Genomic DNA, 72,089 nt, shown 5'->3' with positions numbered 1-72,089 from the left:
CCTGATTGCTGGGATAAATTTGCTTTTCTTCTGTCTGCAGTATAGTGGACGATCATTTTCCACAATCACTCTGCTGTGTGCATTTTTGTATGTTTTTCTTTTCTGTCACAGTTTTCTCAGGATCAACTCTTTCTATTGGTATGATTGCATCTTTACTAATATAGGTTATATTATTAATAATGAGCAAAGGATTTGGCTGATTCTTATGGCCAGGTTTGGAGCATAAACTTGATGTGTACTTTCAAGAAAAAAATCTTACTGTGGAACTCTAGTTCAATTGCTTATTTGTGCTTTCATACAATTAATACAGTATGTTTCTTCCAGTTTCTCTGGTATATAGCAGAACATATCAGATTTTCAATATATGCTCTGTCTTCTAACTCTTAACATTTTTTTTGAAACAGCTCTTTTTAAGAAGGCTCATACTCAGCTAGCCTTTTCTTCATTTTAGCCTCTTATTTTTTATATTTTTAAAAGTTCATCTGAATAGCTAGTTAGCGTTTCTTCTATGTTTTCAGTCTTTATATATTTGAGTTGATCTATTCCTTCAGTGTTTAATTTATTTTAATCACCTCTGAGTATATTTGTTTTTTTTTCCTCTAAATTACTGGCAGCCATCTCTTGTACCAAAGCTGAAGTTTGAATTGCTTTTTGCTGAACAGCTGCAGGATCTTTCCCTACCAGTGCTTTCTCTTCATCTTTTCTGGTTGATTTTCTTTCAAACAGCCCATCAATCAATGACATGCTCATACTGATTTTCTATACAGCTCATGTGCAAGTTAACCTGATTTCTGGGACCCTCTAAATAACATCTACACAGGGATTTGGCAACATAAAGTTCATAATGTGAGCTAGCTAACTTGACAGTTCCTGTAATTATTTTAGAATTGGTTTTGCACCTTCTCTGACTCCAAGGAAACATTTACTGCAGCATCTAAAATTCTGCTAATGTGCAGCTCTTTAATCACTATGGTTCTTGTAAAGTAAAAATGTATAGAGAATGAATGCTATGAAAATAATTGCATATTAATTTGTTTTTGAGGGGTAGTATTTTATCTTTCATCAGCAATACAATTTTATCCCAATCCTCTTATGTAATACCTACAGCTGCTCTTTGCAAGACAGTTGTTGTACAGACAAATATAATTAAGGGTATTGCTTACACAGCGAAAGCAGGAAAAGGATAACCTTGTTATGCACCTCAGAGAGCTGTATAATAATGTTTTTGTTGTTTTTACCTATCAGAGTTGTTTGTCTTGTGCTAGATCACTCAGTGTCTATCACTGAAAAATGTTGGGAAATAAGTTTTAAAATCTGTAAAACAGTTCATGCTGACACACAAAAACTGAGGACAGTTTTTAAAGTTGCTAGTCCATTACAGGTACACATAGCTTCTGGCCTCTGTCTGTGTGGCACTGTTAATTGTTTTATAGCTTTCAAAACTCCAAAACACTTCACTATGCACTTATTTTGTCTGTAAGTAGCAGAACATCAGAATGACTGAAGTTCTTTGCACTTGCATGTACTACAAAGAGTTATTGGGTTTCTCCATTCATAGCTACTTGTTATGCACCCTCAACATGGATGTCAAGATTCATATCTCTGCTCTTGAGGAGAATTTCTTGACATTCATGTTTTACACACATAACAAGCTGCTTATGATCAGAAACGCAGTAATAATCATGCAGCTTTCCCATTCATAACAAAACAAAAGGTATGTAACAATGCAGCCAGTGACTGTGCTGCAGGGCCACACAGGGGCACATGATCCTCCATGAAACTCTGCCGCCCCGAGAGCACCGGTCAGTCACTGTGATCACCTTTCCCCAACATTGCTTTCAATTTCTAGGTTGTTCCTCTTTGAATATCCCCTTTGTAATATTGAAAGTAGCTGTTTTTTTCTAGGGTTGACCCCTCCTGCCCCCTCTTTATAATACTCTAAGTAATGGTTCATTTCTATGGGGGGGCCCACCTCCCATCTTCCATTTGTACTGTCGTAAGTAACTGTTCATTTATAGGGTGGACCCACCTCCCATCTGCCATTTGTACTGTTGTAAGTAACTGTTCATTTATAGACTGGACCCACCTTCCATCTGCCATTTGTACTGTTGTAAGTAACTTGTTCATTTATAGGGTGGACCCACCTCCCATCTGCCATTTGTACTGTTGTAAGTAACTGTTCATTTATAGGGTGGACCCTCTCCCATCTCCTTCTTTGTAGTATTGTAAACTACTGCTGGCACCTTAGACACCCCCTGAACCATCTCAACACACACTCTTTCAAATTAGACAGTGATCTTGTCTGGTTTAGAAGACTGTTCCCCCTCCATGAGTCACTTATTTCAGCTCCCTATCTTCTTCTCTCCACAACCGCTATGTACCTTTAAGTTGTGCAATAGAATGAGCCATTTCTTGTCCCCCCCCCCCCCCCCTTGGTTGTCATGTCCCTCAAAGTATACTAAAACCCTAAACTGTCCTTCTCATTAAACTTGTACTGTCTTCATCTCACCTTACTTTCATGTTGCCTGTAACAGTATAGGTACTGTGAGCAGCCTTTCCCTTCTCCCACTCACTGAGACCTCTCAGTACATTTGTGGCAGTGGCACTGTCCACCTTCACCCAATTGTAGTTTTAAATGATGTCTCTGTCTCAAGTAGCATATCTTCAATATCCTCATCTGAGTCTTTGTATTTGGAATATGCAATACCTCATGACCTGGTCCCAAGTTCTAACCTTGTTCATTGTTATGTGTAAGGTAGCTGAGTAGCTCTTCTCTTATCTTGGTCCTATTTCTAAATTTAAAATGCAGTTGTCAAGAGTAACCTCCTACCCATCCCAGTAATCCATTTTTATGAGCTGCCTGTATGGCATAAAGGAATAACATTTTGTGACTCAGTTTATCTGGGATTGAGCAGTTGCCTTTGTACTTTAAGAGTTGCCGGGGGTAAGTGGGAGGAAGTGACCAATGCCTACTTAACAATCTCAGTTAACGGAGACTGTCTGATCACCTCCTACTCGTCTGACTTGTAGCAGAAGTGCAAAAAACTGTCAAACCTTGATGTGTGCATTGATTCACCAAGCAATGCTTATGTGATGCCATTTCAGCACATGTGTACAAGGAAGGGAGTGCCACTTGTCAGCATTAGTGGCCCTTCTTAAGATGATACACATTGGACTATAAGAGGCAGGGAGTTAGACCTGTGTGAAACACCACTATGGTAGCCTATGTGATGACAGTTCACCAACTGCCTCTTGCAACCTAAATGTAGCAATCAGTGCAACACAAAGAACAAATGGATCAGGAAACTGGAAAGATGGGAGCTGATGGATGAAATGCATACGGGGAACAAAAAGATTAGAAACAATATCTTAATTACCTGCTCATGCCAAACATAGATCTCCTTCTTCTGTCCATATATGCATTCTAATTCAGGTATTCAGGTGTAGCTCAAACTTCCTTTCATTGGGTTTGACTTCATCATTTCTCTAAGTGGACTTTAATATATATATAGACCATCTACCCCCAGTTCCATCTGTTTCCAGACTAAACTGCTGATATGAAGGATAAAACCCTCTTCCTACTGTATTCATGACTTCAGCTCTAATAAAACTAAACTGCTGAGACATGCACATCTTCCTCTCCACATATACATTATAAGACAACTGCTCGTATTCAGGGTGAAGCTTCTCTCCTGCATCATTTGGGTTCTAGATAAATTGCTCATATCTAAAGCTGAAGCCTCTATACTTTCATTGACCCTTTTTTGTAATCTATCTATTCAAACCATGAGCACACATTTCTCCTCAGTCCCCAGCTCCATCTGCTTTAACTATAAACAGTCATGTTTTGGGGAGAGTGCATTTAGCACTGTACTGACTCACTCCACCTTGTTATTCCTTACCACAGCATACATGAGCGATTTCAGGACTGATCTAATTATACAGCTCATTATACTATAATCTTTATCCTGCCAGGTAAGCATGACAAACATATTTGACAAACATGTCAACACCAGCAACAGTAAGATAAATAGATATAAGTTCATATCTCGCAACATCTTGGAGCAAGAAATCTGAACAAAGCCTAAGTACTAGGGGGACAAGTGCCCCAAAATAGGGACAGATTTTAAATATTGCTCTTATAAACTTAGTTGCTGGTGTAATAGGCTTTATTAGCATTCATTTTATGTAGGATATGAAGTCTTAAACTCAAATGTATGTCATTATTTAGTGACTTTGGTCCTTCATGATTTTTGCGAAAACCACAAGCTGTATGAGGAATAAACCAAAAATATGAGAGAAAAATCTGGGAATTCCATGAAAATCTGGACAGTTGAGAGTTATGTACAGGCTATAGTGCAGAAAGAGCATGAGAACCACTTAGAGGTGCAATGTTCACCCCTCTTTCCTCCAGCTACATAATGACAGCAATTCCCAGCGACACAATTTCCTCTAAGAAAATGGCTGTACTATATCTAGGATCACACCAGTTTGCTGCTCTCTATAATGTTATACCATAATGCTGGCCTGAGCTATATGTTCTATTACGTTTTAAGGATGGCACAGTATAGGTGAATACACCTTAGGGTGCTGCAGAGTTAGGTCTTGTTTTCTAGCACAGTAATGTACTAGTCTAGTAATGTCTTTTGGCTTTTCCTGGTTAGGGGTCACCACAGCGGACCTCTAATCTGCTAATGATTGGCAGTGGATTTTTTTTGTGCCAAGGTGCCAGCCCGACACCCAACCTTCAAGGAAGGCACACCCATTCATGCATGCACCTACCTGCATGTCTTTAATGTCACTTGACTATGGGGAGGATATGCAGACTCCACTCAGAAGGCACTCCAGTCAAGAATCGAACAGTAGAACCTCTTGCTGTGAGGTGACAACGCTAACTGTAGCACCACCACGGCCATCACAGTAATGTACTAGTCTCCTATGCAATATTCAGTCAGACCTGGATGTCACTACTTCATCTGGTTACTGCATAACCTAGTAAGGATTGAGCTACAGTATATACTGTTAGATTTTATTAATATTAGTCCGAAATTAATTATGTTGTAAATATGCTGAAAGAAAAGGCTTGCTTAAATGCAGAAACAGAGTTTAGTAATATGTGATCAGCAGTCATACTAAATGACCATGGCTTGGAAAAGGAATCTGCTGAATGGACATTTTTCCCTTACAGACTTAAAAACAGGATGTATGCAAGAGCAAAAATACAAAATCTGCTTTTAAAGAATGGACATTTTTCCCTTACAGACTTAAAAACAGGAAATGGCAAAAGAACAGATGTTTTTACCCAAATAAAATACAGGATGATCACACTGTCAGAAAAGCTGATCTCTGACAATGTGTTTTCTCAAATATGTTTTTCTGCATGGAAAACAGGATATGTTTCCTCAAAAATATGTTTTTTTGCATGAACAACAGGACACTGTTACAGGATATTCACACTGTCAGAAAAGCTGGTCTCTTACAAGACATTGTTAAACAAGGAAGCTTAGTATTGTTTCTACAGGATAAGCAATTCTCCAAAATAGAATACCAAGAGGACTAAAACTGTATATAAAGAGCTGTATAAATCCAGTTATGTTAGAGGTACGGTAGGGACTCATTTGTCCTAAGGTAAATGTTATATCTCTCACATCATCTGTACTATATGAGAAGTAAAGTTGGAACAGTACTTTTAAGCTGCAACGTGGTTCCGTTTGGTTTATTATAAAAGTTATTTGTTATTGCTCTCTAAAGTTGATGCTGCAAAGTATATTCTCTCATCAGTGTATATTCTGCAAGTTTCTGTATGCAACAGACTGTGAATGCACATATAACCAGACTTTGAATTTTAGCAGAATCCAGCCAGCAAGACTGAGTGTCTTAAGAACACTTCAAATCCATCACACCAAGCAGTAAGCAGAGCCATCTAATTTTTTCAATGGCAAGCTAGACTGCATTTGAACCTACAATCTGCAATTCAAACACAGGAGGAGTGATGCTAAGCCCTGCAGAGGGTCACTTCAGTCAAATTGCAGTAACTAACATTTGTACGTATGTGTAAATCCTAAACAGAAGTATTCCAGTTTATGCAGCTTGCAGTAGTAAAGTTTTTTAGACGTCTACAATCTGGAGTGAGACTAGTTCAAGAAAGTCGCAGTGCCATAAATTCTTCAAGAAAAGGTGAATGTCCACTAGCACAGTAGTCCGCTGCCTGTTGTGCTTCACCAGCTTCTCAAGTGACTCTGAAAAATTTCTAGCCATCAGCAACAGCAGCCTGATCACCTGTTTTCTTGCTAACTGGTAAGATTTTTTTCTGTGTCACATATTTAGTGTGGATGATGTTAACAGTTTGTATATTCTTAAGAGAGTTTGTATATTCTTAAGAAAGTTTGTACATTCATATATAGTTTGTATATTCTTAGACAGTTTGTATATTAGATAGTATGGATATTATTTATAATTCATGCAGGAGTAAACCAAACTTTAGTAAATTGCTATGTTGGTATACACAGCACATTAGTAAATGTAAAACCTTATTAGGGCAGGTTGATAGTAAGGCATTATGCAAATGTATTACAATATTTGACTGGTATCTCAAAGAAAACCATGTGAAAAATGACAAATGTTTAGTGTGTGCTTCAACAAAAACTGCATTTTGTGTATTATGCCATAAAATAATATTGCATCATATTGCTAAAAAAATTAGACTGTAAAGACAGATCTGTTCATGATAAAGAATTAACTAAGGGTAAAGTGTTTCCACTACATTCTGATATTGAACAGTTATGTCCTGTCACCACATGTGAGTCAAATCAGTTACTGATAGAACCCCTAGTACATTTTGTTACAAAGGAATGCAGTAAACTTCTAAAAGACAGACATAATGAGTTCAGGAAGCTAAGACAAGTTATACATACATCTTTTCAAAAGTGCATAGGAGTTTCAAATTCAGCAGAACAGCTTACTAAAGAATGTCAGAAAGACCATGCAACATTACTGGAAATTCAACAGAAGTTGCAGGATAAAGGAAATAAATTAGCTGAACTGACAGAGACTGGGAACTTCCTGCATACACAGTTAATCTGACAAGTTATACATACATCTTTTCAAAAGTGCATAGGAGTTTCAAATTCAGCAGAACAGCTTACTAAAGAATGTCAGAAAGACCATGCAACATTACTGGAAATTCAACAGAAGTTGCAGGATAAAGGAAATAAATTAGCTGAACTGACAGAGACTGGGAACTTCCTGCATACACAGTTAATCTGTGCAAAAGAAATATATTTTATAATATGTTTATGTTTTGAAAATGGTTAAACATACATGGTAGGATGGTAGGATCTGATGTCTGGACAAATCATTCTTAAATGTTTTACTTTCATTCAGTTAAAGCAAGACATCTATCAGTACTACAGTAAAGTAAAGCATATGAATGCCATTCTTAGCACAGTCAAAAGGTAAACAAAACTGTTCTAGTGTATAAAATTAAATAAAAATAGTTAACAAGAATACAGATTTAAAGTCACAAGACTGGCATACTTGTATAAAGATATACAGATACAAGACAGACATCCATGTGTGTTCTTTTCATCTAGAGTACATTTGTTTACAATGCACAAAAGCAAAAGGCAGACAACAGCAAATATAAATAAACATATGTTATAATTGTATAGTAACACCAAACAGTTAAAGTTCTGAATTTTAAAAATAAATAAAATCACAGATGGTATTAGTCAAACAGTTTTTGCAAAATTAATGGCAGGACAGTTCAATAGTTAAATAAATAAAAAATACTGAAATCCATGTAAGATAATTGTAAAATAATGTCTATTTATGTTGTATAAATGCATAGTTATGCAAATCACAATCACATTAAAGGAAAAATGCCAAAAGAATTAACTATAGTTTACAGAGTATGAAATGTGAGCTCAGACCTTCCTAGACTGAATGAATAGTTACAGGAAATGCTGGAAAGATAAGATAAACAACAAGACTGATTGCCAGATAAGTAGCTTGAGTTTTTCTAAAGCATCGTTATTAAAACATAATTGTTAAAATGTTTACAGGCAACACTATTTGGTAATTGTAATAAAATGCCACAATTGTGCATATATGTCACTGATAATCTGTTTGCAAGTAAATGTTAAGAGGACAAAAAAAACCTCAGTTGCATCAAGTACAGCCAGCAAATGGGCTATAGTATATATACAGTTCAAATCAATTGTGCAGGAGGGTGCAAATACCTACTAGAGGTAATATACAGTGAAAGCTTTATTTAGTAACCTAATAAAATAAATGTATAACCAAAGTGTTGGGCTGACATACATTCTATTCTCACAGCATAGGGTAGGTAAACAGTGCTGCAGTACTACAGGGGGAGGGGTACTTTCTCAGTTTTACACTGACTGTATAAGGGGGAAGGGCACTTTCTCAGTTTTACACTGACTGTATAAGCAGTACTGCACAAGGATCTGAAATAAAGCTACAGAAAAAATAAACAACAAGGGTCGGAAATAAAGCTACAGAAAAAATAAACAACAAGGGTCTGAAATAAAGCTACAGAAAAAATAAACAACAAGGGTCTGAAATAAAGCTACAGAAAAAATAAACAACAAGGGTCTAAAATAAAGCTACAGGAAAAAATATCTCATTCCTTCTTGACAATACTCTTTTAGGGAGAGGAAAAAACAGGTATTAGTGTATTAGAAATACTGGTAAACTGGATTAAACCTGACAGGATAAGATATTTTACAAGTTGTTAATAGCTATCATAATGGTTATTATTGTATTGTTTAGTATTAAATTGTATTTACAACCTGTTAAACTGTAAAGCTATACAAGAGATAGTTTAAAAAACAAGAGATGGCTTAAAATTGATAAAGCTATACAAGACAGAATAAAGATATGCAAAATGCATAAATGTTTCTAATAGCAAGAATGGTCACTATTTCAATATGTTTTTGGCAAAACAATGTTGGTATAAAAAGCATGAATATTTTTAATAATTGTTGAGTATGTAGTTTAAAATAACAGGACATATGGATTTGGTATCAGTTCCACTAGATATTTCTAAAGAGACAAACATTTTCCAAGATTTTGCTTAATATTAATGTTATTAAATTTGTAAGATTAGACTAAATGTACTTTATAGTCTTTGTATGTACAAATGTAGAAAATTTCAGTACAAATGATAGTCTTTGTATGTACAAATGCAGAAAAATTCAGTACAAATGAAATTAATGTCTAGTAATGAATATGTGCGAAAAAAACATATTTAAAGAAAACAATGGGTCCAGGGTACCTACTAGATTAAAATGCATAAATAGCAAATAGTCTGTGTAAATACATACTGTACAGGATACATTGTAATAAGTTCAAAAGTAATTTGTCAAGTTGTAATATCACTGGTTTTACCCCAGTAAAATAATTGCTTTCAAATATTTATTATCTAAGCCCAGTTCAGTATTTTACCAAGATGTTAATGAGCAGTTCAGAGACACGAACACAATGTGATGGTTAAAATGACATTAAAACTGTATATTTTCAGCAGTGTATAAATGCTTGCAGTAGCACATAGTTATTGTCTCTTATAGTTAATTCAACAGTTGCAAAGAGTTAATGAAACAGTTCTAAGTCATAAATTAAATTCTGTGATTGCAAAAGAATAAATTGATCAAGTTAAAAAAAAATAACATTAAAGCAGACACAGCTCATAACTGATAAAAAATATTTTCACAGAATGGTCTTCAAAAGAAAAAGTTGTTAAATACATTAAGTTTTGGTAGTAATACTTTAATATCATTGTATTAACTATGTAAAATTGCATTTTGATTTGTTGTATCAAACTAAAGGTTTGTTTCTTAATGTGTTTTCTATATAAAATATTTTGAGTATGTTTAAAAACAGAGGGAATTGTTAGATTTTATTAATATTAGTCTGAAATTAATTATGTTGTAAATATGCTGAAAGAAAAGGTTTGCTTAAATGCAGAAACAGAGTTTAGTAATATGTGATCAGCAGTCATACTAAATGACCATGGCTTGGAAAAGGAATCTGCTGAATGGACATTTTTCCCTTACAGACTTAAAAACAGGATGTATGCAAGAGCAAAAATACAAAATCTGCTTTTAAAGAATGGACATTTTTCCCTTACAGACTTAAAAACAGGAAATGGCAAAAGAACAGATGTTTTTATCCAAATAAAATACAGGATGTTCACACTGTCAGAAAAGCTGATCTCTGACAATGTGTTTTCTCAAAAATATGTTTTTCTGCATGGAAAACAGGATATGTTTCCTCAAAAATATGTTTTTTTTTGCATGAACAACAGGACACTGTTACAGGATATTCACACTGTCAGAAAAGCTGGTCTCTTACAAGACATTGTTAAACAAGGAAGCTTAGTATTGTTTCTACAGGATAAGCAATTCTCCAAAATAGAATACCAAGAGGACTAAAACTGTATATAAAGAGCTGTATAAATCCAGTTATGTTAGAGGTATGGTAGGGACTCATTTGTCCTAAGGTAAATGTTATATCTCTCACATCATCTGTACTATATGAGAAGTAAAGTTGGAACAGTACTTTTAAGCTGCAACGTGGTTCCGTTTGGTTTATTATAAAAAGTTATTTGTTACTGCTCTCTAAAGTTGATGCTGCAAAGTATATTCTCTCATCAGTGTATATTCTGCAAGTTTCTGTATGCAACAGACTGTGAATGCAAATATAACCAGACTTTGAATTTTAGCAGAATCCAGCCAGCAAGACTGAGTGTCTTAAGAACACTTCAAATCCATCACACCAAGCAGTAAGCAGAGCTCCATATATATTTTTTCATATACACTCCACTCACATTAGGTGCCTGGGAGATTTTTTTAAATGTTATTTATTAGCTAAGTAAGCCGGTAGACACACGTTTTCCTTTTCAGGAGCACTGTTTCAGTAAGTGAATTGTTGAGTTTCAGTCAGTTTTGCAAAAGGATGTTGAAGGAACTGAACATGGGATTATAAGGTTATGTGTATTAACAGACCATAGCCTTAGTCATCTGTGCTAAACTGGAGATGACTGAGTTGATTGTTATGTGAATAAAGAGACAAAAGGAAAGCAAGATAAGAACGTTGTAGAAGTAAAATGTCCACTTCCTTTTTTGAATAAAGAAAAACAAGGAAGTCAAGAGGCAGAGACTTAGGGAAGAAGAAGAAAGTATGTGTATTATCAGGAGATATGATTTATATCCTTTTGTAAAGAGCAGATTAAAATAATTCATGTGCCTAGTCAGTAAAGAATATAAAAAAATGAGAATATGTGAGTAATGATGTAGGTTCTTGTAGGAACAGATAGGGAGCTTGTAGGAAGACCCTTCCTGGTTCCAGCTGGTCATATTAACTTGCCAGGCCACTGGGGTTGTTCTACCAGTGGGGTGCATCATATTGCACTATGCTACTCATTTGTAATGCATTATGTCACTGGCCAGGTTCACTGAAACCAATCAATCTACAGCCTGAATCTCTGAAGACTGTTCATCAGAGACAAGTCTGGAAGAATCTGAAGCCACTGTTCCCCTGTCCCTTATATATAGCGAAGATGGAGTGCATTATACTTAATGTGGTAGAAGGGATCTCTGCATGATATGTTTGCATATGTGGCAGGGTAAAACCCCTCACTGGGGACAACTTTTGTTAATAATTTTGTGTTTTGTAATGTGCTGTTTCTGTTTGATTGAACAGTCTCTGGTGAAATGGCTGGTAGCAAAACATGCTATATCCTATGCATTATATATTCTGTATTCTGTTCCACTGTATTACACATTTATAAATGTTTATTAATGTCATTTAACTGGCAGATTATAGAAATAGTTCTCAATATTCCACTCCACTGTGTACACCTCTCAACCTCTTAATGTATGAAATCTGGAAAAAGCTTCACATGATGGGGGGACATAGGCCCAAAAATAGGGACAGATTTCAAATATTGCTCTTGTGAACTTAGAAAGTTGCTAGAATAATAAGATTTGTGTTAGCATGCATTTTCCTGAAGGGTATGAAGTCAGAAACTCAAATTTATGCCATTATTTAGCGACTTCAATCCTCAGATCATTTCAGTGACTTGTTAGAAAACCACAGATTTTATGAGGAACAGACCAAAAATAGGAGGCGAAAATCTGGACAGATGTGAGGTATGCCACTGTGCCACTGGAGAGTCAGTGATGTAATCTGATTAGTGCAGAACATGTAAACTCCACTCTGTTCTGCTGCTTGTAAAAAATCTAGGTTGCACATGCTGTATCATTTTTGCCCAAACATCACCTGATTGAAAAAATCTAGGTTGTGCACACTGTGCCATTTGCGCAATCATCACCTGATTATAAAAATCTAGGTTGCATTTCCCATATTTGATTATGCCATATGCAAATCATCATGGTCACTGACGTAACATCTGTAAGGAACAGAAGACAGTTCCCCTCCTCAAACGACCCACTTTGTTTCATATCTTCTTTCATACTATTAGGTTTTCCATGTGTAGACACCTCTTAGTAGTTTGGAGTCATTTAAAGTATGCCAGTGCAGCAGACTGCATTGCATATATTCATCCAGAATCTCATCCATGCTCAGTGTCTCCCAAATAAAGGGTGAACCAACTAAGCTTAACGTATTGGGAGCTGCTATTATCCTTAAGCTATGAGTAACATAATGGACAAATGCATTTTACCAGAATACTATCAGAAAACACTTCTGTAAGTAATATCTATTTATTTGTTTTTATTTGTTGACTAGGAAGTGTAGGTTGGTAAAACGAATTTGCAAAAGAGGACTAGAGTGGAGCTCTAGTAATTTAAGAAAAATTAGTAACCAACTTCTTAGTATAATTTTCACATATACAGAAATGTGTATATGTGTACATACTTATAAAGGTAAATATAGTACTGTGTCAATAAAGCAATAGGTACAAGTCACCAGTGAGTGAACAGACACTGAAGAAATTCATTCAATATTTACGTTGTGAAAAATGTATTTTGAGCTTTTGGTGGATCATTGTTGACGCAGGATCTAAAAAAGAAGAGCAGCTGTGTCATGTATATTGTACATTAAATGCCAGTTTGTGACACTGATATATGCAAAGACGAGCATGCCTTGACAATAAAGCTAACTTTCTCAGTATATTCCTGTCACTGCATCTTTACTACTTCTCCCTCTCATGATGGATTGAGCTGTCTACTGGTCTTATTGTAGTAGGACTTCTGGGATAGGTGTTTCTTCGACAGATTGGCTTTCACTGATCTGTTGTTCTTGACATATGAAACCAACAATTGACTACTGAGTGGTAATGTGGTTCTGGTTTGTCTCGACAGAATTCTCTGAACAGGTAAACCGAGATGTTTATCTCAAGGAACATTTCTAAGATTCAGGAAAACGTCAGTATTATCTCATGTTGAGTTCCCAAGTAACTGTTTTGTTTATTTATTTATTTTACATTTGTTGACCGGGAGAGTCCAACTGGATTACAAGTCCATTTTCAGTGGAGGCCCGGGGAGAAAAGCTCCAAGAGAATGATTTTTTACAAAGCATAGTTTTAAGGACAGACTTTTGACATACAATTTCCATAGAAGAGACTTTGACATACATATTAACTAATAGATAGGATACATTTGTTTTCTACAATATAATAATAAATTTTAGAAGATATTCCTAAGTTTAGGATTCCTGTGAGATTTACTATCAGAGTAAAAGCAGAGAAAAGTAGAATAAGGCTGCGAGAGAGCAGATGATGCTATAGTTGAGAAGGATAACTTGATTTACAATATGTCTTCTCCTGGTTTTAATTGCTTATGGAAAGCACAACATTGCTGGGGTAGATTTCCCTAACTCCTGGAGAGATGGTATGAGCAGTAGATTAACAGTTTTGCACTTTAAACTGCACGTTTTGCCAAACCATTTGACTGGGGGTACTCTGGACTACTTGTGACATTAGTCAAGTCCCATTCTTCAGCAAATCTTTTGAACAGTTGGCTTGTAAACTGTATGACATTGTCAGAAATAATTCTGTGCGGACTTCCATGAACAGAAAATTATGTTTTATCTTAGTAATGACAGTACTAGATAGGTTAGGAAGTAAGTCAATCTTGAATCAACTGAAGTAAACGCCTACTAACACTAAATAATGTTGACCATTCTACTCAAAGATAGCAGTGGCTACTGTCGACCAAAGTCGTTCCAGAATCTGGATAAGCTGAAGTCTTTCTTTCTGTTGATGAGGCTTAGTACCATTACATACTGAACAAGAAAAAAGTGCTCTCTCAATATTTTGTGACATAGAAGGCCAAGATACTCTCTCTCTTGCCCTTCTTTTGGTAGCTTCTGTTCTTAGGAGACCACGAAGCAAGATAATAATTGAGCTCATCCATTCAGGATAAAATAAATGAGCCTTCGTGGGTTCTGTTCAAGCAGCTTTATTATGTATAAACAGATCAGAATTGTGACTTAATGACTTTAACTTAGATAAACTTATAAATAAACTAGCTATTACATTCATACATGCTCACTCTGAGTGACTGCACTCTCAAAATGACACTGAAGCTAGCACATGCCTGCTATTTATATGCATGTTCTGACCTTGAAATGCTTCTTAAAGGTACAACACACACACACTATTCTACATCCTCCCTATTTGAGAAATGAGTCATGCAATATTGACGACATTGGTTGACATACAATTGATAAAAATAATTCTTTGTCATGCAGTTATACAGAACTAAATTCATATACTGTAAACAATTATGGTGAGGTTGCTGTGTATTTCACACTAGGTCAGGAAATACAACCAAATCATGTGACATAGAAATTGGAATTAGGTCTAGCAACTGGGACTGTCTCTGCTGAATGTTCAACTTTGGGGACATCAGGAACATCATCAGGAATGGAAGTAGAAAGGTAAGACATGTTCTGCAACAGGAACATTGTCTGGATTGCTCTGAGATCTAGAGTCTGTATCACAGGAACAATGCTGCAGTATCGATTCTGGTACAGGAAGATGTTTGCGATTTCTCCTGTACTCCACACCCTCAGATTCTACGAAGTAAGATCTCGGCTCGGTACATATACTTGTTACTTGACCAATCCGGTCAAAACCTTTCACCGTTTGTATCCTCACTGTCTCACCTTCTTTCAATGGATGAAGAAATTTGCTCAATTTGTCATAACTGGAATTCTGGAAAGAATGCTTTTTGAAAAGTTGAGGTCTAATTGTCCTGTTGGTTTTAGCTTTACGCCTCAACAAACTGGAACTTATAGACAATGTTGTTCTGGTTTGCCTAGATAGAAGTCTAGGAGCAAGTGAACCAAGTATATTGTCATGGGGTATGTTTCTGAGATTAAGTAAATTCAAAAAGACATCAGTATTATCACACTTTGATTTCTCCAGCAATTGCTTTGCACTCTGTACTCTTCTGTGTCACAAAATATTGAGAGAGCACTCTGTTCAGCTAGTCCATTTGACTGTGGATGCTCTGGACTACTAGTAACATGTACAAAGTCCCATTCTCTTGTAAATTTCTTAAACAACTGACAATGACAATGGTACCCAATTTACCTAATAACTTTGTGTGGACTACCATGGACTGAGAAATGACATTTCAACTTGGTAATAACAGCAGTGGATGTTAGATTAGGTAGTAAATCAATGTCAAACCAGTTTGAATAAGAGTCTACCAACACTAAGTAATGCTGATTGTTCCACTCGAGTATATCAGTGGCTACTGTTGAACAAGGTAGTTCAGGAATTTGACTTAGATGAAGTGGTTCTTTTTACAAATGTGTTTTAGTACTATTGCATATTGAACAAGAAGAAAAGACTTTATCAATGTATTTTACTAGAGAATGCCAAAATACTAGTCCTCTCACCTTTCTTTTGGTAGATTCAGAACCTGGATGACCACGATACAAAATCTGGATATATTCATGTTGTAAGGAAGCAGGAACAACAATTTTAGGACCTTTGAAAATAATGCCATCTTCCATCAGCATCTCATCTCTGTAAGGGAAATAAGTTTGCACTTCAGGTGGTACACTAGATTGGTTCGATGGCCATCTAGCATTAATGGTTGTGCTTTTGCAAAATTGGATCAGTCCTTCTATGATCTCTCAGCTCATCAAGTTGCATGGTAGAAAAATTATGCACTTCCATGACATCAGATTCAAAATTCTCTTCACAAAGCTGCTCTGTTGTATTTCTGGGCGATCTGGATAAGGTATCAGCCAGATAAAGAAGCTTGCCTTTTGTGTAGACCATTTTGAAGTTGTATTTTTGCAATTTGAGCATCATTCTTTGTAATCTCACTGGAGATGAATACATAGGCTTCTTTAAAATAGTAAATAGAGGTTGGTGATCAGTATCAAATAGCTCAACCATAGATATAATTATGAAACTGAACATGTAAATACTATAGCCAAAAGTTCTTTCTCAATTTGAGCATATTGCATTTCAGTTTGGTTAAGAGATCTAGATGCATAGGCTACTGGTCTGCCCTCTTGAAGAATAACTGTGCCAAGACCAAATTTTGAACCATCACAGGAAAGAGTTATTGGTTTATTAACATCATAGTATCTTAATGTAGGTGGGGTGGCAATTTTCTGCTTAAGGCCTTCAAATGCTTTCTGGTGCTGTTCCAACCAAGACCATATAACATGTTTGCACGTCAGCTTTCTTAAAGATGCTGTCAACTCACTGAAGTGTGGTATAAACTTGCCTAAATAGTTGACCATGCCAAGAAAACATTGTAGAGCTTGAACAGTATCTGGAGCTGGCATCTCAAAAATGGCTGCTTGCTTGGACGGGTCTGGTCGCAAGCCAGTGCTAATAAATAAATGACCAACATTTGTAACTTCTGGTAGCCTGAATTTGCACTTCAGAGGATTGAGCTTTAAGTTCACTTTACATGCTCAGTCTAGAACTCTCTTAAGGTTTCTGTTATGCTCTGCTTCACCATTGCTTCCAACCAATAAATCATCTACTATTATGGCACAAGGATAACCTAAAAAAATTTGCTCCATTGCATGCTGAACGACTTCACTTGGAGAATTTATTCCAAATAGTATCCTGAGGAATCTGTATCTGTCAAATGGGGTACCGAAAGTAGTCAGTAATGAGGATTTGCGATCAAGCATTACTTGCAAAATTAACTTTTTGCATCCAAGACAGAAAAAAACAGTGGGATTTGGTATTAGGGCTGCGACTTCCTCAACTGTACGCATTGGATAATGCGGTCTCTTTAATGCTTTGTTCAAATCTCGTGGGTCAATACATATTCTGATTTCATCTGCGCCTTTTTTGTGGGCTGCTACAGTAGACGACACCCATTCAGTTGGTTCTGTGACTGGACATATCACACCTTGCTGCACCATTTTATCCAATTGAGCTTTAACTTTGTCTTGCATAGCTATCGGAACTTTTCTTGCCAGTTTGACCACTGGACTGACCTCTGGGTCTAACTTCATGGAATACACAGTTGGAAGTTTGCCCAACTTGTCATCAAAAACATAAGCATACTCTGAGAAAAATGCTTCAGTAAAATTGGAACTAGGATATGTGCTTATATGATTATTTGGTAAAGGAAAGTAAATTAATTCTCAAACTGTCTCTGAGACCCAATAATGACTGCACAGGTCTTTGGACTACATAGAATAGTATCCAGACCAGATGGAGGTACAGGAACCCACAGACCAGTAGTCAGAAACCAGAAACTCAATTTATTGTAAAAAACAGAGCAGTCAAGTGCTTTTGTCTTGCATCAAGACTTCTTCAGAACTGCTGAATCACATAAAATCAACACTTTAAATACTGAAACTAGTCAACATGCGATTGAAACCAACCAATAAGAACATTATCATTCAAACTTGAAAATGCATAACAAAGAAACTTCCTAAAGTCAATATTAATAAACAAAAAAGAATAATAAAAATGAAGTAAAAGTAAAAAAAAACAACATAAACATAAAGATATATTGCTCACCAAAATAGTACTCAGAAATTGAAAATGCACTGTTGCTTACTGTGCGCACCCCTAGTGGTCACCCCTCAAGACTTTTTAATTTTAAAATAGGGGTGACTGAACATGATTAACTGAGTCTGGGGGGGGGCGAGAGCATCACACTTCAGAATCAAAATCAGTTCCTTTTTGTTAAGGTGTACTTAAGTAAGTACTATTTTGGTGAGCGATATATGTTTATGTTTATGTTGTTTTTTTACTTTTACTTCACTTTTATTATTCTATTTTGTTTATTAATATTGACTTTAGGAAGTTTCTTTGTTATGCATTTTCAATTTGAATGCTAATGTTACTATTGGTTGGTTTCAATCATATGTTGACTAGTTTCAGTATTTAAAGTATTGATTTTATGTGATTCAGCAGTTCTGAAGAAGTCTTGATGCAAGACAAAAGCGCTTGACTGCTCTGTTTTTATAATAAATTGAGTTTCTGGTCTCTTGACTACTGTTCTGTGGGTTTCTGTACCTCCATCTAGTTTGGATTTTGGTTCTCAGTCTTTTTGTTTACATAGAATAGTAAGCTGTAACAGTTCCTAGTCAAATAACACGAAAGCACTACTGAGCCTTCAGTTTGAATTTCTTCACCTCCATAAGCAACAAGTTTCACACAACTAGCCACATTGAGTTGTTCACCAGTTCTCACCTTACCAAACTTGCCTGCTGACATAACATTACACTTTGAACCAGTATCTGCTTTAAGCTCGGTGGATTTACCATTGATCTGGACAGTATAAAACACTTCATTCTTTGCCAACAAACTTACTGCGTCAACCTTTTCACCAATTATTGATACACCATCTTTGTAGAAAGTAGAATTACAGCACTCTATATGATCAACTTTCTTTTTTGATTGACCCCTCTTTATAACTGTGTGAGGTTTATTTGATTTGCAAAACTTCTGAAAATGGTTCCACTTTTTATACATGTGGCATTGCTGACCAAATGCTAAGCATTTTTTTCTTTTAGATGCATGATTGGCACCACAATTGTGACAGTTAACAATAAAGCTGGATTTGGGTTTTCCTGACTCACCCTTGTACTGCTCTGACCATGTCCTTTTCTTAAAACTTGCTGGAAAACTACATGTTTTACCTGGGGAGCCTGCAAGGGTAGCAAGTAACATATGCTTAGGTCTGTTTCTGCTAGCCATGTGTTGCATGCTGCCTATATTTGCTCTGGAGCTTGCTGAAACCATGCTGTTATCACTTGCAAGCATACTTGTGTGCCTTTCTGTAACTTCATGTATTTGACAAATGTCAATAGCTTTGTTCAGCTTTAAATCACTGTCATGAAGCAAAATCTTTTTCACTGCAGCACTATTAATACCACACACAAGCATGTCCTTTATTGACTTATCTTTAAGTTACCAAACAGACACATTTTAACTTTGTTTCTCAGGTCAGTAATGTAAGCTGCAAAAGTTTCCCCTAGTTTCTGATCTCTTGTGTAAAACAAGTGCTTCTTTAATGTAATATTTGTCTGGACGTTACACATTTTTCCTGAACTTGCATTTCAAACACTCAGGGTCTTACCTTGATTCAGCCTGTACAACAATATGATGGTTTTCATCTTCTCCCTCATATACCGCTGGTCTTCCCTTGATTCAGCCTGTACAACAATATGATGGTTTTCATCTTCTCCCTCATATACCGCTGGTGCATACACAAATGAACACTCGCTTTCAATGGCTTCTAACACAGCTAGGTTTAGCAAAATGAATGCCCTGTTGCATGCATCTTTGTCAGAATAAGCTGCTTGTATAAAAATATCATGCTTTTGCTCAAATATCCTCCAATTTTCTGCAATATTCTGATCAAATACAAGTGGTGATGGTTTTCAAAATCCATCTGCCATATTAACACATACCAGTGAAGGCTTTTGCAAGTGCGCACAAACACACACAAGTACATATGCCAGAAATTTATGCCAGTATTTGTAACTATACCCAATAGTACAAGCCTCTGAATAACTGAACTTTGTGAAATAAGACCCTAGGGCTCTGGAACACTCTTGAAATTACTGTACTGTAAGAAATCACCTCTCATCAGTGTAAGAAACATTTCAAAATAACTGCACTGTGTGGATAAACTGGGCAGAAGAAGCTCAGAGTAAGAAACATATCAAATAACTGCACTTTGCGAATAAACAGTACACAGCACACTGAAACTTTTCCAAAATGGCTCTACCTTGCTAAATAACTCTTTATAGTACAAGAAACACTCTGTAATGGTGGCACTTTGTGAATAGACACACCCAGCACAAGAAACTTTTTGAATTTATTGTATCTTGACTGTACTTCATGAAATAGTTGCACCTTGCACACAAACTCTTTGGAATAAATGCACAGTAATAAGCACACATTGTCAGCATTTTACACACTTTCTAGTTATGCCCTTAACACAATGTAAAATAGTAGTTATGGCAAAATGCAGTACTTTGCCAAAAAAAAACATGCAGTTGCCTTGTTTTATTTAAGCTTAATGTACCCTTTTTGCCCTTATTATATTAGTTTTGCTCGTTTAACCTTTTTTCATGCCCGTTATACTTTTCATTATACTTTGCTTGTTTTACTCTAAGCATGCCTGTTTTGCTTTAAACAAGCTTGTTTTGCAATTCCGAGGTAATTCTGAATGCCTTATGTGCTTTTCTGATAATTGTTTTATTAAATATCTTAATTTTAAACATTTTGTTTAATTAATAAACCTTTTGTGCCTCTCGCTTGGTTAATAATGTGGTTTGTGCCCTTGTAATGCTCCATTTTATCTTTTTTTTTTAAAATAAATAATTCATGCAAGTTTTCATTACCTTTGGTTCATTTCTGGCCCTTTTTGTGCTCAATTATCTTAGTTTACCTTCATTGTTGACTCTGCACCTCGTAGCTCTGAAAAGCAGTCTCTGGAATCCCAGTTCTAACATCATGTCGCTCGTCCAGTCAGGATAAAATATTCAAGCTTTTTTGGGTTCTGTTCATGCAGCTTTATTATGTATAAATACATCAGGACTGAGGCTTAATGACTTTAACTTAGATAAACTTATAAACAAACTAGCTATTATACTCATACATGCTTACTCTCTGGCTGCACTGTCAAAATGGCACTAAAGCTAGCACGTGCTTGTTATTTATATGCATGTGCTGACCTTGAAATGCTTCTTAAAGGTACAACACACACATGCTATTCTACAATAATGTACTCAGGTTACAAGGATTTTGGTACAATTACTTTTGGACCTTTCATTATGATACCTTTGTCAGACAAAATCTCACCTCTGTATGGGAAATAAGGTTGCAGTTCTTGAGGTAAACTAGATTGCTTTGATGGCCATCCTTGAATGATAAAGTGGTTGAGCCTTTGAAAAATTGGATCTGTGGCTGTGTGATCTTTCATCTCAAGATGTGTTGAAGAAAAATTTCTCACTTCTATGACTTCAAAATCATCAAGCAATTGAGAACCTTGATTGTCATTCTGTTCAGTGGTATTTCTGGGTGATTTGTATAATGTATCGGCAAAATAATGAAGTTTGCCTTTCTTGTAGACAGGATTGAAATGATATTTTTGCAGTCTCAGCATCATACGTTGCAGTCTGGCCAGAGCTGAATGCATTGGCTTACTCAGGATTGTGACTAGTGGTCGGTGATCTGTTTCAATCTGGATAGGTCTGCCATAAACATAATAATGGAACTTCGAACATGCAAACACAGTTGCCAAAAGCTCTCTCAATCTGGGTGTAATGCTGTTCAGTTTAGGTAAGAGTTCTCGATGCATAGGCAACAGATTGATCCTTTTGTAGAATAAATACACCATGTCCAAATTTTGAAGCATCACAGAAAAGCCTAACTGGTTTGTGAACATCAAAGTGTGCCGGCGGACTGGCAATTCTCAATTTCAGGACATCAAATGCTCTTCTGTGTTGCTCTGACCAAGGCCAGAAGATATCTTTGTGTCCACTCTCTCAGTGGCACTGATAGTTGGCTGAAATCTGGAATGAACTTGCCTAGGTAGTTGACCATGCCAAGAAAATGTTGCAGAGCTTGAATATTGTCTGCAACTGACATCTCGAGAATGGCTGTTTGTTTTGAAGGATCTGGTCATAGGTCTATACTTGCAAGTAAAATGACCAACATAAGGGACTTCTTGTAGCCTGGATTTGCATTTCTGTGCATTGAGCTTAAGATTCACTTGACGTGCCCTTTCTAAAACTTTTCTGAGGTTTCTGTCATGCTCGGCTTCATCGCAATCTACTACTAGTATGTCGTCTACTATGATAGCACAAGGATGCCCAGAAAAAATTTGCTCCATTGCATGCCGAAAGACTTCACTTGCAGAATTTATCCCAAATGGCATTCAGAAAAATATATACCTACCAAATGGAGTACTGAATGTAGTGAGCATTGTAGATTTTTTTGTCAAGATGAATTTGCCAAAATGAACTCTTTGCATCTAAGACAGAAAAAATAGTGGCTTCTTTGACTGCACGCATTGGATGAGGAGGTCTTTTTTGTGCTTTGTTTAAATCTTGTGGATCAATACATATTCTGATGTCATCTGAGCTTTTCTTATGAGCTACCACCATGGAAGATACCCATTCAGTTGGAGTTTCCACTGGACAAATTACACCTTGTCACACCATTTTATTTAACTCAGCTTTGACTCTGTCCTGCATGGCAGTTGGAACTTTACGTGCTGGCCTGATAACTTGACTGACCTCTGGGTCTAACTTCATGGAGTACACAACTGGAAGTTTGCCTAGTTTGTCTTGGAAAAGATCAGCATAGGTAGAAACAATGTACTGGGCAAGATTAGAGTAGTAGTCTTAAGTTATCATGATGGATTTCCTTATTAAATTAAATCAGTCCCATTTTCAAAGAGTCTTTGAGCCCTAATAATGACCAAATGTGCCTTTTGACAATATAAAATAATAAGTCGTAACTTCTTCTACTCTGCTGGAAGTAACATGAAAGCACTACCAAGCCTTCGGTTTAAATTTCTTCACCTCCATAAGCAACAAGTTTCACATACCTTAACAAATCAAGCCTTTCACCTTTACAAACTGTAGCAAATGTTTCTGTAGACATAACATTACACTTGGAACCTGTGTCAACTTTGAGCTCTGTGGGTTTGCCATATATACAGACAGTACAAAATACTTCATTCTTGCCCCTTAAATCTACTGCTTTGACAGTTTCATGAAGCACTGACACACCATCAACATAAAGAGGCTTGTCACAGTCTAACTGAACGACTTGTTTCTTAAGATGTTCCCTTTTAATAAAAGAGTGTGGGCCTTTTGATTTACAAAATCTTTTGAAGTGATTCCATTTATTACATTTTTGGCATTCTTGGCCAAAAGCTAAGCACTTTTTCCATTTAGATTCATGATTACCACCACAATTATGACAGTTGGCAATGAAAGTGGGAGGGGCCCATGCTTTGAGTGTGCTGACTCATTCTTGTGCACTTCACTGAGACTGTATGAAGTCTGGAATTTGCTAGAAAGTTCTGGGGTTTACCAGTGAGTGCTGCAGGGGTTACAGCTGCCATGTGCTTGGGCCTATTTCTTTTAATAACGTGCTGCATACTATAACATGAGCTTTATCATTGTGCCTTCTAGAGCTGCTCTCATTTGTAAGCATATTTGTGTGATTTTCTGTAAGCTTGTATATCTGACAATTCTCAACACCGTTATTCAAAGTTAAATCACTGTCACGAAGCAAAATCTTTCTCACAGCATGATCTTTTATACCACAAACAAGTCTGTCCTTTATCAACTCATGTCTTAAGTCCTTAAGTCACCAAATCTGCACATTTTAGCCTTATTTCTCAGGTCAGTTATATATGCTGCAAATTTCCCGGCTTTTAATCCCTTGTGTAAAATAAGTGCTTTTCCATTGTAACATTTGTCTGGGGGTTACACATTTCTCTGAATTTTCATTTTGAGCACTCTGGGTCCTCCCTTGACTCAGCCAGTACAGCAATATGATGGTTTCCCCCCTTCTGTATAGATTGCAGGTGCATACACAAATGAATGTTCCCTTTCTATGGCTTTTGACCCAGCTAAATTAAGCAGAATAAATGCCTTTGTACGGTCATCTTTATCAGAAAATGCAGCCTGTAAGAAAATATCATACTCTTGCTCAAACACTCTCCAATTCTCAGCAATATTACTGTCAAACAAAAGTGCACTAGGCTTTCAAAATCCATCTGCCATGCCCATAAAGCATACACAAATACACTGAAAATATGGCCCTTGCAATTATGTATGAACAAACTGCGCTGTGAGCTCGTAACAACATTCAAATGCACAATAAACTTTTTGAAATACTCTACTTTGTGAAATATGCTCTGTAATGGCTGTAGTGTGTGAAATATGCCTTGTAATTGGTGCACTTTACAAAACTGCTTTACTGTAACACTGCACAAACATGGTGAGCACTTTATACACTTCTGAAAACGGATATCTTTGCTTAATACGAAAATACAAATGCTTTGTGAAAATGTGGTTGTTTCCCTTTATTTTATTTGTTTTGTGCAATCGGACTTTATTTCAAAGATTTTCCATAGTAATTTGAATATTTTTATCAATATCATACATATCTGTTTATGCGAAAATTGTTTAGAACATTCTGTATGCCTCGTTTCATATTATGTGAAAAAGAAACAGTGTTGAGCAAGTTTTAATACCTGAAATTAGTTTCTGATCTGTTTTACGAAGTATGCACAGTTTTGGGATGGTCCACTGCTGTATATTCCACAAAAATCATTTTCACCAAACCATTTTAAACTGCATGCCCCTTTAGTATGCTGGTTCTGACTGCAGGCCCTTCAGATATGTCGTTCTGATACCATGACCTTTTGGATATGCCACTTCTGTCACCATGCTGCTTGTACGTCTCTATTGCAAATAATAAGAAGGCTTGAGGTTTCGTTCAGATGCTTTAATATATACAAACACATCAGGATGAGTAGCCGCATCTTTAAATATGAACAAACTAGCTAACAAACAGAGCTTGCATACATACTTGTTCACATCTCAACAGCTAACTACAAAATTGCAGTCAGGCTCACACGTGCTCAGTATTTATACTCTAGTGCAAGTCCTTAGATAGCTTCTTAAAGGTATATATACACGCATATTGATCTACAGCCCCCATGGCAACACAAGACGGCAGGCAGTATAGAAGGCATCAGCAGCAGACTGCCCAGTGGGCATGTCAGTGGCAGTAAAAATGCAGTGCACAATGAACAGTGCCTTTATAATTGGTGTGGGTGGACCAGTACCCCTTTCATAGTGTCTAGCTAAAATGTATACTGAAGCATAAATGTGACTACAACTCCATGCTGTAGCACACTTCTATGTATTACAGTTGCATAACCATATACTATACACTGATCCCAACACTCATTACTTCTTCTGCCCTCATGCACTTGAGTATTAAAGTTGTGGGCATGGCAGTGTGTCTTTCCATTTGTCCACATGGAATTCGCAACACCCATATTTCTCTGCAGCTAAATGTCACTTCAGCCATATGTCCCCAACCAAATGTACAACAGGGAAATGTCTCACTGCCTAGGCACCTGAACCCTTCTCAGACTTACACTAAGCATAACCTATATTTAATTTTAGCATAAGTAGTTATTGCTAAGTACTCCAAATTGACAGCAGTGATGCTTGGAATCATGGGAATCATAGAAAGTTTAAGGGTATTGAGTCTTGTGACCATTACTCTAGCCAGTTCTCGCCCCAGACTATACCTCCCTTCTTTTTGTTTAACAAAAAACAAGTTTCTTTATCACTTATGACACAGGCGATTATAAATTTATATAAATAAAAACAAGCCATATTTACATATTTTCAGTTGCAAACATTATACATCATATATAATCTTCTATACAGTCATTGTCAATCGAACATTACATAGCTCATTCAGTTCCTGCCTTCCCTTAAACGTCAAAGCTATACCAGTCATGTCTGGGTTGAATTTATAAATACAAACCAATAAAAGAGTCCACAACCTAAAACAGTGAACCGAGTGCAAAAATGATGCAAAGCAGAGACATAGCTAAGTGCACCATCTTGGTTAAAATGGCACTTTTAATAACAACAGTGATAAATAACAGCAAACTCTTTTTTCACTATCAGCTCTTCAGGCAATTGCGAAAACAACATGTATCTGTTACAGCATAGAAATACAACCTAAATGTACATTAAATAATTCAATGTCTTAACCTGCTTTACTTAAAAAACAGGTTTCAAGGAAAAACAGTCACCCAATCTAGGAAATGTATAAGCTTCAAGTTCAAGGATCCATTTAAATTCAACAACTTCTGTGTGATTAATATAATTGTCACCCCTGGTGTTAGTTTGTACCGATTCTAATATTTGGAACTTAAAACTATGCTCTTCATCTTCCTTATTCACATGCTGTCATAAGGCATTCGTAGGATCATAGGAAGTTACTAGACTAATGGCCTTAGGGCCATTATAAGCCTAACCAAGTTTTACCCTTATTCCTGCAATCAGCACCTATTGCTCCTGTAAAGAGGGACACAGGTGGAACTCCCCGCAGGGTGAATTTACAGTTACCCATCTAATCGTCCAGATTGCATTTGAAGAGGGCCTATGAGGTGTTCTGTTTGACATGAAGTGAGAGTGTGTTCCAAAGGTGTGGTAACCTCTGGGAGACAAATCTGTTTCTCCAGCAGGTTCTATTAATGTCACATACAAGGTTAAGGTCTTTGGCAGGAATAACCAGTGTGCTGTTTGACTTGTGGATATGCAGCATTTCCAATAAAGCAGGGTCAGAGATTGCCTTATATGCAAGGAAGAGATTGCCTCTGAGTAGTCTGTATGAAACAGAATAAAGTGACAGTGATTTCAGATGATCCACATAGGACAGATGCTGAAGACCTTGAATGTTCCTTGTGAGGAACCTTTACGTCTCTCCAATTGCTGCAAGTGCTTGGAAAGGTACATACCAAAAGGGGTGTTGTACACAATTATTGGTCTGATAAGGGAAGAGTACAGGGAGGTCATAACTTATTTTTTTTCTGGAGGCAATGCCCTTATGAGATGAGCAATATAGAATGCCCTTATTATCTCTGTGGAGACATTGGGATCAAAGGTAAAGCTGCTGTCAACCTGTGTGCCCAGGTCTCTTACCACTGAGTGCATACTTAGGGGGTTGCTATTGATGTGGTAGTTAGAAGGAACATCACTCTTACAGAAAGGGATTAATACATATATTTTTTTGCATTCAGTTTAAGACCATGACTTTGACACTAATCGTTTGTTTGTGTAAGACCCTCTTGTAGGATGTTGACATCATTTGGAGATTCTATGACCACTCCCAGTTTACTTTGCCATCCACAGACCTTGAGATTTTGCTTGTACTTTGGAGAAATAGATTCCAAACAGTAGAGGGCCCAGGACTAATCCCTGTAGAACACCACTGGTTACATGTCTGCTGTTGGAAGTGGATTCCCTTATTTTTACTATATGTGTTCTATCAGTGAGCCAGTTAGTGAACCATCTAACAATATAAAGGTCAATACCTAGCTGGGTGAGTTTGTCAATGATGTCTGAGTGGGAGATAGTGCCAACAGCCTTGGCTAAGTCTAGGTATACTGTATGCACAGATTTCCCCTCATCCACAGCCTTGGTGACTGTCTCAAAGACATCCACCAGGTTTAACAGGCATGATCCTCTTTGACAAATCCAAACTGAGTAAGGTCAAGTGTTTGGAGATTACCCATATCTTTGTTGATAAGATCTCTGCCTTTTCAATTTCTCCAAGTCTTTTGGGTTTCTAATACCATGACGAGAATGAACCCAATTCCTAAGTCAAAGTATGATTAAAGTTCATGGAATTAGTATTGTTTCAGTCTTTGATGTCAGCCAGTAGTGCTCTTCACAGCACCCGCAATGTGCCCAGTAATGACTCCTTCTGCAGTTCATATGGAGTTACACGTATGGGTAACATATCCAAATACTATTGTAAATTCTTTTTTATAAGACCCATTGCTCCTACTACTATTGGAACTGTCTGGGTATCTTTCTTCCACATTGCTCTCATTTCTGCCTGCAGATCCCGATATTTTATGATTTTGTGTCTCTCTGTATGCAAAACACTGTAGTCACTGGGTATGGCTACTTTTGTCTTCTTTTCTTGGACCACTGTATCTGGTTTTCTAGCATCTATCTTTTGAAATGTTGGTAATGGGTGATCCCATATGATATAAACTTCATCATTTTCTATGATGCTTTGTGGCTCATGTTTCCAGTGTTTTTCAACCACTTCAATACCATAATGTTTGCACAATCCCCAGTGCAGTAGTCTCGCCACATTATTATGCCTTTCAGTATACAGTCCTTCTGCCATTAGTGTGTCGCATCCAGCAACAAGGTGAGTGAATATTTCCAATTTGGTTTTACAAAACCTACATTTGTCTGTTTCTCCCACATGTTCAATGGACTTTGTAAACCAGCATGTATGTAGCCCACTGTCTTGGGCTGCCAATATTAACCTTTCATTTCTTGGTGTGAATTCACCTCTCCTTAATCATTCCTGCGTTCGTTCCTGATGAAGATGAGGTTCTTCCAGAAGTTTTCTATACTTGCAACTATATTTATGTTTTTTCCAGATTTCTTGCCTTCTCATCTGGTCCTTCACCTTATATTCTTTCTTTTGTTTTTTGGCACATTCAGTTGCTGCCTGTTTTTTTATCTACTGGTTTGATTTCCATTCCTGCTTGACCCCGATATGCTTCTGCTAAATTAAGCAGAGAAGTCATCTTAGATTTATTCTCTTCATGTTTCAAAACTTTCACTACATTTGGATCTTGTGAGGTCAGTAGATATTTGTGGAGTCCCATGATTGCAGATCTATACATGTAATCAATTTCAAGGAGGCCCATCCCTCCTTTGGAACGGGAAATATATAATCTTGGTAACACTGATTTTTATAAATCATTTGGTAAGCATGAAGCATCTTTCTTGTTTTAATATCTAATCTATCCAATACTTTTTGGGGCCAGTCAATCACTCCAAAACTGTAAGTTGGGACAGGAAGAGCAAATTGATTTATAGCTTGGCTGTTATTCCTAGATGTCAGTGCTGTTGTCAGGATAAATGTTCTAAAGTATTCCTTACTGAGTTTTATTCACATATGTTCATGTTTTATTGCTGATCCTTCATCAGTTCCCAAGTATTTATACACTCCCTCTTGCTCACGTTCTTTTATATCACATTCTTGTCCCAAACTGATGTTTTCCTGGTGCTGCAGTTTTCCTTTTTTAAAGGTTGCTTTTGCACATTTATCAAGACCAAACGACATTCTAATATCATCTGAAAAAGTTTTGACAACCTGCAACTGTGCTTTCAGTTCCTCATCTGATGAGCTACACAGTTTCAAATCATCAACAAAGAGAAGATGAGAAGTCATTAGACTGTTGTTTTCTAGGAGCCAGATTATAGCCTTGGCCTAAGTTGTTTAGTAAACAGCTTAATGGATTAATGGCAAGGCAGAATAGCAAGGGTGACAGAGTGTCACCCTGGAATATCCCCCTTTGAATTTTTATCTCTGGGATAATAATCTGTCCTTTATCATGGTTTAATTGCAAAGTGGTCTGCCATTGTTTCATGGTTACTATAATGTAGTCAATCAATGTAAGGTGTATCTTATACATTTTAAGCACTCTTTTATCCATGAATGTGGGATACTATCAAATTATTTTTTGTAGTCAGTCCATGCCATACTTAGATTCTTCCCCTTTTTACAGTTCTCCACTATAACTTTATTTAACAACAAATGATCCTATGTTCCATAGGACTTTCTTTTATTGCCCTTTTGTTCTACTGCCATAATTGAGTTTTGTTCTAAATGCCTATAAACTCTGTTGGCGTCAATTCCCGTGTATAGTTTATATGTCATTATAAGGCAAGTTATTGGTCTATAATTTTTAGGGTAGCTTGCAGGTTCACTCTTAAGTAAGAGCATTGTTTTGCTTGTTGTTAGCCAGTGTGGTGTCCATTCAGGGTGTGCATATAAATAGTTCTTACTCATAGCTAAATCCTCGTGCAAAGATATTAATACTTTTAACCAAAAGTTAGGTACTTTATATGGGCCTGGGGTTTTCCAGTTAGAGGCTTTTCTTTGTTTCAGTCTCTCTGGCTGTTATTACATCCCATTTCATATTCTGTACTTTTAAACTTCTTATTCTTTCTTTTACTTCTTCTATCCATTTAACATCTTTATGTTCCACAGGATTTTCATAAATGCTTCTCCAAAATGTATCTACTTCCTCTTTTTTTGGTAGTCTTTCAATTCCTTTTATTTTGTTTCCCAATTCTCTGTAAAATATTTTTGGGTCATCAATAAATTGCTTACTTTGTACTTTTCCCTTATATTTATCTGTGCATCTCCTAAGTTTTTCTGCCTGTGCTGAAATTTTTAGTTTGTTATTTGCAACAGTGCATGATAGATCCTGGTCTGTTCTAATACTGTTCATTGCTTTTATCACATCTATCTTTCTTAGTATTTTTGTTGATCTATTCCCTCTTCTATAATCTTCTAATAGTGGCACTTCTTGTCTTAATTGCTTTATAGTTTTCTCTATTCGATACTTCCATGATGATATTCAATTTCTCCCCTTCCTTTCCCCTCACTACCCTGTGATCCTGTGATCTTGTGGTAGAACTTTATCAGTTATTAATTTAGCAGCACAGTAATATATCCTGTTTACTTCTGTTATATCACATGGATATCTATGGACAGTTCTAATTACTGCATTCATTTGTTTTATCAGACTTCTTACTTTTTGGATTTTATTGACCTTCTGCAGTTTATTTCTCTCATTGATCATAATATATCTATCTATGTCCATTAAATCAAGCAACTCTTCCCGTAGCACATTTTCTTCCAAACTGAGGGCACAACCCTTGTTTTCCATTTCCTGCGGGCATTCAGTAGAAAGTTCTATAACATCTTCCTGTGGCACATTCTCTTTAATTTCATCCTGTGTCATCTGTTGCTCTGTCATATGGGAACTCACTGGCCTATCACTCCTCAACATTGAATGCATCAGAGTTTCCACAGTTTCCTGTTCCTTTCCTTGCTGTCTAGCTTCAAGTGAATGTTTATACTGGTTTCTGTGGAAGGCTCCAAAATATCTTGATATGGCACCTGACCAATTGCTTCCTGCTCCACTGGTTTCCCCTTAATTTGGATATCTATTGCCCTAGAAGGTCCATGATGATTCATTTCATGGCCTTGCAGATAAGGCTAGTCAGACTAATAGGTCTATAGATCATGGGATCAGTGGAAGCACCACCTTTGTGCAAGGGAATAACAGTGGCCATTTTCCATTCAGCTGGGACAAAGCCGGTGCTTAGACTGTGATTGAAAAGAGTACCCAATGGCGTTGCTAATTCTTGTTGGAGCCTAAGTAGGATGCAATCTCGGATGTTATCAGGTCCCATAGATGCTGTGTTTTTGGCCTTAGAGAGGGCATTTGCAACCTGCTCTTTAGAGATACAAGGTAGGGGACAGGTGGTAGGGATGAAATGGGGTACCTTTGGCAGGGACAGAGGAGTGAAGTTTTCATAGAATCTGTCAGCCAACAGGTTAGCTATGTCCACAGGCTCAGTATATGTGGTATCATTAGCTACCAGTTCAGCACACATCTGGGCCTTTCCTTTTAGGTTATGGATGTAACTAAAGAATGCCTTATGGTTGTCCTTAGTTGAGAAAGCTAATTTGGATTTGTAGTTTGCTATGGAAGACTTCACAAGAAGTGTTATTTGTTTGTTTAAGCTGAGGAGGGAGTGTTTCCAGTTTAGGGCTCACTCCCTTTTACTCTTAGACAGGAATTTCTTCCTCTTATTGTAAAGCCTGTTAATGGCAGTTGTCCACCAATCAGGTTTTCTCTTCCTTGAGGAGCTTATTTTGGTCATATTAGGTATGGCCAAATCAATGCAGTTATACAGGTGTTTGTATAATGCCTTGGTGCAGAACTCAGCATAGTTACCAGTTCCATCTGTTTCTTTTTATTAATATCAGATGCATGCTCATATATATGTTCTCTAAATGTACAATTAGTTTAAGTCACATAATAAGCATGACATGTCGGACATATGGCTAAATACATGAGTTGTTTACCATCACAATCAGCATAACACTGAAAAAAACAGTGGTTATACAAAAAGGAGCATAGACTCCCTTAGTATCATTCCCTTCGTAACACTGTATATATAGGTTCATAGGTTCATACTAGGCTATCTGCCCTGGGGCATTTATAAGCCTAGCCCGATTGTGTTTGGCTTACGCCACCCCTTGATTTGAGTATACTGTGCCCTTTTTAAAGTTTAGTTTACTGTGCCTCTGTCTAATAGTGACACGGAAGTAATCCCCGGGACAAACCTACAATCCCCCATCCACTCATCAAGATTCTTCTTGAAGAGAGTCAGTGAGGTGCTTTGCCTAACATGAATTGGAATTCTATTCCAGAGCGAAGGGAGCCTCTGGGTTATGAATCTGTCCCTCCAGCATGTTCTATTTATTTCTGTGCTGAGGTTCAAGTCCCTCGAGCGCGTGGCTCTAAGGGATTTAGATTTACTGAAGTGGAGCATGTCCATTAATTCTGGGTTGGACATAGCTTTATATGTCTGGCATAGATCGCCTCGAAGTAGGCGGTATGCAACTGAGTACAGCTGGAGTTTTTTTAACAGAGCAGCATATGGCATTTGTTTGAGTCACTTGATCCTCCTGGTGAGGTACTTTTGGGGTCTTTCTAATTGCTGCAGGTGTCGGGTAAGGTACATCCCAAAGGGGGCATTGTATTCTATGATGGGCCCGATGAGGGATGAATAAAGGGGCACGATTACCTCTCTTGATCTAGATGTGAATCCTTTCATGATGAGGTGGGCTATGTAGAAGGTCTTTCTAACCACTTTGGCAATGTGGTTGTCAAAGGAGAGATTGCTATCAACTTGGGTCCCCAGATCCCTAATTACTTTCTCTGTACTTAATGGGTTACCACCTATGTGGTAATTTGTGGGCACATTGTTTTTGCCAAAGGGTATGACTATACACTTTTTGGCATTTAGCTTTAGACCATGGCTCTGGCACCAGTTATCTGTCTCTGCGAGACCTTTTTGAAGGATGTTTGTGTCAGCTGGAGAGTTGATTATGGCACCCAGTTTGCAGTCATCTGCGAACTTGGTGAGCCATAGTCCTCCCACATTGGCCTGTACCTCAGAAAAGTAAATACCGAACAAGAGAGGCCCCAGGACAGAACCTTGTGGGACGCCACTTGTGACTGGTTTCGAGTCTGACATGGCTCCAGCAAATCTGACTCTGTGGGTTCTGTCTTTGAGCCAGTTTGCGACCAATCTTGTGACATAGGGGTTTATATTTAGGCTGAATAGTTTATCTATGATGCCCGAGTGGAGTATTGTGTCAAATGCCTTTGCGAGGTCCAGATAGGCTGTGTGGACCACCTTCCCTTCATCTATGGCCTTGGTGACTGTTTCAAAGAAGTCAACTAGGTTCAAAAGGCAGGATCTGCCCTTGATGAAGCCAAATTGGGTAGGATCTAGTGTCTGTAGGTCCCCAATGTCTTTGTTTATGAGTTCCATGATGATCCTCTCCATAGCCTTGCAGACTAGGCTAGTCAGGCTTATGGGGCGATAGTTTCCAGGGTCCGTAGAGGCGCCACCTTTGTGGAGTGGGACCACTGTTGCTGTACGCCATTCTTTGGGCACATATCCTGTAGTGAGGCTGAGATTGTACAGCAGTTTTACTTGAGGGATTAGTTCTTCTTGGAGTTCATGTAGGACGCAACCCGGGATGCCATCTGGTCCCATGGAAGCAGTGTTTTTTGCTTTGGAGAGGGTGGCCTTCACCTGAGCATCAGGGATGTTTGGGAGGCTGCACTCTGCCGGGATAGATACTTGCTCTTTTGGGGGGGGAGGGAGTGGAGAAGTTTGCACTGAACCTGTCTGCCAGGATACTGGCGATGTCTGTGGGTTCAGTGTATTTTTTGTCATTTAGAATCAACTCAGAACAAGTCTGGGAGTTGCATCCCAGGTTCCTAACATAACTGAAAAAAGCCTTATGATTGTCTTTAGTGTCCTGTGCAATTTTTCTATCGAAGCTGGCCTTGGAGGATTTTATGATTTTATATATATATGTATGTATGTATATATATATATATATATATATATATATATATATATATATATATATATATCTATACATATCTCTATAAATCTGTCTATCTGTTGAAGTGACACCCCAACCCCATGTGCAAAAATAGGAAAAGGGGTTGTAGATGGATATATATATATATATATATATATATATATATATATATATATATATATATACTGAAACTATGGATGTTCACTTTTTTTTACAGTCGCTCTATCCAATTTGGTAGAAATTGGCATCCTGAGACAATACAAAAATTGTGCCAAGTTTTCTGACAATCACATAATTCTCAAACAATCTGATACAGTATGTGGGAAATGTAATTATATACTGTCTCTGTAGGAAAGGCTGTTACCTATACCCACTACAAATACCAAACTGGTTGTCAGAACATACAATACTACACAATATTTACCACATACACTACAGGACAAACGCACACATCCAAGTATGCTGAGATTTTACAAAGTAATCTACATAAACCAAAGCCTCAAATGCCTGTGAGATGCAGTCATTTTCAAATTAGCCATTAGAAAATACCTAACAAAAAATGGTCTTGCCACTGTAGTCATCCACCCTGAAATTACTATCCTTCCATCAAATACTCCCCCTCACTCCAAATGGACCTCTAACCTTGTACTCCTACCTCTTCCTTCCTTCATTACATTCGCTCATAATACCCTCCCACTGCTACCTTTCCTTCCTGTCTATCCTATCTATACTCAATGTGACTGCTCCTAAATAACTAACTTTAACAAGTCTGTCTAATAGGTCACCTCTACTTTTTCCTTTATATCTTCCTATAACTTTTGTATATATGCTTTCTAAACCCTAAAACAACTAGGTACTATTCATATAAAATGATACATATCTGGTTTCGTAATCTTTTGCTGATTATAAATTATTTTTTACTATGCATTTAAAATTATATTGTAACAAGTTTCATAGTCTTTTGCTGATTGTAAATTATTTTTGTAAAATTCTTTTCCCTGAGGAGCTTTTCTCCCTGGGTCTCTGCTGAAAATGAGCCAAAGGCTCAGTCAGACTAACCCAGTTTACAAATGTAAAATAAATAATTGCAATAAACATCCTCAGCAAACTCAAAAACACACAACCAAAGCTAAACCACCTTGACAAATCCAGCCTCAACTCGCAGTGCAATGTTTCCCCATGTTGGTGAGAACATGTTCTGAAGGGTAACCATTTGAAATGTTGGGACCCACTAGAGCGAGTTCTGAAACATGGAGATTGAATGACTGAAAAATGAACTTATATATACCAAGTCTGAGATGGCCATTTCCTGGAATATTCCCTTTTCTCCGAGGTTTGGTGATCTGAGAGTTGGTATATATAAGTTCAGGGGAAGTTTAAAGGAAAAAAGCAATATCTGCGATTTTTTCCTGGGTTTTTGGTCTTTTTTTGAGCTTGTCGCCGCTTGGCATTTAAAGTGCTGACATTTCAATGAAGAGAGGTGTTTTGTGATGATAGGGGTTTGAGAGCCGGCATTGAAAAGGCATCTCAGGCATAACATTTTCACTACATTTATTTCCTAGAATATCGACAATATCTAATAGGTCTAAGCAAGTTGTGTACATTGTTGAATTTTGCTTCTTAGCTTTCTAATATAACTAAAGAAAGATCTAATTCTAACAGTCTTTTTAAAATTCTCAGTCAAATTCCTAATATTTTCTTTGACTTCAGGATCCTTACAACTGTTGTATAATCTAATGAGTTTTTCCTTTTATTGCAGATTTTATTTATGTTGGTGGACCACCAGGAAGCTTTACTGTTAATTTCCTGATCTGAATGGAACTATGAATTCTATACATTTATTTACAGACATGAAAAACTCCTTTGGAAATCTATCTGCTGAAGCCATATCTGGGTGATGTTATAAGTGAATTTTGAGACTTCTTAGTAGAATGTGAAGAGATTTGTGCACTTGAAACCTTTGAATTTTGCTAAATTGGTTTCAGAGAGTTCAGATAGTTTGAGGAGAAAGGTTACTAGTTTCTGGCCTAACTTAATCCCAGAGGGAGTTGGTAGTCATGCATGATAACAGTCCATTTGTAAGTACCAGGTCAAGAATATTTTCTGTTCTGGTTGAGCTAGTAACAAACTGTTCCATTGATTTTTTTATGTATAAGGTCTAAAAAACTTGTGAGTATATCCTATTTTGGTGGTGTAGGTTATCCAGTCAACTGAGGAGTGATTAAAGTCTCCCAGAATGATGAGATTCTTTTATACAGGAAGTTCATCCATGACATTTAGGGACCTGGCATGGACTTATGGGGTCAGGAAAGGAGCCCAGTAACAAACAATGAAAAGGCTTATAGATTAGTACTAGGTGAATTGCCCTTTAAGCCTAGCCTATTACCCCATGTAAGAATCAAACCATGTATTTTGCGTTTGTAAGGTAAACACCTTAACCATTATGCTAACTTGATAATTGTTTTTGTTTATTGCGATTTGAATTTCAGTAAGTTAAATTTGTGGGTCTCTGGAAATCTGTCTAGAGGTGACACAGTCTCCAACAAATATGGATACACAACCATATTTGCTGTGGGGTCTGAAGGTGTGGTCTGCACTAAATCTAGACACTAAACCCAGATATGGAGGGAGTGCTTTCTTGGCATTTAAACAAGGTTTCAGTAATTACGTATATACTAATGCATTCCAAATGCAGGACTACCTCAAGACTGGGCAGCCTGTTGTTTAGACATCTGGCATTTAGCAGAACCACATTAATTTGATCCTGTTTTGATATTGATGTATTTTTTTATGCTGGGACATTCATTAAATGAACTCATTGGGAGTAGCAAAGGCTATAGCCAGTATGCAGAAGACTTTGAATGAGAGCCAAAGACCATCCTTAGCAAAGCAATTAGGACTGCCAGACATCACATTCCATACTGACATGTACGGAATCCCCTTAGAATGGCACCTATTTGTTAGCCAACTGTTAAAACAAATCATGTTTTCTTTGTAGCTGGTTATTATTCTTGGACAAGAGAGTATTATGTTCAGTATAAGGGCCTTGCCTGACTTTGTGACATGCAGAGAGAGCTCAGACATTTCTCTCGGTTTGCCCTCAGGATTTTTCATCCCATGTTATTCACCCCCACATGCACAACCACAAAGTCATAGTTATACCTCTCAGATGTAAGGGTCCCATGAGCCTTTGATACGCCTAAGATCCTGGCACCTGAAATACATCTTACTGTTATCCTGTCTTGGTCCAGTGGGGATCTGAATGCACGACTACAGCATCACCAATCGCCAAAATATTTTTGTTTGTGGAGTGGTCTAGTGTACTAGCATTGAGACCCTTTATTACATATTTACATTCACTCTGTTAAAGGTGACATATTAATTGCTGTGATGTTTGATTTTTATTTTTGCTGAGACAACTTTTATGGGTCCAGAAGGCTTAGGTAAGGATTTCTTTACATCAGCATATGACATTACATTATGGGTTAGGGTTGGGTACATATTGTGCACCCTGCTTTTTTGTGAGAGAGAGAGAGAGGCCTCCATATCACTTTAATATTTGCACCCCTTACAAAAAGAGTTATTTGTGTTGCAAAAGATTTAATTATCGGTGAGCATAAGGAAGGAGAGAGAAACAAGTAGACTGACATTGCCTATTGTCCAATGTGAAATAAACATGATTGATTTAAAGCGAGTGGCGCAGAGTGTTGCATAGTTTAAATAAGAGAAATGCATGGTCTTTTGAGTCAGTTACTGGGTAAGGGCTGGATGATGTAGTTAAATATATGTGTAACTTGAGTTATATATGACTGATAGTACAACTCAGGAATATTACTTAACAGTAGTATTGAGCTATTTGTAGCAACCATGGGCTAAGTTTTGCAATATAGTAACACTAGAGACTGTTACAAACTACTTTTAAGGTGCTAGAGGAGTGATTCTGCACTTTATGCAGCTATGCACAGCTTACTGCACCTGTAGGTATGATCAGATTTGGGTGAGTTCAAATTGCCTGTCAGACAGAGGAGCTCCAAAATCTAGGAGGATCTCCAAGTAGAAATTTTGCTTCTCAGGTCTGAGAGGAGAGAGATGAGGAAGTTTTAGCAACTACTGAGGACGCCACTGAAGACTCCCCCTCCAACACTATGGTATAAAAGATATGGTTTACTAATAGTAGACCAAAGAGTGCAGACCTGAAACATTGTAGAGTGAGATCATGTATCAGTATGACTCAATTTGCCTGGGAACTCCAGTCTCTCACTAGAACAAGTGGTTTAGAAACTGTATGGAAGGATGGATAAATGAATGCAAAGAGAAATGGATAGGTACTTGGGGTGTAATTTTTTTACTTTACACAATAAAGGTTGGTAATAATCCAGATCCATAACTAGGGCAAGGCTAAGGGGTTATTGTTCAGGTACAAGCTGTTAGAGGGCAACAGAGTGCAGGTCTGGAATTTATTTATGAAGCCACAACTAATATTGTGGTTCCCTAGATGCATGAATGCAGTAACTCTATGTGTTAGTAAATGTAGCAAGGACCTACTCCTTCCTAAACATCTGAATCTGTTTTTGAAGTACTTTTTTCTTATCCAGTTATGTACCAGTATACTATACAGCATGCTTACACAACTTATCTAATTATATAACAGTGTATAGAACAGTGTGCTTACACAATGTATCTAATTATATAACAGTGTATAGTACAGTGTGCTTACACAATGTATCTAATTATATGAGTGTATAGTACAGTGTGCTTACACAACTTATTTAATTATATAACAGTGTACTGTACAGTGTGCTTACACAACCTAATTATATAATGTGAGAAATATGTATTCACATATATAGTAAAACATGTATTCATATATGTTTTAGCATTATGCTTGCTGCATTAGAAGCCTAAAAGGGTTAACACATTTATTCTGCTACAGGCTTGAAAATAATTGCATGTACTTTCTGACTTTGCTTCTTGTCAGCTCAGTGAATGACCTTGTTCATACACTGAGAAACAGATGATTTTGCTAACGTTAGGGGAAAGGAATAATACAGTATTCTGAAATGTTACTAGACTTAAGCAAATAACCTTGTTCATACTGCAGCTGTAGATAAGATTATAGGCTGAAATCAGAATATGCTTTATGCTCAAAGCAGGAAAGAATCACTAATTGCAACACTGAAATATGAGTGAATTGTTACAGACCAGCAGTTAGCGAGGCCACGTTGATATCTTAGGAAATTTTCACATGGGAAGTTTATACTTGCTATATCAGCAGAAAAACTTAGTAAACACCTGTCTTAGAACAATGCTAAGAGTTGTATTTTATTACGTCAGCTTAGAGGGCAATGGCTTACAAAACAGTATAATAATGAAGTATTTCCTGTATAATGTCAGACAAACTTCTGAACTGCATTTTTGTCTCCTTGTACAAGAATAAAGGAACCTTAACTGAACTTTGGCTGCATTGATCTTTGATTTTTCCTTTGACAAGTTGCTCCTTCTTTGACCGGAAGCCTCTTGGTTGACCTGGATCAGACAGGCCTGGTGGCTGAAATCCGTACGGAAGAAGTTACCGAAATGGTTCTTCTTATTTGAAAAGACCTCCGAATGAATTGTCGTATAAACAGAGGCCGGCCACTTTCTGATCTGCGGCTGACAAGCAGGTTTCACTCGGACCAGGGTGACCAATTGCTGAGGTTCAGGTAAGGGGATTCTACTTTTTTCTATTTTAGATAAGGGACTTGATTGTATTTGTTCAGTCAGGATTTTTTATGTAAATCCAGGGACAGGAAAATTGCTATCTTGTCATAGATCAGGGAAGCAGAATAAGTAGGCAGGTAGTCTGAAGGGACTATAAAATCTTTGTGGTACCACATTAAAAAACAGGAAGGGTTACGTAACATTCATAAGGTTAGGTCAAAATGGGTAATAAATGTACAAAACAACCCCAAAATCTGCTGTTAACTGAAGACGCAGAATACATGCGGTCACGACGTGCCGATAACGTTAAATACTAAACGAAATGGGTTAATAAATATGAATTTGATGGTAAACTAGAAAAATCCTCAGAAAAAGTTGTCACACAAATAGTAGATCCAGATTGGCACATGATCAGTGGCAACTGGAATCCCCGTGACGCTGCGCTTAAGCCCCTCCCACATAACAGTGCAGAGTTAGACAACAGAGTGAAGGGTCTAACAGACCGAATTTCTGAAAAATGGAAATTTAGGGCAGACTGGACTTGCATTAATCAATGCATCCAACAAGAAGGTGAAACTGTTGATAGGTATTATGCCAGATTAATAGAATGTTTTAATAGCCATTGTGGAATGCAGGCTCCTGAAGACCAAACACAAGATTCCCCATATGAGCAGCAGTTAAAGAATGCATTTTTAAAAGGCAGTATTGCACCCATAAGTAGTTTTATTACGAAGCATATGGTAGACCATCGTACAAGCAGATTACAGTCACTGCTTGAATATGCTAGGCATGCCAAAAAGCATTTTAATAACAAAAAGAAAAAGAAAGCCCAAGTATCCGCTGTAGATGACGGAGAAGTGTATTTAGTACAGTCCAGAAAAAAGGGCAAGAGGAATGCCCAGGGAAATAAACAATCTGATCAGCGATCAGAGGACTTTGAAGGGAGAAAGAAAAGGGGTGAATGTTTTAAATGCAGTAAAAAGGGACATATGGCAAAGGATTGCAAGAAAAATAAGAAGGCAGCAATGAAGGATAAGAATGAAGAAGGTGAGGACTGACTATATGGTAGTCAAGAATCACTAGATGGGAATAACGGAGAAAGGACAAATAAGAATGTGATAGAGAGAGCAGAAAATGTCATAGGAGAAATAGAGGAAGTGCAGGAAGCTACCGATAGTAAAGAAAATGAAATATTAGACTTAGCCTTGTTGAGCTTGGAGCTCTATTTGGCAGACACGAAACCAGAAGTTACACTCCTGGTAGAGAGGAGGGAAGTCAAGTTTCTATGGAATTCAGGGGCATCATGAACCCTGGTACACCCCTCCAAACTACCAGAGAAGTCAGAGTCACATGATTACATTTTGGTGAAAGCAGCTGTATCGGGATCCTCTCTCCCATAATATTGCAATAACAGATCCTGTTTCAGGATTAACCCAGAAAAGCAAAATTGTTGTTTCTGTAAAATGCCCAGTGAACCTTTTGGACAGAGATCTTATGCAACTATTTGGCATAGCAGTAGTTCCAACCATGCAGGGTATGGAAGCACAACGACAAATGAACACTTTTATAGGTTCATAGGTTCATACTAGGCTATCTGCCCTAGGGCATTTATAAGCCTAGCCAGAATGTGTTTGGCTTTCGCCACCCATTTTAAATTTATTTTGCTATGCCCTTTTTCGAGGTTCGTATACTGTGCCTCTGTCTAACAGTGACTCAAAAGTGATACCCGGGGTATACCTACGATCTCCCATCCACTCATCAAGATTCCTCTTGAAGAGAGTCAATGAGGGACTCTGCCTAACCTGGACTGGGATTTTATTCCAAAGTGAAGGGAGCCTCTGGGTTATGAATCTGTCCCTCCAGCATGTCCTATTTATTTCAGTGCTGAGGTTCAAGTCTCTCGAGCGCGTAGCTCGATGGGATTTTGATTTTCTGAGGTGCAGCATGTCCATTAATTCCAGGTTGGACATGGCTTTATACGTCAGGCACAGATCGCCTCTGAACAGGCGGTATGCCACTGAGTAGAGCTGGAGTTTCTTTAACCGGGCAGCATATGGCATCTGTTTGAGCCCTTTGATCCTCTTGGTGAGGTACTTTTGGGGTCTTTCCAGTTGCTGCAGGTGTCTGGTAAGGTACATCCCAAAAGGGGCATTGTACTCAATTATGGGCCTGATGAGGGATGAGTAAAGAGGCACGATGACCTCCCCTGATCTATATATGAATCCCTTCATGATTAGGTGGGCTATATAAAATGTTTTTCTAACCACTTTGGCCACGTGGTTGTCAAATGAGAGATTGCTATCAACTTGGGTCCCCAGGTCCCTAATTACTTCTTCTGTACTTAATGGATTACCACCTATGTGGTAATTTGTGGGCACTTTGTTTTTGCCAAAGGGGATGACTATACACTTTTTGGCATTTAGCTTGAGGCCATGGCTCTGGCACCAGTTGTCTGTTTCTATGAGGCCCTTTTGGAGGATGCTTGTGTTGGCTGGAGAGTCGATTATGGCGCCCAGTTTGCAGTCATCTGTGAACTTGGTCAGCCACAGTCCTTCCGTGTTGGCCTGTACCTCCGAGAAATATATACCGAACAAGAGAGGTCCCGGGACTGAGCCTTGTGGGACACCACTTGTAACTGGTTTGGAGTCTGACATGGCTCCAGCAATTCTAACCATATCGGTTCTGTCCTTGAGCCAGTTTGCAATCCATCTAGTGACATAGGGGTTTATATTTAAGCTGGTGAGCTTGTCTATAATGCCCAAGTGGGGTATTGTATCGAAGGCTTTTGTGAGGTCCAGGTAGGCTGTGTGGACCACCTTCCCCTCGTCAATGGCCTTGGTGACTGTTTCAAAGAAATCAACCAGGTTTAAGAGGCAGGATCTGCACTTAACAAAGCCGAACTGGGTAGGATCCAGTGTCTGTAGGTCCCCAATATATTTATTTATGAGGTTCATGATGATCCTTTCCATAGCTTTGCAGACCAAGCTAGTCAGGCTTATGGGGCGATAGTTTCTAGGATCCATTGAGGCACCACCTTTATGGAGAGGGACCACTGTTGCTGTATGCCAATCTTTGGGCACATATCCTGTAGTAAGGCTGAGATTGAACAGTAGTTTTATGTTTGGGTTTAGCTCTTCTTGGAGTTCATGTAGGACGCAGCCCGGGACACCGTCTGGTCCCATTGATGCTGTGTTTTTTGCTTTGGAGAGGGCGGCTTTTACCTGAGCATCGGAGACGTCAGGGGGGCAGCACTCTGCTGGGATAGATATTTGCCCTTTTGGTGGGAGGGGAGTTTGCTGGTCCTGTCAGCTAGGATATTGGCAATGTCTGTGGGTTCGGTGTATTTTTTGTCATTTTGGACTAATTCTGAGCATATCTGGGAATTACCACCCAGGTTCCTAACATAACTAAAGAAAGCCTTGTGATTATCCTTAGTGTCCTGTGCAATTTTCTCTCGAAGCTGGCCTTAGACAATTTTATGAGTGCCCGTAGCTTTTTGCTAATACTGATCAGTGATGCCTTCCCTTTTTGGGATTTTGCTGTATCATTTAGTAGCTTCCTCCTTCTATTGTATAGTTTGTTTATGGCTGGGGTCCACCAGACAGGACGTCTGCCTTTGGAGGATTGGGTCTTGGTTTTATTTGGGATCACATGATCAATGCATTCCTGAAGGTGTTCATAGAATGCATTTATAAAGGATTCTGTGGTCTGGGCCGTATTTTCCACAGGCCCGGGGGCTTTGAAGGATTCCACCTAGGTTTTGAGGAGTGTGAAATTTGCTTTAGAGAAGTTTTTCACTGTGGTTTTCTGGGCAGGGGGTGGGGTCGGGATGTGAATATCTAGTGAGATCAGTTTATGGTCTGATCTTACCAGTGAGGGATACACTTCTGGTCTGGAGCATAGAGTCCCCATGTTGGTGATGATCAGGTCCAGTATGTTTTCCCCTCTTGTGGGAGTGGTAACAAGTTGTTCCATAGCATTTGAGTTTATAAATTCTAGGAACCTTTGGGCTAGGGTGTTGGAGCTAGAGTAATGCTCCCAGTCTATGTTTGGGTAGTTGAAGTCACCCAATATAATGGTGTTTGGAGAGACCTTCATATTTTCCAGTGTTCTCAGGAAGGCCGAGTGGGGTTCCTGGGTTTGGGAGGGTGGTCTGTAGCAGGCTATAAACTGGAAGGCAGTTTTACCCACTGTTAGTTGCACATGGATAGTCTCTGATGCTTCGTGCTTTGCCACCAACCTGGAGGTGTGGGTATCTTTGAATATCGATACTCCCCCTCCTTTTGTGGTTCGGTCCAAGTTTTGGGGCCGAAAAGCATGGTATGAGGTTTAACCTGGTAGTGCTGGGGTGCTCTTGGGAGCCCTGAACCAGGTTTCTGTTACTGCACAGATATCGATGTTCTCCATGCTAAGGAGAGTTTCAAGTGTGTGCATCTTGAGGTTTAGACTTCTGGTGTTGAGTAGCATTACTCTTAGTTTCTTATCCCTTGTGATACCTATGGAGGTGGGTTTGTCTTTTGAGCCTTGCCTAAAAAAGGCACTATGGGGGTAGCAAGAGCCTTTGCCAATATCCGAAAGCCCAGGGGTGACAGGTTCAAGCCGTCCCTTGCAAAGCATTGTGGCTTGTCGAGCACATCATCCCAAGCTGACAGGCATTGGATCCCCTTTGAATGACACCAGTACTTAAGCCAATTGTTGAAATTGATCATCTTGTCTTCATATTGTGGCATCATTCTTGGTGAGGGTAAGATGCTACTCAAGGTCAGGGTCATACCGGCCTGGGCTACATGCTCAGAGAGCTCCTCTATGTCTCTTTTCATATAGTCCAGGGAGGTACGTCTCATGTCATTCACACCAGCATGGACAATGACTGAGTCATATTTGTACTTGCCTTGGAGTGACCTGAGTGCTTGTGTTATGTGGCGGATCCTAGCGCCCGACAGGCTGCTCACTGTAACCCTCTCCTTGTTCAGCCTGGTGAGCGGGACGTCAGTGTGCCTGACGATAGAGTCACCTATTACAAGTGTATCAGGTGTGTTGTTTAGTCTTAAGGGCTGTGACTGTTCGGCACACTGGCTTTGTGAGATATGTGTTGCACGTGTTTTGTTTTGGGGTAGCGGTTGCTTGGGTGTCTGCTTTGGAGGTCTCTGCTGCTTAGGCAGATCTTTATTTAGAGCCTCCGAGTATATTTTTGTGTGATTGTATTTGGTTTGTTGTCACCTGGACCCAGGTGCTGTACACCAGGACCTGACAAAGAATATGAGCAAAAATTGTTTAAAAACCATGTGAGCAGATTAGTATTGCGTAATCTGTACTGGGACATAAAAGGGAACAGTGTAGTTAGCTGTTCATTGCCCCAGGGGTTCTTTGCACTTTATAAATCAAATTGATTACCACATGTTAGTTTAACTAAAGACAAAAATATGAAATGAGCAGACCTAGGAGAAAAAATCACAAAATGGGAAAAGCAGACAGAATTAGAACTGTCAGAACAAGGAGTACATAGACAGAAATTAAATTCAAGCACGCAGACACACCCAGCTGTACACTTGCAGTCAAGTGAGGGCAGCTGAGAAACACTCTTACTAGAAGAGGAAGAAAAAGCTTTATTAGACATACCAGAGACCCTCTGGTCAATAGGGAAATCAAATGTAGGACTTATTCGTACAGCAGGACCAGTTACCATCACGCCAAAATCAGCCTTTAGACCACAGAAAAGGCAGTACCCCTTAAGAAAAGATGCAGAAGCAGGTATTAAACCTATCATAGCAGCTTTACTTAAGGAAGGATTACTGGTGGAATCTCCCGATTCACCATGTAACACACCCTTATTTCCAGTTAAGAAAGCAAATGGAGAATGGCGTATGGTCCAAGATTTTCAAGCTGTAAATGACGCAGTAATATCAAGGGCACCTACAGTGCCAGATCCACATACCCTATTAAATTATTTGAAGCCTCAACACAAATATTTTCCTGTGGTAGATATTAGCAATGGGTTCTTTGCAATACCAATACACCCTGACAGCCAGTATTGGTTTGCATTTACATTTCAGGGGAAGCGGTATACATATATGCGACTACCACAGGGATATTGTGAAAGTCCAACGATATTCTCACAAGAGATGGCAAGCAACTTGACGGGGTTTACCCCACCAAAAGGTGGTCAGAGTTTACTTTATGTTGATGATATGCTGCTGGCAGCCCCTACCCAGCAAGATTGTAAGGAAGACACTATAACATTATTGAAATTCTTAGCCGTTGAAGGACACAAAGTAAGCAAAAACAAATTGCAGCTTTGGAGAAAGCAAGTTAAATACCTTGGATATGTAATATCCAAAAAAGGTAGGACATTAGATGAAGACAGGAAAATAACAATCTTCAAGCACCAAAACCCACAACCAAGAAGGAAATGATGTCCTTTCTTGGTACGACTAATTTTTGTTGGAGCTGGATCCCAAATTATGCTTTGGAATCTGCACTGTTGGAACAACCTGATCTTTCAGAAGCCTATGGCAGCACAAGATTTGATATAATGGACACCAGAAGCAGAATTAGTTTTCTGTAAACTGAAACAATTGATAGCATCCTCATTAGTCTTAGGATTACCAAACTATCATAAACTTTTTTCCAAACTGTAGATTGTAAGCAAGGTTATATGACGTCAGTGTTGACATAACAGCATGGGGACAAGCAACGCCCCATTGCTTACTATTCATTGCAACTGGACCCAGTGGCACTGTCTTTGCCCCACTGTGTACAAGCAGTAGTTGCTGCCGCAATGGCAGTGCAGGCTTCGGCCTCAGTAGTATTATCTACTCATAAACCGATTAATCATGCAGTTTATTTTTGATTTGTTAAAAATCAATTCAGTTACCTCAAAAAGTAGCTATTTGTAAATGCATAGCTCATACCAAGCAACAAGATAGGATTTCAAAAGGTAATGCTAGAGCTGACACAGCTGCAAAGCAAGCAGCCTCAGAAGCGTTTCTTTTGAACGAGGAATTACAACCTTCTGAGATTTTAGACTTAAAAACAATGCAGACACTTACTACACGAGCTGAGAAACAAAAGTGGGAAAGGCGAGGAGCACTCCTCAAGGAAGAACTGTACATCTCCAAAGAGGGAAAACCAATATTGCCATCTAATTTATTTAAATATGCAGCTTTGTTGAGCCATGGGCAATGCCATGTCTCAACAGGGGGGATGGTACAGTTAGTCAACCAGGTAATCACTACATACGGATTTAAAAATTATACTAAAACATCTTTTTGCAGTTTTCTGTTTCAGGTAGAGAGTTGAATCAACCGTTGGAAGTGACAGTAGTCCCAGAAAACTGAATCTGGGTAAAGACTACAAAACGTAAACATTGGAGTTCGCCAAAATGGGAGGGACAATACCAGGTCCTCTTGTCGACACCCACGGCAGTCAAGATTGATGAAAAATCCTCTTGGATCCATTTGATACACTGTAAACTTTGCAAAAACTTTGAGCTAGATAAAAATCTTGCTGTTCCACAAAAAGACTAAACATGACAAAATCTAGAGCAAACAGGAATGCAGAACAACCCCAGAAGTATTGCATGGTTATCCTGTTGATTGTACTGATGGCAATAATCTTTTTGCTGTGGCCTATCCTTTTTTCGGCCACATCAGCTGAACTGAATAAATGTGATGAGTCACCCATAGACTGGCACCCGAACTTTATCAGGCGATTACACGTGTGTATGCTGAGACTTTTAATGTTTCAAATTGCTGGATTCGTACAGCCATACCAACAGCATACGGGGGTTATTAATGACTGCGGTCCCCCTAGGGGTCAGTGAGACCTGGAAAAACTTGGTTTATGAGACTGTACATTATAAATGTTATACCAAAGCAAATAAAATGGGTACAGTTTGTAATTCAAATTGACTCATTTCTTGAGTCCATGCAAAAGACTGTTCGGGATATACATCATAATCCTGTTCTTTTTAAGCAACTGTCTATAATAGATAGGAAAATGTTTCATGCAGGGCAGCCATATCTCAGTAAAGTAACTACTAAGGTAGAGGATTGTTATTTTGTGTGTAATAAGAAAGCATATAAATGGTTACCTGAGAATTGGTCCGGCAGTTGTTTTTTGGGGTACCTGGTTCCGGCCATGTGACACACTGCAGTTTTGCCTCAGGGAAATATTCAAAACACCCGAGATGTAGCCAAGAAACCTATCAGAAAGCCTGAGAATCCAGTGGGACGAATCGAGGTGGGCTGGAAGGACCATCATACCATGGGTACCAAGCTGACGCACATGGACTTGAGTGATGCTGTCATATCGTGGGCAGGCATATTACCAGCATATGGAGCGGCAAAATCGATTTGGGAGCTGCAAAAACTGTCCAAACTTCTCGAAGTAATGAGTAATGCATCTTTTTCTGCTCTTGAATTGATAACTGATGAACTGAATGCTATGAGAACTGTAGTACTCCAAAATCGTATGGCTCTCGACTTCACCCTAGCGGCGAGAGGTAGTGCGCTTTAATCAAAAAAGAATGTTGTGCATATTACTAGCATGAGATTAATGACCACCTTGAGGTGATACAGCAGGTGTTGACCATGACCAAACCAGGCCCCAACCCACTGACAGACTTTTTCCAGAATCTGTTTGGGGGGTGAGGTACCTTCATAATGAACATATTAATAGCTGTCTGTGTTGGAATACTCCTGTTGGGAGTGTGTGTGTGCTGTGGCATACCCTGCATGAAAAAACTGATTAAAGAATTGATAGACATGTCAGTATCTGAAACCTTGTATCAAAACACTGAAGTTGATAAATTGCTGGAAAATGAAATGCTTTCAGAAGTTTAAACTATATGACTTACCTAACCACAAATCCCACGTGGAAGAGGTTGGGGGAATAAATTATCTGTTTATGCTTTTGAAGAGAATAAAAGTGTTAATAGGGGGAAATGTGAGAGAAATATGTATTCACATATATAGTAAAACATGTATTCATATATGTTTTAGCATTATGCTTGCTGCATTAGAAGCCTAAAAGGGTTAACACATTTATTCTGCTACAGGCTTGAAAATAATTGCATGTACTTTCTGACTTTGCTTCTTGTCAGCTCAGTGAATGACCTTGTTCATACACTGAGAAACAGATGATTTTGCTAACGTTAGGGGAAAGGAATAATACAGTATTCTGAAATGTTACTAGACTTAAGCAAATAACCTTGTTCATACTGCAGCTGTAGATAAGATTATAGGCTGAAATCAGAATATGCTTTATGCTCAAAGCAGGAAAGAATCACTAATTGCAACACTGAAATATGAGTGAATTGTTACAGACCAGCAGTTAGCGAGGCCACGTTGATATCTTAAGAAATTTTCACATGGGAAGTTTATACTTGCTATATCAGCAGAAAAACTTAGTAAACACCTGTCTTAGAACAATGCTAAGAGTTGTATTTTATTACGTCAGCTTAGAGGGCAATGGCTTACAAAACAGTATAATAATGAAGTATTTCCTGTATAATGTCAGACAAACTTCTGAACTGCATTTTTGTCTCCTTGTACAAGAATAAAGTAACCTTAACTGAACCTTGGCTGCATTGATCTTTGATTTTTCCTTTGACATATAACAGTCTATTGTACAGTGTGCTTACACAACTTATCTAATTATATAACAGTGTATAGTACAGTGTGCTTACACAATGTATCTAATTATATAAGAGGGAATAGTACAGTGTGCTTACACAACTTATCTAATTATATAAGTGTACTGTACAGTGTGCTTACACAACCTAATTATATAACAGTGTATTGCACAATGTGCTTACATAGCTTATAAAGTCATACACAACTGTAATGTACAGTGTGCTTACACAACTTATCTAATTATATAACAGTGTATAGTACAGTGTGCTTACACAACTTATCTAATAGTGAACTGTACAGTGTGCTTACACAACTTCTCTAATTATATAATAGTGTATTGCACAATGTGCTTACACAACTTATCTAATTATATAACAGTGTACTGTACAGTGTGCTTACACAACTTATCTAATTATATAAGTGTATTGTAGTGTAAAGTCATACACAACTTATCTGATTATATAACCGTGTATAGTACAGTGTGCATACACAACTTATCTAATTATATAACAAAGTATTGTACTTTATGCTTACACAACTTAACTAATTATATAACAGTGGATTGTACAGTGTGCTTACATAGCTTATAAAGTCATACACAACTGTAATGTACAGTGTGGTTACACAGATTATCCAATTCTATAACATTGTACTGTACAGCATGCTTACACAACTTATCTAATTATATAACAGTGTATAGTACAGTGTGCTTACACACCTTATTTAATTATATAACAGTGTACTGTACAGTGTGCTTACACAACTTATCTAATTATATAAGTGTATTGTAGTGTAAAGTCATACACAACTTATCTGATTATATAACCGTGTATAGTACAGTGTGCATACACAACTTATCTAATTATATAACAAAGTATTGTACTTTATGCTTACACAACTTATCTAATTATATAACAGTGTATAGTACAGTGTGCTTACACAACTTATCTAATTATATAACAGTGTATAGTACAGTGTGCTTACACAACTTATCTAATTATATAACAATGTATAGTGCAGTGTGCTTACACAACTTATTTAATTATATAACAGTGTATTGTATGGTGTGCTTATGCACCTTATCTAATTATATAACAGTGTATAGTACAGTGTGCTTATACAACGTATCTAATTATATAACAGTGTATAGTACATTGTGCTTACACAACTTATGTAATTATATAACAGTGTACTGTACAGTGTGATTACACAACCTATCTAATTATATAACAGTGTATAGTACATTGTGCTTACACAACTTATGTAATTATATAACAGTGTACTGTACAGTGTGATTACACAACCTATCTAATTATATAACAGTGTATAGTACATTGTGCTTACACAACTTATGTAATTATATAACAGTGTACTGTACAGTGTGCTTACACAACTTATCTAATAACAGTGAACTGTACAGTGTGCTTACACAACTTATGTAATTATATAACAGTGTACTGTACAGTGTGATTACACAACTTATCTAATTATATAACAGTGTAATGTACAGTGTGCTTACACAACTTATGTAATTATATAACCGTGTATTTTACAGTGTGCTTACATAACTTATCTAATTATATAACCATGCATTGTACAGTGTGCTTACACAACCTAATTATATAACAGTGTATTGCACAATGTGCTTACATAGCTTATAAAGTCATACACAACTTTAATGTACAGTGTGCTTACACAACTTATCTAATTATATAACAGTATATTGCACAATGTGCTCATATAGCTTATAAAGTCATACACAACTTATCTGATTATATAACCATGTATAGTACAGTGTGCATACACAACTTATCTAATTATATAACAAAGTATTGTACATTGTGCTTACACAACTTAATTAATTATATAACAGTGGATTGTACATTGTGCTTACATAGCTTATAAAGTCATACACAACTGTAATGTACAGTGTGGTTACACAGATTATAAATTCTATAAGATTGTACTGTACAGCATGCTTACACAACTTATATAATTATATAACAGTGTATAGTACAGTGTGCTTACACAACTTATTTAATTATATAACAGTGTATTGTACGGTGTGCTTACACAACTTATCTAATTATATAACAGTGTTTAGTACAGTGTGCTTATACAACTTATTTAATTATATAACTGTGTACAGTACAGTGTGCTTACACAACTTATCTGATTATATAATCATGTATAGTACAGTGTGCTTACCCAACTTATCTAATAATATAACAGTGTATAGTACAGTGTGCTTATACAACTTATCTGATTATATAACAGTGTATTGCAAAATGTGCTTACATAGCTTATAAAGTCATATACAACTGTAATGTACAGTGTGGTTACACAACTTATCTGATTATATAACACAACTTATATAATTATATAACAATGTATTGTACATTGTGCTTACACAACTTAACTAATTATATAGCAGTGTATAGTACAGTGTGCTTACACAACTTATCTAATTATATAACAGTGTATAGTACAGTGTGATTATACAGCTTATCTAATTATATAACAGTGTATAGTACAGTGTGCTTACATAACTTATCTAATTATATTACAGTGGATTGTACAGTGTGCTTACATAGCTTATAAAGTCATACACAACTGTAATGTACAGTGTGGTTACACAACTTATCTAATTATATAACAGTGTATAGTACAGTGTGCTTACACAACTTATCTAATAGTGAACTGTACAGTGTGCTTACACAACTTCTCTAATTATATAATAGTGTATTGCACAATGTGCTTACACAACTTATCTAATTATATAACAGTGTATAGTACATTGTGCTTACAAAACTTAACTAATTATATAGCAGTGTATAGTACAGTGTGCTTACACAACTTATCTAATTATATAACAGTGTATAGTACAGTGTGATTATACAGCTTATCTAATTATATAACAGTGTATAGTACAGTGTGCTTACATAACTTATCTAATTATATTACAGTGGATTGTACAGTGTGCTTACATAGCTTATAAAGTCATACACAACTGTAATGTACAGTGTGGTTACACAGATTATCCAATTCTATAACATTGTACTGTACAGCATGCTTACACAACTTATTTAATTATATAACAGTGTATTGTATGGTGTGCTTACACAACTTATCTAATTATATAACAATGTATAGTACAGTGTGCTTACACAACTTATTTAATTATATAACAGTGTATAGTACAGTGTGCTTACACAACTTATTTAATTATATAACAGTGTATTGTACAGTGTGCTTACACAACTTATCTAATTATATAACAGTGTATTGTACAGTGTGCTTACACAACTTATCTAATTATATAACAGCGCATGATACAGTGTCCTTACACAACTTGTCTGATTACATAACCGTGTACAATACAGTGTGCTTACACAACTTACCTGATTATTTGCCACTGTATTATGCAGTGTGCTTACACAACTTATCTGATTATATAACCGTGTATAATACAGTGTGCTTACACAATGTATCTAATTATATAACAGTGTATAGTACAGTGTGCTTACACAACGTATCCAATTATATAACAGTGTATAGTACAGTGTGCTTACAGAACTTATCTAATTATATAACCATGTACTGTACAGTGTGCTTACACAACTTATGTTATTATATAACAGTGTATAGTACAGTGTGGTTACACAAGTTATCTATTTAACAGTGTAGAACAGTGTGCTTACACAACATATCTAATTATATAACAGTGTATTTTAGTGAGCTTACAGAACTTATCTAATTATATAAGCATGTACTGTGCAGTGTGCTTACACAACTTTTGTAATTATATAACAGTGTATAATACATTGTGCTTACACAACTTATGTAATTATATAACAGTGTAATGTACAGTGTGCTTACACAACTTATCTAATTATATAACCATGCATTGTACAGTGTGCTTACAGAACTTATCTAATTATATAACCATGCACTGTACAGTGTGCTTACACAACTTCTCTAATTATATAACAGTGTATAGTACAGTGTGCTTACATAACTTATCTAATTATATAACAGTGTATAGTACAGTGTGCTTACATAACTTATCTAATTATATAACCATGCACTGTACAGTGTGCTTACACAACTTCTCTAATTATATAACAGTGTATAGTACAGTGTGCTTACATAACTTATCTAATTATATAACAGTGTATAGTACAGTGTGCTTACATAACTTATCTAATTATATAACAGTGTATTGTATGGTGTGCTTACGCACCTTATCTAATTATATAACAGTGTATTATACAGTGTGCTTGCACAACTTATCTGATTATATAACAGTGTATAGTACAGTGTGCTTACAGAATTTATCTAATTATATAACAGTTTACAGTACAGTATGGTTACACAATGTATCTAATTATATAAGAGTGTGTAGTACAGTGTGCTTACACAACTTATCTAATTATATAACAGTGTACAGTATAGTATGGTTACACAATGTATCTAATTATATAAGAGTGTATAGTACAGTGTGCTTACAGAACTTATCTAATTATATAACAGTGTATAGTACAGTGTGCTTACATAACTTATCTAATTATATAACAGTGTATAGTACAGTGTGCTTACATAACTTATCTAATTATATAACAGTGTATTATACAGTGTGCTTGCACAACTTATCTGATTATATAACAGTGTATAGTACAGTGTGCTTACAGAATTTATCTAATTATATAACAGTTTACAGTACAGTATGGTTACACAATGTATCTAATTATATAAGAGTGTATAGTACAGTGTGCTTACACAACTTATCTAATTATATAATAGTTTACTGTACAGTATGCTTATGCACCTTATCTAATTATATAACAGTGTATAGTACAGTGTGCTTACACAATGTATCTAATTATATAACAGTGTATTGTACGGTGTGCTTACACAACTTATCTAATTATATAACAGTGTATTGTACAGTGTGCTTATACAACGTATCTAATTATATAACAGTGTATAGTACAGTGTGCTTACACAACTTATCTAACTATATAATCATGTACTGTACAGTGTGCTTACACAACGTATCTGATTATTTACCATTGTATAGTACAGTGTGCTTACACAACTTATCTAATTATATAATGTTAGATGAAATGCTATTTAAATATAAGAATATTGAATTGGAGAACGCATACCTAAAAGAATGTTTAAGACTCAAAATTGTACCAAATGGTTTAAGAGTGTGCAAATACCCAAATAAGGTAAAAGAGGGGAGTGAGTTTCATAAGGAATTTATAGATATTTTTGACAATTGTGGATTCGATATTTTGAAAGCTATAATTAGGGAAAACGAAAGGGAAATAGAAGGTTTATATAATAGAATTGAAGGAATTAATTATAAAATAACCGAGGACCTATTGTTTTCAATTGAGGCAAGTAAAAGGAAATACTATGATACATTAAACAGAATAGAAAATACTATGAATAATATTTATGACAGGAAGAGTAGGAAATTAGAAAGAGATATTAAGGAATATAAAGACAGGGTTAGTTATCCTAAGCCCAGAGAATTTACCCATAGGAATAATGTGTATGAGAGTGATTGGAGACAGAATGAGCCCCCAAGAAGTGTGATACCTGCAGTAGCAGATGGAATAGGTAACATCAATGATTTCTCTGAGTACCCCCCTTTAAGAAGATCAGAAAGATTAAGGAACAATTATCAAAAAAACTACAAGTACGGGTGACATGGGGGAGGGAGGGGGACCAATATGAACAATGGCTTCCATCAGTGGAAAGATTAGATATACCAAGGTCTGAATTAGCTCCCACTGTAGATTTTATAGTGAAGGAAGGGCATGTGAGTAGGTACAAAGGTTATACCATATATAATTATAGTAATAAGGAGTTAAATGAAGTTTATTTTTCCCTTTTATTCAAAGGGTTTAAGTTTGTACCTAGTAGGAAGGTGGATATTAGTAAAGTCGTAATAGACTTGAAATTATTTTTAAGAAAGAAAAATGTTGAACTTCTATTCTATGGACAGAATAATAATGGCCCAAAAACTTGTGTGTTAACTAGAAGAAGCACATATAACCCACCCTTACATCCACAATTAAAAAACTTTGAGACTCTAATGGAAAAGAAATTAAGATGTGAATTATCCAAGAATAGAATTACACATAACCTCACGAAGGATGAGAATAATTTATTAAGAGAGTTAAGAGATGATACTTCTTTAAGAGTTATGAAACCAGATAAAGGGGTGGGGGGGGTTCTGTGATTATGGATCACATAACATATGAAGCTAAAATGATGGACATTTTGGAGAATACAGATAGATATGTTAGAGCTTCAATTAATGAAATTAATATTGAAAATAGAAAAATATATCTGGTTTTAAATGATTTATTATTGGAAGGTTCAATAGATTTACCAACTTTTAAGTACTTGTATGTAGAAAATCCAAAAGTGCCTACCATTTTTGGTGTGCCAAAGGTACACAAGAATGTTGAAAATCCCCCAATGAGGCCTATTGTAGCCTCGGAGGGCTCAGTAACTGCACCCTTGGCCAAGTGGCTTGACTGTAAATTAAAGAGTTTAGCTTTGGAGGGCCAAGGGGTAGTTAAAGATTCTTGGGACTTGTTGTGGAATTTAACATCTGAAGTTTATGATAATATTGTTTTTATTACTATTGATATTGTTGATTTATTTTCATCAATACCAAACGAGGAGAGCATGAAGTGGTTTGAAGAAGCTCTTTTAAAATATGGTAAATTTAGTAGTAATGATTTTTATCTTATTTTAACCCTAATGGAATTAGTATTAAGTAATAATTATATACATTATGTAGGTGACTTTTTCAAGAAAATTCAGGGTGTAGCCATGGGAGCGAGGTGTGCCCCCACATATGTTAATATTATTTTGTCCGCTTGGGAAGAAAGATATATTATTAATTCAAAATTTAACCATTGTTGGAAGTTTTACAAGTGCTTTCTGGATTACGTGTTTTCTATGGGTAGGTTCAGAGGGTGAGTTCTTTGAGTTTTTTAAGTACATTTGAGTCCACAGATTTTTTAAATTTTACATATAAAAGTGATAAGAATGTTTTATGCTATTTGGATATTTTCATTGGAAAAGGTGTGGAGGGTTTCTTTTCAAAAATTTATAGAAAAGAAACGTTTTCGAATCTTATTTAGCTTTCAACAGTACCCACCCCTACCACCAGAGGAAAGGTATTGTGAAGGGGTAGTACGTAAGGGGAAGCTGGATGACATCCAGAGCAAGCAATTTTGAGAATGAGTGTAAAAAATTGCGTGAAATGTATATTTACCTCATTGAGAGGATAGAGAAGGAGGTGAAGGCAAGAAGACAGGATAAATTTAAACCCATTTTGGGGGTTAAGGGTGGATAGAATGAGGTAAAGTTAAACGTAGACAAACATGAAGGTGAAAGCAATTTTGTAGTGGACTTTAATGGGGACACAGTTAAAATAAGGAAAATTATAGAAAATGAATGGAATAGGTTTGGCGAAATCTCCGATCTAGAAGGCATTTTTAAGACACCTTTGAAGTGTACTTACCGAAAGGGGAAAAGTTTAAAGAATATTCTGGAGGGTAGAAACAAGGGGAATATATGTAGAGAGGGGAAGGTTGGCACTTTCAAATGTGGGTGATGTTCCCAGTGCCCATACATATGTACAAAAGAGACCATTTATATTGATAGTAGAGACAGACTGATCCAGAGTAGATATTTTGCGAACTGTGATACTAGTGGAATAGTATACTTAGGATTGTGTGACCATTGCGAAGCATTTTATGTGGGCAAATCGGAAAGGAAGTTGAAAAATAGGATATATGAACATAATTACGAGATCAGGACGTAAAGTATTAATAATGCTTTGTATAAACACAAAAGAGTTTGTCAGGAAGCTAAGTTTAGTTTTTTTTATTTTGGAAGTTGTGCAAAAGGATGTGAGGGGTGGTTTATGGGAAACATCTATAGAATATAAAGAATTATTGTGGCAACTATCACTGGAAGCTAACAAGTTTCCAGGTTTGAATGATGCAGTTTCCCTTGCTCCAGTTTTGAAGTTAAGAGCAGCTAAACTGTAACCTTTTACCTCTTCAGTTTATTTTCTGAACAATACATAGCCACCTTTGTAATCTGCTTTTAAACAACAACAGTGAAACAAAATATTTTCTCAATACTAGAGAGTGCTATTGGCCACAAAAAATTGTCAGTTAATATTTTTAAAAAATTTTAAATGTTTTTTAAGGGTATTTATAGTTATTTAATATGTATGTAAGTTAACCAATTTTAAAGAAATATATTTATATTAATATACTTGTTTTTTGAAAGTATTTTGCCCTGTCTGTTTTTGGAAGTGCTTCTAACTGCTACATAATGTGTGATGTCTCTTTTTTAATATAGACTTATTAACTGTCTTTTACTATTAAGAAACAAGGTGTAAATGATATTTTTCTCTTAACCCTCTCTCCTGTTTTATAGCTCTCTGCCCTGAGTTACCCCTGTGACTTAAGCCCGTGAGGACACCTCAAACCTACCTTATTAATACAGCTATCTTAATTGCTCAAGCAAAAGCAACCTACTCTGCTGCCTCATCTCCCTTTTTTCTGGACTTTGCACCAAGAAGAAGCTAAGGAAGTATATGTAACTGCTGCTGAACCCTTACTACTACCTTACTGTTTCAGCCTTGATAGCTGTTTTTTTTAGTACACTCCTCTGCCAGGATAGCCAGCAGCCTTAAATATCCCTTATTCTAGTTTCTATGTTCTCTCCCCCCCCACCTACACTAACCACTCTCTTCTTTAGTTCTACTTGGCCCCGAGGATATCCTAGTGGAGTAAGGCGTATTTTAGTACTTATCCACTTGGTGATTCCCTCCCCCAAATAGACTTCACTGCATGTACTTTAGGTATTCTCTCAAAGCTCTAACCTTCCTCCTTCTCACTGTATCTCCTAACCTCTATTAGTTCACTCTAGCTGTAACATCTCTTTTCCTACTCACTCTCTCTAGTTTCTCATAGTTCACTCTCACCCAACACACCCAGGTCTTTCTTCCATTCTAACTTACCCCTCTGCAAACAACACTTTACTGATAGACTCTCTCGAACCTCTCCAGACCTCTTTGGCTCTTCCCGCTCCGTTCACCCTGCGGGCTCACTCCGCTCCCCTACCCCACCCCCAAATACCACCCATGCCCAGTGCATCTACCTTTATTTCCCCCATAGACACACCCACAGAAATTCTTATCTAACCAACCACATAATCTGTACATCTACCCCTCCCTCTTTCTGCCCATAAAATCTTTACTTACCCACCACAGCTATCCCACCTAACCAGTAGAATTCCTCTCTACTTGCACTACACTCCACCCCACTCCTAAACCACACCCACTCCAATCCCAACTCTATTTCCCACTTCTACTCTTATACTCCTAAACTTTACCTGCTCCTATACAAACATAACTCTCTTGTATTCATAAATATTTTATCAACAGCATATCAACTCTACATATTCCACATTCCATCATGCCTACAAAATCCTCATTCATTTCCTTATTATTTCTACTTCTCTTGAATTTATCCTATCTTTACTACATCACCCAACCCTTTAACTTTCACCATGCACGACCTCTCCACGTTACCAACCACCTTGACTCTACTCTACCACACTCACACACTCCTATTTCTCCACATCTATATCCTATAAATAACCTCCTACTATTCCCATACAAATACATTACCCTTCAAAAACATTTTTCCCCTACTGTTACTAGCAGATTCCTTAAATCCACAATAGAATCCAATCTACCTAACAAACTGTCCGTCTACCTCTCTAAGCCACTCTTATATCTAATTTCTACTCTACTATCTGGTGATATCCATCCCAACCCTGGCCCCTCCACAGTTTCCTATACAGACAAATCCATTTTATTTACTTCCTTTAACTCCCAAAGTATAGTAAACAAAGTTCCAAACCTTCATGCCTGGCTCGTTCACAATAAACCGGATATCCTAACAATCTCAGAAACTTGGATAAAACCCTATATAAAAGACTGAAATAATTCCGCCAAACTATTCAATCATTAGAAAAGACAGGACCCATAGAAAAGGAGGTGGCGTAGCTCTCCTATATTCATCCTCATTGTCAGTTACCCCCTATAACAAACCCATTCCACACTTCACAAATGCTGAACTACTCCTCACATCTCTCCAAATTAACTCACATAAACACATTTGTATAGCCTCACTCTATATCCCCCCAGGAGAGAATATTTCTACACTTGAAGATATCCGCTCCTGGCTCTCTAACAACATTAGCAATGAAACAGTAATACTTGGTGATATGAATATTAATTGGGCCTCCATTCAGTCCTCTAAAAACCCTCTTAATATCAACCTTTACAACTTTTCACAACTTATCAACTCCACAACATACCCCTCTAAAAACCCCTCTAATGGCAGTATTCTAGACTGGATTCTAGTCTCTCACCCCCACTATTTCTCTGACAGTGGTACTCTACCTGATCCCCTTGGTGACCACATACCCATCTTCACACAGCGACTCCCATTACTCCTACACCGTACCCATAATTTTATTACTATCCGTAACCAAAAAAACTTTGATCCTACAAGCTTCTCAAACTCTCTAAAATCCATAAATTGGAACTGCCTAAAAACATTATCTCTAGACAACGCAGTTGCCTACTTCAACTCAATTTTCCTACAAATACTTGAATCTCATGCACCCTTAAGGACTAAGAGAATTAAAACTAAAACAGCCCCCTGGCTGTCCGAAAATACACTAGCATCCATGCGACACAGAGATAAAGTCTGGGCACATTACCAGAAAAACAAATCCCCCCTAGTCCAAAATGAATATAAAATTCTCCGAAACAGGGTAAAAAAACTCATAATTTCCAATCGACAAAACTACTTCTCCACACTCCAAAATAGCAATAAATCAAACCCCCAGAAATTCTGGAAAGGTATCTCTACTCTCCTCAACCCTAGTAAACAAAATACCCCTACCCCAGACCCAAACGCTCCTGACCTAGATCTGGCTACACAATTTAATTATTTTTTCATTGAATCCATTTCAAAATTAACATCATCCTTCTCTAACACCACTACACTCTCAAATACTCCCCCACCCTCTCTCCCCAGCACTCCACCTGGCACTGCCACCACTCCCACATCTCCATATACCAACTCTTCTCCCTCCACATTTTCTCCTACTCTAACTACTTCATTATCTTCATCTGCCCCTAACTCCCCCCCCCCCCCCACTCTCCCTCTTTCTCATTCAAACCTATACCCACTTCCACTATAAAGAAACTCCTTCTGAAACTGAAGCCATGTACTAATGCTCCTAATAACATTCCTTCTTAATTTCTTAGCATAGCTGCTGATGCAATTACCTACCCTATTAGCATTTTAATCAACCGCTCTATCCTAGAAAGTACAGTACCCCAAATCTGGAAAAAGGCCTACATCATCCCTTTGCACAAAGGGGGCAAAAATAACAATGTTACTAATTTCCGCCCCATTGCTATCCTGTCTCCCATCTCTAAAATCTTAGAAAAATGTATTCATCTTCAACTCCTTCCTTACCTTTTAGAAAATCACCTACTAACTCCCACACAACATGGATTCAGACCTAATCACAGCACTATGACTGCCCTCCTCTCCTTCCTTCAAACTATTAACAAAGCACGTGACTCTGGCCAAATTGTTTCTACCATACTACTCAACCTCTCTAAGGCCTTTGACACTATCTCTCATAACCTGCTAATAACCAAACTCTCAAGACTTAACCTATCTCCCTCCTCATTGAACTGGTTCTCCAACTACTTATCTAACAGATATCAAGCAGTAATATGGAAAAAAGCCACTTCCTCATTTCTAAATACCCCTACTGGGGTACCCCAAGGGTCCATACTGGGTCACCTTCTCTTTAATATATTTATAAATGATTTCCACAAATCTATTCCTTTCTCAGACATCATCCAATACGCAGATGATTCCACTATTATATGTTCTGCCTCTTCTATCCCCTCACTCCTAAAATTGACCCAAGAAGCTTTCACAACCACTGAGCAGTGGATGAAAAGAAATCATCTTGCTCTCAATGCCTCCAAAACCAAATTAATGCTATTCTCCCCCTCTAAAGCTGTCTCCTTCAACACAAACACATTCTCTATCACTAGTCAAAATAATTCACCTCTGGAACTAGTGTCAGAGACCAAGCTACTTGGGGTCCAAATTGATAACCAACTCAAATTTAACTCTCACCTACAGCTAAATATCAAAAAAACCCACCAAAAACTTGGTATGCTGTACCGGCAAAAAAAATACCTCACACCTGCTGCCAAAATCACTCTCTCTACTTCATTTCTTATCCCCTCCCTTCTCTACGGAGACCCTCTCCTAACTAATCTACAGTCCTCCCTAAAAAAACAACTTTCCTCTTGCTATAACAAAATCACCAAGTTTGCTACCAACCACAAGTCCTCCTCACACCACTGTTCCTCTCTCCATATACTAAAATGGCTAGAGCTTCCTATCTCACATACACTCAGCTAACTCTTGCTCACAAACTCATTTTTAACTCCTCTCTCTGTCCCTCCCTTTCATCAGCTTTTAAAATGCACCTTCCTGATAGAATATTGAGGTCCAACAATCAAAATCTATTAGAAATCTATAAACCCACTCGTCCCCCAGGGAAAAATCTTCTATCTTTTGTCCTTGCCCGCCTTTGGAACTCTCTACCATCATCCATCCGCACCACCCCCAACCACTTTATTTTTAAAAGATCTCTTCATTCCCACCTAGCATCCAAGTGGGAATGCTCTTGCTCCCACCCCACATAGCTAATTTACTTGCAATTGCCATCTTCCTTCTTTTCCTTGATTCCTCTTGCAATTTTCCTGATTATTTACTCATAACTAATATACATTATCATTTCATTTTACAGGGAAAACTGCACTAGCCCTCACCTCCTAAGTACTTCCTTCATAAATTTCTGTTATTTCTCAGAAACTTGATTCAGTATTTTGAATATGATACAAACTCAACATTTTTCATGCATTATTCTTTACAATCTATAATCTATTAATTTTATCTAATGTTCTTTCATAGTTATTTCTACTGTGTTTACTTGAAATTGCTTACTGGTGTCAAAATACTTTGGATTATTATATAATTTGTAATTTGTTATAGTTTTTGTATAACTAGTATGAATCACTTTTTGTAACATACTTAGTTCTGAAGCTTTTCTCCCCAGGACTCCATTGAAAATGGGTTATTTGGCCCAATGGGCTATCCTGGTAAACCAACTGCAAATAAATAAAAAATAAATAAATATTATTTTTTAATATAATGGTTATTTAATGTGTATTTTAAGTTTGATGAAATAAAATATTTAATTGTTTTATTAACTAATTATTAGATAATTGACTTAGATGGTATATATTGTGAGGTTCATTGTTGCTATGCATTCTGTTTATTCATCTGAAGAAGTCACTTGAAATGAAAACGCATGACATTTGTGTATAGCGTTAATGTGTTTTGAGAACTAGAAGTTTTTGTGGAATAAATTGCATTGTGGGATTAAAGGAGTTGAGCCTTTCTTCTACTTTTGCTCCATTCGTGTTTTTATCTAATTATATAACTGTGTATTGTACAGTCTGCTTACACATCTTATCTAATTATATAACCGTGCATTGTACAGTGTGCTTACATAACTCATCTGATTATTTAAAAGTGCATTGTAGAGTGTGCTTACACAACCAATCTGATTATTTACCAGTGTACTATACAGCCTGTTTGCATGTTGCATCTAGTTGTATTCCAGTGTGCTGTACAGTGTTATTACAGAGCTTATTCTATTATATATCAATGTACTGTACACTGCACTGACACAACAGTCCATTTCCAGCTTAATGGGCAGTGTGATGACACAGCTTCTCCAGTTTTATACTACTGTAATGTACAATGTGCTTACCTAGTTTATCTATTTAAATGCCAGCATACTGTACAGTGTGCTGACACAGTTTATCTTATTAAGTATCAGTGTCTTGTACAATGTTCAAAATTCAATTAAATACCAGCGTACTCCCCAGCTGGCTTACAAGGCTTACTGAATTAAATACCAGCATAATGTCTTTGGGTCTTACACAGCTTATCCAATTAAATACCAGAGTAATATATAGTATACTTGAAGAGTTTACATTATGATGTGATTTTATGGTTACATTGACCTCCATCCCTACCTATTCGCTTGTATGGCAGTTAAGAATATCTTGCATAAAAGTAAATTCTATGAGATATCTTGTCTAATATGAATCCAGAGCTTGGTACTTTAACAGAAAACATAACACAGTTGTGTCACAGTAGACACAAGGGTCCAGTGTGACCCAATAAAATGCAGATTAGTGAATCACTGGTAACTCATTGAGCTTTAGACAGTATATACAAGCCAATAAATACCCACTAACTGCAGTGTAGTATGTGTGTTTGGGGAGGGCAGGTGGGCAGTAACTCTTATCCCAGGGGGAAGCCATCTGTGTTTATAAAATACATAGTAGTCTGCTATACTTTGAAGTAGGCCATATTTAATTAGGGATCCCTTTTGCTTTTGAAACAGTTGACAACTCTGTCTATCAGTGAAACAGGATTTGTTGAAACAACCATCAGATTCCATTAAATAGTCTATTACATAGAAAGATGCATGGATTTTAAGCTGCTTGTACACATCATCACCACCAACCTATTATTTTCCCATTTTCCTATATGGGCTTGGGGTGTCACATCCATTGCTGCCATCTTTCTCTTGATTCACTGCCTCTTTACTGCCTTCTTCAAGGATTGTGCCTGGCTATCACAGGTCTTCTCTCACAGAATCAATCTATCCCTTTGCTGGATGCCATCATTTTCTCTAGCCATCTTCCTAACTCTCTCAAAATCTTTCACTAGATTGCTTCTCCTCTTCTCTTCTCACATGTACCATAACAGTCATACTCAGTTCTCTTTCACCTTCTAGACAATTGGAAATACTTTGCTTTCTGCTCTGATGTATTCTTTTTTTTTTTTTTTTTTAATTTTTCATTTTTTGGGGTCTTTTCATGGCAATACTACCCAGTGCCCCAGCATCTAAGTTAGGTCATCCAAGTTGGGTCTACCAGCAAATACAACCCCCTGGACTTATTCCATATCATATTGCACAACCTAAGAGTATCCTGGGGGTCTCAGCTGTTCACATTCTTTCACGGGGGGTTATTGCTATATCCTACTAACTTTCCCTTTCTGCTCCCCTAAGTTTGACGAGGGCTGCTCTCCTCAAACAACCACATTTTCCCTTAGGGAGAATCATTGGGAAATGCCCTAGCTCCTGTGATAGGCCTTCTCATTCCTCCCTGTCAATGCCTCAGATGTTTGAGATGCTAATTGATCTTGGGTCACCTTTATCCCTCTACACCACCGAACTGGCCTTGATGTCCTCATTTGTTCATCTGTCCCTACTATGCATCCTGATTACCATTTGAAATGTAAGGGCCTACTAGATCAAGTCCTAAAACTTGTAGACTAAATGGCGAAAAATGGACTTGCATATAGTAAGTCCAAGATGACTATTTATCTGGATATTTCCTTTTCTTCAAGTCACGACAATCTCATAGTTGGTATAAGTTTAGGGGGTGTGAAGGGCTTATCTCCCCTGAAAAAAGGGAGATTAAATGAGAAAAGTGATGTCTGAGATCCATTTTCTCCCACAGTTTAATTTTTTTTAGCGTATCAGCATTCAGTATTTTAAGTGCAGGCATTTCTATGTGCATCCTACCATCTGTCTCTGGCACTTCATCTCTATAACTTCTAGCTTCCTTAACTGCTCTGCCTTGACTGTTCAGGTTTCTGACCATACAGTAATACTGTTGCACTACTGTTCTGTACACCTTACTTTTCAGATTATTTGGCATTCTTATGTTACCCACTACCCCTCACACCCTTGCCATTTGGCTGCAATCCCTTTAAATCTAACTTTGACTTCCTCATTCTGACTTCCTTTCTTCCAAGCCATCCTTCCTAGTTGCTTGAAGCTTTTAAGCCATTCCACTACTTTCTCTTCTATGACAACTGTCTTGTCTGTACTTAGTTTCATGGGATGGGCCTTCAGTTTTGCATTTCATTTCCCTACCATTTGCTGAAGTTCTTGCTCAGAGTTTTCCTGTAATACCACATCTTCTGCATACAGCAGCTTTATTGATCTTTCCCACAGACCTTTTTGCTAATTTAGTTTATCAGCAGTATGAAGTGTAGAGGGCACAGAGCTGAGCTGTAATGCGAATCCACTCCCACTGGAAACCCCTCTATGAGTCTGAACACTGTGCATGCTTGTGTCATTGGGTCCCTGCACATAGTCTGCACTAATTCTGCTAATGTTACTCGGACTTTGAACCATCACAAGATTGCTCAGATCATCTTTCTTGGGATCATGTCATACACTTCTTCCATGTCTAGGAATTCCCAATTGGATGCTTTTTCATCTCTAGCATCTTTTCAACTATCTGAATCACTGCAGACATTGGATCAGTTGTGCAGTATCCTGATCTGCATCCAACTGCTCATCTCCCATTTTACTTTCTGCTACTCTATGTAATTTGTCCATCACCCTCTCCAGCACTTTCATGCATTATGCCAGGAGTCTGATACCTCCATACTGCCCAAAGTTGGGAATGTTCCCTTTGTTCTTGTACATTGGCATCAAGAATGCTTATTGTCCAATCGTCTGGGATATTCCTTTCTGTCCACACTGATACAAGTACCCTCTGGAGAAATGTTTCCCCTAAAGCACCTAACATCTCAATCATATCTACATTGACCACATCTGTACTTGCTGCTAGGGTGGGTTCTTTTTCTTCTTTCATCATGGACTGATCATGCGGCAGTACAGTTTCTGTGGGATTTTCTTTATTCAGAAGCTGCAGGGAGTATTCCTTCTGTCTGCCTTTGATGTATTGTGTATTGCTGAGGAAGTTATTGAGTTATTGCTGGCATCCCTTATGAAGGGTGTCTGACTATCTTCTTTATCTTTCTTTCTTTGCCTTGCAACCTGATATAGTTTCTTTGTGCAATCTGCTGAGTCCCTTTCCAGGAGATGGTAGAATGCCTCTGATGACTTGCTCTTTGCTATTGCAACTATCCTCTTAGCCTCTTTGATAGTCAATGTGGATTCCTTCTTACTCTGGTCCTTCTGTTGTATCACCCACTTTTTGCTACAGTCCTTTTTCATATGATAATGTATTGCACTTCTGCATTCCACAACTGATCTTCCTCGTGTATCCTATTCCCATACTTGCTTCATCCGCGTATCTTTTCTACAGTCATCACACATGCTGTTTTGAGGCATTGCAATTATTCTTTAAAGCCACCTATTTGTTTTTCTTCTTGATGTGCTAGACCCCTGATTCTTTTCATGAACTCTTGTCTGTTCACTGCAGTCAAGATCTAGGTCTTCAGTCTAGTCTCTGTAGACCTTTGTGGCCATCAATTTTTTATGCTGTGGACTGACTATTTAATTGGGGCTGACTATGCAGTCTCTGATTCTACCCCAGTGCGCTTTCTTTACTAGGAGGAAGTCTACCTGAGTTGTGTGTTGGCCACTCTTCTATGTGATCTTGTGGCTGTCTATCTTGCTGAGCTATGTGCTGGCCACCATAAAGCCATTTGCCAGACAGAAGTCTAGAATATCCTCTCCTTTATTCTTTATTCCTGTTGCCCCACCCATGTGGATGCTCATATCCTGTTGCAACTTTCCTGATATGATCATTCAGGTCCCCTGTTATCAATACCAAATCATGTTTCCTGCTTTATCTAGCAGGTCCTACAACTACTGCCTGAATGCACTCTTTTTCTCACTATCACAATACTGCTGTGGGGCATAGATTTAGATTATGAATACTGTCTATCTTTATACTACAGCCTGATTACCATGAGTCTGTCACTAATTCTGATGACATCAATCACTCTGTTCTGAAATGCTCCCTCACCCCAGTTCCCACACGGTTTCTAGTCTGCTGTCTCCCTGAGTAACAGACTCTGGTACCCAAGCCAAGTGATTTTGCTGCATTGTCCTTCCATCTTGGATACACCTGATATCCATCCTCCTCCTTACCATCAAGTCATCCACTTTCATCTCACGTCCTGTCAGTGAACTATATTAAGTGTAACAATCCTTAGTTTATGCCTGGTAGGTTGACTAGTTGTATGCCCAGCTTTCATTCACAGATTATTCGTGTTAACCCAAACTAGGAGACTGTACAGAGGATGGCCAGTAGCATATTAACTCAGAGCTGCTGGGCTTTATGGCAGTCATGCACTGGCCAATAGAGGTACATTGATACCTCCAACCATTAGCATGTGTCTCAATGTTTGTTTTATTTTATTTTTTTAATTTATATGCCCTATTGCAACCATATCTTCCATTTATCATAGCTTCTGGAGCATTTCTTCCCGGGCCTCTGCTGAAAATGAGCTCTGTCCCAGTTGGACTTTCCCAGTAAACAAATGTTAAAATTAAAAAAATAATACATTTAATATTCATTTATTTTTTTGGGTGGCTGCGGTGGTGCAGTGGTTAGAGTTGTCACCTCACAGCAAGAAGCTCTCCAGCTTGATACTTAGCTGGGGTGCTTTCTGTTTGGAGTCTGCTTGTCCTCCCTGTGATTGCATTGTCTTCTTCTGGGTGCTCCGGTTTTCTCCCACATTACAAAGATATGCAGTAGGTGGATTGGACTCTGTAAATTGGCTGTAGGTGTGAGTATGTATGCGAGTGAGTGGTATAGATGAACTACTGTGGCAGGGCTAGACAACCAGTGGTGTAAACCTTGGCTCAAGATGATTGTCACTATTGAAAGTAACACCCAGACGCCATGTGCAAAATGGTAAAAAGGGGTTGAGGATGGATGGATGGATGGATTTATTTATTTTTTATGCTTTGTTGACTGGGTTAGCCCTACTGGGAATTATGCATTTATGGGGGGACCAGGCAAGTAAATTTTTGAAGAAAGACAAAACCAGTACATTTTTAATGTTCATACAAGTTGTGAAATATTATGACAGTGATACATATTGTCACAGCAATACAATCTTATTATTACAGGTGGGCACTACCCTTTACCTCATCTTTTCCAACTCATGTAAAAATAACTAACAGATTTACTAGGATTTCCTGTCACTAAAACATGTTCAAATAAAATGTGAAGAAATATGTGCATTTATATTTAGTATATTACTTCTTTTACAGCTTAGTGTGTTCCATCTCTGTACTACTGTATTGTATAGTTTCAGTGGTGCTCAGTAAAAATATCATTGCCACCTGCCTTTCGGTGGTGTGATCATTGTAGACTTCCTGCTCATTTACTTTCACCAATCTGTTCTGAGTGAATGCCATACCTCTGAACCTCTTAGAGCAAGAAATCTGGACAAAGCCATAAGTAAAAGTGAGACAAAGGCCCAAAAATAGAGACAATTTTTAAATATTGCCCTTACAAACTTTTGATAGAATAAAAGGTTTTACGGTAGCATGAATTTTTCTGAAGGACATGAAGTCAGAAACTCAAATGTCTGCCTTTATTTTCTGACTTTAATCTTTAGTGAGTTGCCACTAATTTGGCAGAAAAACACAATTTTATAAAAAACTGGCCCAAAAATATGAGGCAAAAATCTGGACGTTCTGTGAAAAAACTGTACAGTTGAGAGGTATGTAGCCTGTTTTTACTATTGCAGTTGAAAAGATCCATAACTGACTTATTGACATCAAAGCATAGGCTCTTGGCATTATAATATGACACAGCAACCAACACATTTGTGTAGCACATCCTGGTATTTAAAGTAGCTGTTAGTCAGGTTTCATGCAAGCTGTTGCATCAATAATTCACTTTGCTTTGTCAAACTGGCTTTCGTGAAGGGCAGATGAGTGAAGTAACATTACCCTTCAGTTTGCACATGACTCGACATGGCCCTTTATAAATGGAGTAACCGGTTCTGCAGTACTCCACTATCTACAGGCCATTTATAAGTGGAATAACTGGTTGCCAACCTTTTCTGGCATTTGGAATCTTATTAGAGACATTGTTTCCTGCCATCTATTAAGACATAGTTAAGGCTAGGTTAGGTGGAACATTTTTTACCTCTTTCAATTACTCTTTCAATTACCATTTACAAAATTTTACTTCAAGAAAAATAACAGCAAATACGAATTTTAAGTGGCACTTATTGTTTTGTTTTATATCTCATGCACAGATATGACCACTAGTCATGGTCTGCAGCATAGGACATTGCCTCATAATGATGAAGCAACGATTTTTATGGAACTGTATGTTGAATTCCATGCGCAGTACTTCTCAATCTTTCATTTAAAATCAATCACAAAATCAAGCATATTTATTTCACAAACTAAATAAACTATAAAATCAAGCACAACATCAAGCATATTTATTTCACAAACTAAACAGACTATCTTTAAAACATGTACACCAAAGCTTACATGACATTTGCCTGGCTACACCCATGCTAGTATTACTTCTTAATTATATGAATAAGACTGCATAAACCCCAAACCACAGCTTTTAAGTACAAAACTTTTTTGCTCAGTATTAAGCACTGAATCTTCTTTACATTAAGCAATATTTTATCTTTGTTCTGGAAAAGTTAAATTATATCTTCCTCTTGACAATCCAGCCTTTCAGATACAGTGATAGAAAATGCTTCCATGTAAAGTTCAGCATCCAGAAATACAATAAAGTTACATTTATAGATCATACTCAGAAATGCGAAAGAAATAAAGTAGCAGGATGCAAATAAAAGGCGGTCACAAATGTAGTGATATTGTACATCAGTTAATACACCTCAGATGCCCTTTTATCTTTAATCTCTCTCCTTTCTTATAAGCCAATTTTATCTGATATAAAAGCAGCAGTCCTCTTTTGATAGATCACAGGTGTTTGGCCTCTGTTAGAACATCTTTTGAGCCAGAATTTAGAAAGTTCAAAACAGAGGGTAAAAAGATCACACAGACAAACCAGACAGTAAAAACTCCAGGAAAGGCTGAGATAAATTAAGGGTCTTCTCTGGGTAATACCCTAAACCTCTTGTAGGAAAGGTCCATGGGATATGTATGCACTTATTTATTTATTTATTTATTATTTTGTTCACTGGGATAGTCCGAGCTGTGGTAGCCTCCTTTCAATGCAGGCCTGGGAAGAAAATATAAGAGTTACAAACTAGGCAATTTTACACAACAAAGAAAAATGTAAAGTTTAAAGCTGTATGGTGGACATACGATAACTGAAAGGCAGTTATGCTAAAGAAAATCTGCAATCAGGGAAACATATGCAAATGACCCCAAAGGACATTCCAGTGTTTCAGCTACATTGTGTCAGAATGCCCATGATTTTTCACTTTTCAAGTTTTAAGTTTTTAATGGTGCATTAATTCTAATAAAGCCAAACCTCACTAGCTGTAGACATGTCATGTTTTCCCTTTTTTTCTGAAATCATCAGAACAGCATAACTCAAATAGGTTCATAGTTCATAGGTTCGTAGTTATGTACTAGGCTAATGGCTCTGGGACCTTTACAAGCCAAGCCATAGGATTACCCTGGCATCGTGCCACCTGACCTTAGTTCACAGTGCCTCTGTCGAGTAGAGCCACTGGAGTGATCCTTGGGGTGAATTTTCTATTTCCCATCCACTCATCAAGATTTCTCTTGAGTGTCAGTGAGGTGCTCTGTTTGACATGTATGGGAAGTCTATTCCATAGCATGGGCAGTATCTGCATTATGAGCCTGTCCCTGCAGTATGTTCTGTTGATTGTGGTGATGAGGTTGAGGTCTCTGGAGTGTGTGGTGCAGAGCGATTGGGATTTCTTTAGATGTAGCATTTCTAACAGAGTTGGGTCAGACATAGCTTTGTAAGTCAAGCAGAGATTGTCTCTAAGTAGGCGATATGAGACAGAGAATAGTTTGAGTTTTTTGAGTATGTCCATATAGGACAAGTGTTTAAGGCCTAGGATCCTCTTTGTGAGGTACTTTTGTGGCCTCTCCAGTTATTGCAGGTGTCTAGTGAGGTACATGCCAAATGGGGCATTATACTCAATGACTGGCCTAATGAGGGAAGAGTAGAGGGAGACAATGACCTATTTCTTCCTGGATGCAAAACCCTTAGTAATGAGATGTGCCACATAGAAGGATATTCTGATCACAGTAGCAATGTGGTGATCAAAAGAGAGGTTGCTGTCAACCTGTGTTCCCAGATCTCTTATAACACCTTCTGTGTTCAGTGGACTACCATCAATGTGGTAATTCATGGGAACCAGGATTTTCCCAAAGGGGATGACGACACATTTTTTGGCATTGAGCTTAAGGCCATCGTTCTGACACCAGTCATTGGTCTCACTGACAAACTGGCCATTCTCTAGGATGTCAACATCACTTGGGGAGTTAATAATAGCTCCCAACTTGCAACT

Source organism: Protopterus annectens, chromosome 7.part1 (genome assembly GCF_019279795.1).
Source record: "Protopterus annectens isolate FY-2018-M chromosome 7.part1, PAN1.0, whole genome shotgun sequence".
NCBI classification, from domain to species: Eukaryota; Metazoa; Chordata; order Ceratodontiformes; family Protopteridae; genus Protopterus; species Protopterus annectens.
This window is presented reverse-complemented; position numbering follows the sequence as displayed.